This window comes from Apus apus, chromosome 5 (assembly GCF_020740795.1).
Source record: "Apus apus isolate bApuApu2 chromosome 5, bApuApu2.pri.cur, whole genome shotgun sequence".
In the NCBI taxonomy this organism is placed as follows: Eukaryota; Metazoa; Chordata; class Aves; order Apodiformes; family Apodidae; genus Apus; species Apus apus.
In genome coordinates, this window is record NC_067286.1 from 51232358 (window position 1) to 51304446 (window position 72089).

A 72089-nucleotide genomic window follows, 5' to 3' on the forward strand; every position below is an offset into this window, starting at 1 on the left:
TTTTAAAATCTTAAAATGACACAGCCTCTTTTGAATGTTATTTGTTTTAATTAATGAGCCTCCTGACATAAAAGCATTTTTGGCAAGCACACTAATAGTCTTTGAAGTAAAGAACTGATTTAAACCAGCTGATTTTCTTTTCACCACCACCTGCTGCAACAGTGCAACATTATACTGACAAAACAGCAGGCAATTCACAGTACTTAGGGTGAAGTACCTGCTGTTTTTTCTGCCAGAGTTTAAAAACCCAGTGCGAAGCTGATTCTGCAGGTAATCCTGATAATCACACTGATATTCCCACCAGCCCTGGTTCAGGCCCCTGTAACAGGCTGAAGCATTAAAAAACATGGCCAAATAGTTCTGCCTTGGATGTTAAACCAACAGGTACATGGCAGAAGGGTGATAAAAATCACAAACCAAAAACATTCAACAGGAAAGAGCTTAGATTTTTATTATTATGCTTTTCTAGTTGGTGTCAAAGGTTTTCCAGTGCCACCCAATAGATGGATTCACTGAATTTTCATGCAAAGTGGTAACAGTATCTCTGATATAATAGTTTGGGTTGCAAGTGACCTTAAAGATCATCTAGTCTCAGCTCCCTCCCACTGGACAGGGTCAAGGCTCCGTGCAAACTGGCCTTGAACAAGGGAAAGCATAAGAAAATCGGGGGGAAACTGTTTATTGTTGAATAGTAAGTTCGGGGAACCAGGAGGAGAAAGAAGTTACAAATGAAGTTTTAACAGCTAAGCAGTGACGTGGTGTTAGAATAAGCTGTTGGAATTTCTTTTTAGCTGTGGTGGGAGATGGAGCTAGTTGAATATTTTAAAAAAGGCCGATGGATTTGCATGTTGGGCAAGAAAAGCAAGCATGAAGCAGCCAGGCAGTTATCTCAGAGGGTTTGTATCACGCAAAGGACCTGCAAATGCCGTGAAAGCTCAGCTGCACTTGCACCGTAGTATGTTAATTATTCATCCCTTTGCACCTCAGCACTCGCCCATCACCAGCTCCCGACCCGCCAGACCCAGCTCGGGGCTTCCCCTCCGGCCGACGCTCCCACCACCTCCTTCTGCTGGAGCGCCCAGGCGTGCCTATGGCTCGTGTGACACCGAGCATGACACGGGGGCTGCGGAGCTCTTCCACGTCAGCTCCAGCCCCTATTTGCCTCAGGGAACCGAAAAGCCTCTCTTCGGCTCAGGCCAGCCCCGCCGCGGGATGATACCAGGCCACTCTGGCCCCTGACGGCGATGCCGGCCGGGAGGGACAGCGGTGCCGGGGCAGTGGCGGGGCGGCCCGGCCTCGCAGGTGCTGCCCGCGGCGGGCGCTGCTCCCCGGCCCCTCCGCCCTCCCCCGCCGCGGGGGCGGACCCGGACCCAGCACAGCGGGGGGGCCGGGTGGTCGCGGCCACCGCCACCACCCCCTGGCGGAGCCTCCCGCCGGGCCGCGCCGGGCTGTGCCGAGCCGGGCCGCGCCGGCAGCCGCCGGAGCTGGAACTGGTACCGGTGCCGGTGCCGTCCCCGCGGGCGCGGCCGCCGCTGCTGGGGGAGGTGTCGCCCGCGCCGCGTCCCCGCGCCCCGCCCGCCCCCAGCAGCAGCAGCAGCAGCAGCAGCAGCCTCAGCACCTCCGCCAGCTCCGCCGGCAGCTCCAGCGGCAGCACCATGGACCTCTCCTTCATGGCCGCGCAGGTAGGGCCGGGCCGGGCCGGGCCGCCCCGGGGCAGCGGCGGCGGGACGCGCATCCCCCGCTGCTGGTGTTCCGCGCCTTTCCTCCCCGCTTCAAAGTTGCGGGGGTAAAACCCGGGCGGCCGCGGCCTACGGAGGGGGCAAGGCGTGGGGAAAGAAAGGAAAGGAAAAAATAAGGGAGGGAAAAAAAAAAAAAAAAAGGGGAGAGAAAAAGACGGGCTGGAATTGGAGGCGCTGCGGGAGGAGAAGTTGGCGGGCGCGGCACCTGTTAGCGCCGGGCAGCGCGGCCGCTCCCGCTGGCCCCGGCGGTCCCGGTGCGGTGACTCCGGGCTCGGGCCGGGCAGGCCGGCAGCACCTCTGCTTGCGCCGGCGGCAGATGGGGAACAGAAATCAGAGATTGGATTTTTCGGTTCTTTTCCTCCGTACCGCATTTGTACGTGCATCTGTGCTTTTCTAAGTTGTTGTCTTTGCACACAGGATCTAGTTTGGCGTATATAGGAATACTCTTCTGTTTGCGTGAACAAATTGTTTAAATTGCAGCTAAGTTCTGGATTTCAGCTCGAGGCACGATCGTGGGAATTGCTGTTCAACGTATTTATGCTTAATATACTGAGAAGTATGTAATGGCTATAAGCCACTGAAAGCCAAAAATCATCTTGTTGAATTCTGATGAATTAGGCTTTTGAACAAGCAGGGCTATGCTTCAGAAAAAGTCACACACACTGAACATCCATTTCATATTTTTCCAGGATAATTTATTCTATTCAAGAGGATACCTAACAGTATTGGTTTTTTTCAGGAATTATTTGGATCCGAGTTTGAGCTTTTGCCAAAAAAACATCACCCACTATTTAGAGGTGGATTAGGGGCCAGGGGGGCCTTTCCACACTGCTGCTGTCAGAGCACTGACTTCAGCTGCAAATGGTGGGTAGAAACCAAATCTGATCCTTACTGGGTTGTTCTGTTTCATTAATAGAATAGCTATTTTGTTGTGTTCCCTCCCTAAAGTCTACTTCTGAGGGGATGTCAGGCTCTGCCTCTCTCAAGGTAGCAGTGGAGTGTCCAAGAATCTCTTACATTTGGAGGTATTTCTAAGAAGGATTTTTTTTTTATTATTTTTTTTTTTTTAAGGAAAACCACAGTGAGGTAGGAGGAGAGCATCATTCCTACTTATTTGAGGTCTTTCTGGGAACTGGAGTATTCAAAAGGCAATTTTAATTGTCAAGTGTCAAATAATTTTCCTGTGCTGCATCTCAGCATGATCAGTAACTCCATGTGTCCATCTTCTGTTCCCCATTCACTGAGTAGAAGTGGGATGCCCCTGTAGCACAGAAGCAGAGGTGAAGCACAGTGGCAGGCTTTACCAGTTATCAGGGCGGTGTGTGCCAAAGCTGAGACCAGTGCCATTCTTTCCCTTCCTAAGCTGTCTCTTATCCTTGCTCTCCCATATCCCACATATTTTCTTCCCTAATTTTTTGCACTCAAGGAGTCACAAAGCTGTGTCTCTCAGTCCTCTCAGAAAAGTTCCCTGTACAAATATGTCTTATACTGGCTAAGATTACTAATGCAACAATTTAGGGTGGATTATATGCATTTTATCCTAATCCTCTGGGGTTGGTGTATTTTTTTCCTTTGTCACACAACAAGTGACAAAGAATACATTTTTTCATTGTTACTTTGGTGATTTTGGAGCATCTGCCTTTCTTTCAGACAACATCTTTTTAAGGAAGAAAAGTATTTACATTAAAACCTCAGAGCAGGGAAGACTGTGAAGTGAGGGTCACCCTCCCTGATATGGGTACAGGTCTCCTGTCCCTGAGATAGAAGAGGTAGAAGCCACTGTCATGTTTCCCCTGTGTCTCCCTAGACATCACCCAGCAGCATGGCAGTAGGGACAAGCTGCGAGAAGACTGGGGAGTGGTTACACATGACCCTTGTGGTCCAGTACACCTCAGGAAGAAAGGATGAAACCCTTGGACCTGGCTCTGCTATGAAGCCTTAGGATGGGGAGGGGAAGGCGGGAGGCAGCTCCTGGGTCCCTCTGCCAGTGGGGCCTGGGGCTCACCAGGGCACTTCAGCACCTGTTTCATGGGGCACATGAGGGAGTTCTCTGTGAGAGTGTTTGTGTTAGTAAGCATTTATGAGCTGCAGGAGAGGGTTTCTTGGGCTCCTCTTCTACTGAAGGAAATGAATCCAGTTCTTGGGTCACTGTGTACAGTGGATACTACCCTGACCTCTGTTATTCCCCAGTCACAGGCCTCGTGTACCTTTCTTTCTGAATAGGGCAACCCTTTCCATTCCTGTCACCACAGTGGCATTGAACCCCCTGAGTGCCACTCCTTTAATTTAGGTATTGCTTTTCTTCAACCTTTTTCCCCCTGCTATATCTTTTTGTCTTTTTTTCTTAATCTGTGGCATCTCTGGTTGTGTGGTCCACTGAGATGACCTTGAGTAAGTAAGAACAGAAGAGTTACTGACCTGTGCTAACTGCTCGTAATCACTCTTAAAGATGCTCTGCTGTCACTCATTAAGATCCTTGTGACCTAGAGTGGGGATTGCATTTTATCTGATGAATACCAGGTACAGGAGTACTCTATACGAAAATAGGTAATATGTAAACTAAGTTGTTTAATGGAGTAAAAGCAATTATTTAATTTAGTTTCTACAGGATACTGTAGACTATTTATATTCCTGTAAGTTGCTTTTTTATATTATTCTTAACATACCTTTGCACCACTCATTGCGTACCCCGGCTTGCTTTGCTAGATGTCTTGCGAGGCACCATAAATGATCTGTACTTTAAAGCCCTTCTGATGTATGCACAGAGACAGAAGGTGTGTGCAAGTTAGGTTAACACTTTCAGCTTCAGGGATACTATAGTGTGGTGTAGAATCTTAAAATCAGGCCTTCTCTAAAGCGTGCAGGGTGAAAGTGCAAGGCCAGGTAATGCAATAGTTAATAGTGTCTTGTAAGTAAAGTTTTGATGCAATTGCAAAAGCGTTCAGTGGGTGAGAGTTTGCACATCTGATTGACTGTATTGGTATGTTTACATCTTCAGATACCTGAATACAAGGGAAACCTGCTTGCTAGAAACTTAGAGCTGTTCGAACACTGCACAGCCTTCATCTTCAGAACCTCCCCTCCCTTGTTAAGATGTCTGTGAGATGGCTTGTGCCTTGGAGGCCCTGAAACTATTTCATGTGCCAGCAGAAAGATAAATGAAATGCCCCCCCAAATGCTATATTTCATCCTGTAGAAAGGGTAATGTTTTGCTGATAAAAACTGTTGTTGTGGAACAGGAGATTGTCAGATAGTAATGTTAACAAATCTGTGCAGTGTAGATACAGCATGAGGGCTTGGATGCTCAGTTTAAGCAGCCACATCTGAACATCTCAGCTGTAGTACATTTATTAGCTATGTCATGAAAAACAGCTTTTGACTGTAAAAATAAAATCTGTTGTTAAAATAAGCTTTTTTGCATCTGTGTGTTTGTCAGGAGTCAGTTGTGCAAGCTTTGGTGTCCTGTGTTCTGTGCTCTAATTGATTTTGGTTAAGGTCAGTTGTGCTAATAAGCATGACTTGCACCTGTTCAAAGTCTATTAGCCGGTACTTTTTTTCATTTTAAATCCAGATTTTAATTAAAGTAATCCTGTACACATCAAGATACTATGACAAAGATGTTCAACTGCTGCTGAGCTGTATGACTGGCTCATTTCTGTGTGTTGTTCAGTGATTTCAGAGTGTTCTTGTAGTCTAGGTAACCTCACAAATAGCCTCTTCTTATAGGTGGAGACTTTTGCTTCCAGCATATATGCCTGGTTTTGGGGGTGCTGAGCCCTGGGCCCAGACTAAGAGCACTCAGTGCTGTTCAGCAAGGGTCAGGGGTTTGCTCTCACCAGTGGTGAGCTGGCCCCTCCCCACTTCTGACACACTAAAATTGATACCCATTTGACAGCTGGCTACAGCATTTCTGATGGAACAAAACCTGTAACACTGAAAATTGTGTCTCGGTTAATGGGAGCAGGGTAGAAACGTGTATCCAACTTGAAAAACTAGGGGCATATTGTGGGGAAAAAACTGGGAAACTAGAGAAGAAAAAGATGATGTCATGGTCTTTAGTATGATACGAATCGACTTGAGCTGAACAGCACCTGCATTCATAATGCCAGTTATGTGTTTTTCAAGATTTATGTTTGCAGTTTAATTTTTCCTTAACCTATTTATGTATTTTTTGTTTTATATTGAAAATGAGGAATGTACTTCTTTACCTTGCAATATTTTTATGGTCAGGTATATATCCATATGGTAAAAATACTACTTGAATTGTCAGATAAAGGAGCTTTTCTTCTTTTTATTATAGAACAGGGAAAAGCTACTAAGTGCCTTGGGAGCATGGTAATTTTTGTAGATTGTTTTATTTCCTCAGTCGTAGATAATTTAACGTGTGAAATATCTGTTGATTCTCCATGTTCAAAAGCTCTTTGTAAACAGTTGCTGAGGATTTGAAATGCAGTAAGTTGAATTCTTTGTGCTTAGCGTCAATGATTAAAAGCTGTATTTTTGTAATCTTTGATTTCTATTGTAGCATTGACGATTTATTTATTTTTAATTAGAAAAAAAACCCGTAACATGTTTCAGTAACTAGAGAAACAAATAAACAAGTTTGGCACAGAAAGAAAAAATGTTAAAGTCATAAAGATAATTTAAATGAATTGGTTTTGTGTTCTATATTACTTTTCTAGGATTTCATTTTGGTTATCATTCAAGGCACTCTGAGCCTTTCATTGCATTGCCAGGGGTTCAGGTTACTTTTCCCAAAACAGGGTGGTGGTCCTTAGTGTACCTTAAAAATCCCTATAGCCACCTATAGCCACGTCAGTGTAACAAGTCCAAGGCTGCCATGCTTCCATGTTGAATGTATATTGTTTCAAGCTGTGTAACTTCTGGAAAGCACTGGAATACACACAGTAAACTGAGTTTGTTTGACTTAATAATCGTATTTTCTGGAAGATGCAGGCTGCTTATGTCTATGCTGAAAAACTGATGTGTGCCAAGGGTGTGCTTGGCATTTTTGGACACCCAGCCACCTGAACAGAGCTCCTGCATTTCCAGAAACCACAGACATAGGAGCCACTATCCTTTAATTCCTTTCTAATGAGATTTCTAGATGCTAGAGGATACACAATTAGGATCTGCTATACTCTGCTGTATCAGCACAGAGGAACCAGAGTGCAGGACAACGCTCTGGTTTCCCACTTTATGTATTCTTCAACTCAGGAATGAAGAGGGATTCAAAGCCTTTATTAGCTGTGTGCTCTTTCTAGAGCAAGGTAAACTGAAGGTATTACAATGAAAAAGGTTTAAGATTTGTGGTTTTAGTGGGTTATTCCTGCCAACTCAAGGTGGAATCCAGGCTACTTGCCCAACATGAGCTTGCATGTGTGCCTGCGTGCACCATGGATGTGCCAAGAAAGCTGAGTTCATTGCCTGCCTCCAGAGAGACACAGACCGTTCGGTCATGTTTGTACTTGGAGAATCTATGTGTGACAGTGATGAACGGGGCAGTCACTTGGGAGCTTTGGCATTGCTGGTGTAAGCTTAGGAGTGATTTATTCTGCTTTTTTTTTTCATTAAAAAGTGTGATTGTCAAAAAATAAGCTCTAAGCCAAATTACATGGAGAATCAGGATTTAAAGATTCATGAATCCATCCTTGTCAAAAGCTGCCTTGATTAAATCTGAGACCTAAGACAAAGCCTCTTTGATCCATAGCCTGGAACGTTAATAATGTTAGCTAGGAGGATGTAGGCATTCTCTTACATGACCCGTTCAGTGCTCACTTGTGTACATCTAACAGGGCACTGACAGTTACTCTGCCAGCTCTGCTGTCTTCCAAAGGTTAAAGTAATTTCCTCTGTCATATCTTGATTCCTTCACAATGTCTTGACCTATTCTAAATAGAATTAAAACATCAGGAAGCTGAAAGAGCAGTTTGGGATTAACTAAGGATGTCTCAGGTGCTCACATTTTTTAACATGGAGAATCAACAGATAATTTTTATGTAAACTATATAGCATTGAGACAAATGACTGGCTTAGGCAGACAATGCCATTAATGACAGAAAGTACCTTCAAGGAAAGTAAGTCCCAGTAGGCAGAGGTAGTAAACTAACAGAGCTGGTCATTGCTGAATTTACTTGGGTTGCTGATTTAATTTTTTGCTTTCCTCCTCAATGCACTTCATTTGAATGTTTTCTTTGATCGAGGATTTATTATGATGGTGTACCAGTGATCACCAAAGCATCACACTGCTTCACTAAATCCCATGCAACTCTCTGAACTTTGTGAAGTTTTTTTGGCTTTTGCCCAGTATGGGAATAAGTTTAGGAACAGATAAATAATGGCCAGCATATCCAACTTGTTCCCAACAGAACTTAAAACAGAGTTCCCCCCATTGCTTGCATCTCATCAATGAATTGAGAAACTCAGCCTAGATTAGCAAAAAAAAAACCAAACAAACCACAAAAAAAACATCTTAGGAAAAAAGCTATAACAAGTATAGCTTATCTAGCCTATGGACTCCAAGGACATAGTACCATTGGGCTACCCAGTAGCTATGCAGAAAGTCAGTTCTCATCGAGTCTGCCAAGAGCAGTACTGCTCTGTACACAACAGGGTTGGCTCTTATTGCTAAAGAAATAGCAGGCACCTGAACAAGCAAGATGTTTCTCATGGATGTAGTGCTGCTTCAGTCTTTGTGAACTCTTTAGCCTATATCTGCTAAAATCATGTAATTGATAAAACAAACAAACAAACAAAAAAACCCACTTCATATAATTAGTGTCACAGTTAATTGGCACATGAAACACAAATTATTTCCAGTATCTTCTAACCCTCCCTGTGCAAGGGTGCACATAACTATACTGTACAAATATATGTATCATATCTCTTCCCTGCCAGCCCCCTCCTACCACATCCTCTGCTTCTAAGATTAAGCAGCTCCTAGGAGAAATCAGTCCTGCTGTTAATTGATGGAAATTCAACCATCTGAAACACATAACCTTTGCCTTCCCTGTACTGTAATGTGACTGACAGTAGGTTCCCTCTTGTTCTTCTAGGAGATTTCCCTATAAATGGCAAAGTATTCTCATGCCATTTGTGCCAGGCTTTGAGATACTTCTTTTTAAGCAAGTGGACAGTACTGATGGTGTTACTGGAACAATATGCACGTGCTGCAAGTGCTGTAAGTGCTAAGTGTTTTGCTGGATTGGAATCCTTGCTTTTAGCACCTTTGACATCAATTACAAGCACAATCCTGGAACAACAGCCTCCTCCGAAGTGCAATATCAAGACTTCATAAATCTAGTATGCCCATATCTCTGTGGAATTTTCAAAAGCTTTATTGGCATAGAAATATCTGCTATACAAGGCTTCAAAATGCAGTCTGCAGGGGTACTGCAGTGATAAAAGTGCAGGGATTCCTTATGTTCCCCTCCCTAATAAAAATCTAATGCAGTTGCTCCAAGCAGTTAGCAGAAAGACTTCTTTGGAAAATGACTCTCACCTCAACGGCTGGCAGCATCCTGGACAAGGACACCAAAGATTTCTGAACACAGAACAGGATTTCTGCAACGTGGGGATTACACAGCTGGTCCCTGTAACTGCCTAAGTCAGTGGGACTTGTTGGAGTCCTTTGTTGTTTCTAGAGGCTTCTTCTTGGTTTTATGAGTTTAGTATCCTAAATGGGATTAGTGTTAACCCCTTCCACAGGGATGATGATTTTTAAAGGTGTCTTTTGAAATAGTGATGGCTTTCTGTTCTTTTAATCACTTTTTTCCAAAGGATACAGGCTCCAGTGTGCAGAATTGGTTGTAAGCTGATGATAGTCATGTCATCCGTGAGTGGTTTGATCATCTTCTTGTGCTGGTGAACACCTATTGAATGCATCTTTGGAAGGATTATGGGCCAAGGCAACACAGGGTGGAAGATCTGTCCCTGCAAATATGACCATGTGGTGTGTACGCTGCAGCCAGAACTGATGCTGTTAGTGGCAGTCACTGCCCACACTTACTGGCTTGCACACCCCACACAATGCTTTCAGGCTGGTCTCACAGCACTGGCTGTTTGAAATGACGTGTACTCTTAGGCTGAATCTTTAGTCTTGCTGTTCTGAAAGTTGAGTTCCACTCTACTTGTAACTGCCAGAACCAAAACCTGCCAAGCAGCAGCTAATTGGAAAACATTAATGTTACAGTCACTTCCGAAAAGCTCAATGCCGCTTTGTAGCAGCTGTTGGATGCAGGGTCAATTCTTTTAGTTTTGCATAGAGGTTATCTCCAGCTTGGAAATATCTTCAAAAATAATTCATAAATAAATAAAGCTTTTAACCTCAGCTGGTTCTGTTTGTTGTAATTTTGTTTCTAAGCCTTTCAAAAGTTAGGAAAGGGAGAACACTCTAGGAATGAGCCTTGTGTGGCTAAACCAAAATCAAATGTCCATTGACTTCCACTGTGGCATTTTTTTCCTGCCAAAACAACTGGACAAGCATTTGCAAAACATGGGGAGATGTGCTGAGCATCAGGATGTGCTGGGTTCTCAGAATGACAGAAGTTGCCAGCCCCACAAAGTCACTGCACAGAAGGAGAAAAGGCAGCTGTGTCTCTTTTGCTCATATGTAGAGGTGTTGAGATGTATATTCAGACAGAAAAAGTAACAACCAAACTGATGAGAAAGTAAACATATTAAAATGTGAAGTTTTAAAGGATTTCCGAAAATGCAGCAGAACGCAAGGACTTGGAGCAGCTCACAGCACTTCAATTCTCTCAGTCCCCAGTTAAGTGTATGCTTAAAGTGTTTGAGTAATCCTCTGGACTACACCTCCGTTTAGGTGAAGTATATCATTAAATGCCTCTGCAATAAGTAGCAAAGCATTTTTACTTACCATATTAGCTTTCATTGAGAAGTTAACTCCACTTGAAATAAATTAGAACTCCTTTCCTCTTTCTGTCTTCCCTTCCTTGTAAGGTTTTCTGGACTCTTCTCGGGGATTTTTTTTCCCACCTTTTCTCTTGGAATGACAATGTTTTATACGCACATACAACTTGGGTCTGCTGTAATTTTTAGGTACCTTTGTTCTATGTCTCTCATTTCCTTTATCCTTACTTTTTGTAAATTATTGCACGTTATAGCTGCAGCAGTTCAAATCCAAATCCTACAAAGGTTTAAGCTTATATTTTAAGATGGGAGCCAAAGGGTTAATATTTCTTCTGCTCAGGGGCAGGCGATGAAAGTGGAACAGAGCAGCAGACTCCAGTCACTGAAGGTGCAAGTGTAGTAAAAAGAGTGGCGATATAGAATCTAACCCCCCAGGAATGGAAATGTCACCTCTTCTGCACTGTTTTCTGTTTAGATCTCTCTCCAGCTGGTTCAGAGCAGCTTACAACCTCAACTTGAAAAGCCCTGAATTCTCTTCTGTGTATGCTGAACCCAGCAGTCACTGGGAGAAAAATACTCAAAATGTATTCACAAACACTTCACTCTCTTTGCCTGTCCTATGACACCTTTCCCCCCACAGACCTGGAGGAAAACTTTATTGAATATGTGGTTTTGAATAGTGAGAGATGGCAAATGGTTGGTCTGAGTGGGATCCAGGCTGTGAAACGGTTCATTCTGCATTGTTCTCTGAGCCATCTGATTGAGCATGCTGTGAAACTGTGCAGATGGGCAAGACACTGAAATTCTGCACCGATTTGTTGTCAGGGTGGCAGATGTTTTATTCTCCTGGTGCATTGTTTGGCATTTCTCATGGCTATGAAACAGAAGCAGGAGAAACTGAACTGATGTGTTTTCTCTCCCTTGTTCTCCAAGGAAGTTTTTCAGCTCGTTTCTCCTGTAATCTTATGAAGTGCAATAAGAGGTATGCACCTCCTGACTTGCCTTACAACTGTCCTTTCTAGTTATACAGGGAACCTTCTTTGTCCAACCAGCTGTAATTTTCAGCATGGCTGGTTTTCATGGTGCAACTCTTGGTTATTGCTTTAGTGTACTTAATAACCTCTTAAAGATGAGCACTTGGATGACTAAATAAGCAATCCTGCCTCTAAAACACTTGTCTTCTGACCTCTGGTCTGCCTAGTACATAGCAGAAGATGGGGGCATGGAGAAGGCAGAAGGCAACATGCAGATGTAAATTGCTGTCTAGGCTGCTATGATGGCAGCTGCTGTTCTTCAAAGCCTGTGGTTACCAGCATATGATGCAGGGAATGCTGAAGAATTGAAGGGAAACAGGAGACAGCTAACAGGTAGTTTTGACCAAACTCTGGTGCCTTCCTGGAACATGCTGCATGGTACGATTTCAATTGATGTAGAGCATGCTGGCCAGCTTCCAGGAGCCAGCTCATTATTACTGAAACTGTTGACTTTGGAAATGGCAAAGCCAACAGTTACTAAAAATCTTAAATTCTTTTCTAGAGTAGAAAATATGGAATTAGGAGGGTCTCTTCTGAAATGAAAGTTGGTGTTGTCTTGCCACCTGAAGTTTACCATTAGAAAATGAATCATGTAGTTTTACATTAAAAGTTTATTCTTGCCTCAACAAGAGTATAATTTCATTGAAACAAACAGATTAATAATTTTTAGTGTAAGCTTTTTTAATTAAAAAAAGAAATTACTCCATGCAATAATTTCTTATCTCGTATAGCACATTGGCTATAAGGGTAGTTCAGCTGGACTCCATCACATCCATGTTATCTTTTTTTTACAGAAATATGTAACATATATTGTAGGGGTGCATGTCCATACTTACTCTAGAGATCTCTGGAACCCTACAGTATAAGCAGTGGTCAGGCATATACTGTCAGTTTCAGTGAGACATGACTGAGACCTTGCACCCAAATGCTGTTATCATCTGTGGTGCCTGCACTCTGTCCTGCTGGACCATGTCATGACCAGGGAGGAGAAGGAATTCAATTACAAGCTGCTGCATGTCTGAGCTGGGCCAGCATGGGCATGCACAGTTGGGGTGGCAACAAAGACAGTATGGCTGCATCTGTCACCTACAGGTGGCTTGAGGCTACTGCCGTATTTCAGGGTTGTTGTTCAACTGCTACATCCAACAGTAACTTAGTCCTTACTTGGTTCAACTTCTAATGTGATCTTCATTCATATAAATTTCAAAACTACTTATGAAGAAATGTAAAGTTTCACCTGCAAATAAAGGATACAGAGAGGGAGGCAGGACTTGCCTGTGATGATAAGGGTCTTAGGGAGAACCGATTCCTAATTTGGTGCTTCCTCAGCGGCAAAGCTTCAACAGGCCATGGGTGGCAGAGGCAACGTAGCAAATCCTTCTCATGTCATGTGTGTGCAGTCAGGTGGTCCAGCAGGTAACGCTCAGAGCATCCCGCTAGTTCTGGATATTGATGAACTTAAAGCCTTAAACTTACAGCCTTGCCTTTCTGTACTCAATTACTATCAAGGTCTGAGATTTTTTTTTTTTTTTCTTTAACTAGTGTGTATTTTCATTCAAAATTAGTATAGCAGGTATCTAACTGAGGTCTGGAAAACTGGGACTGTCAGACTCCACACCATTTCAGTAAAGTGTGGCCAGCTGGCAGAATGGGCTGTGCTCTTCCCCAAAAATACGCAGTATCTCTCCGAGCGCTGATCTTGACTGAAACCCCAGCATTGGTATAAGAGAAATAGAGCTCATGTATAACTCTTTGCCGGAGGTTCATACTATGTCCCTGTCAGTCCCAGTAGCCATCCCATTCACTGCCTGTCTGGCAGGAGGAGCAGAGCAGTGACAGCAGAGGAGATGCTGCAGCTGTCACACCTGCTTACAGCTTCTTAGTCACTGATGTGAGAATAAACAAACATGGTATTCATGCAGTTGCATAGTTAGCAGTTTAATATTACTCACTTGAAAAAAAAAAGGCACAAATAAAATGGCTCTGTCAGCACTTTCTGTGTGGTTTGCAACCTAATGCTTGACCTGAGGGTTTCCCTCTGTTTCTGTTAATTTCAGAGTTAAGGTAAAGGCCCCATCCTTACCAGGTGAAAGCACATTTCTCCTCTTGAGTGAAGTTGTACCAAGATGGGATGTGGCCCTCCAAAGCTAGGAACATACTGTTTCTTGTCCGCTGCCATCTTATTCCCTGGTCTTATTACCCACTCTGCAGTGAAGACCAACTGTCTCACGTGTAGATAAGTGGTATTTACTGTAAAAAAAGATGAATGAATTCATAGTAGAGTGAGTATTTAAAGAAAGAAAAATTAGAGATTGCTTTCCTGTTTGTTTGAAAACTCTGAGGTGAAAAAAAAAAAAAAAAGAAAGTAAAACATTTTCTCCATGATAGCTATGTGACTGCTTGACGTCATATCTTCCAGCATCGCATCCCCAGAAATTTGGGCATGAATGTTGTTGTGTTTAGTCACTAAATCTTTATTTAAGTCAAACAAGGGCTGACAGTAGAATGTTTGTAAACAAAGCAGTAAGTTGGGAAAGTTGATAGGTTTAAAATCTGTGGTCTGTTTTGGGGGCTTAAGCAGGACAATCCCAGATAAACAGAGTGAGCACATAATAACCCATGCAGATGTGGTATTTGGGAACATTGATGTTGTGCTTGGTTTTCTTTCTCTCTCTGCTTTCTTGCTCTGAGCTGTGAAAGGGACCAGACGGAGCAAGCATCTCACAGTAGGAGCTGTGTTTTTGGCTTGGAGATGAGAGCAGTCATTCTTTGAGCAGATTGGTTACACAGGCTGATCAATGGTGATGGCTGCTTCGCAGCTGGCTCTCAGAGATGTGTTCCAGTATAGTGGCTGCTACAAAGGCATTTTGTAGTCAGGCTGACCTGTGTTCAGTGTTCCCAACTGAGACTTACTGGTTCCTTAGGATCTCATCTATTGGTCTGTTTCTGAAGTATGTGGGAAACAGCATGATTGTGAGTGCTTAAAAACTCCACCCCCAGTGGATGCTTGTGGATCAATGGTAGTTTTAGGGATATGACCTCAGAGCTGCAGTGAAACACCTGATGCTTCTTTGTTTCCTCTCATTTTGGGAGGCTTCATCCCTGCTTCTGCTGCATTTCCTTAACTCACTGATGCAGCCTTGCTTCTAATTTCTAAGCATTATGAGCACATGGCATAGCTCATGTAACTCTGCCACCATTTGACTCTCCTTTGCCATGGTTCTTTGTGATGATACTGTTTGTTACCTACCCACCTCCTCAGCTAGTACCAATTAAGCTGGGTGCTTGTTTATTAGAACTGCTAAGGGATGTATTAATTCAGTAACTTCAGTAGCATCATCCTACATAGGATCCTCTACATGGACATGGTACCTCCTTATGTAGTTCCCACTGGTTCATCAGTAGCAGAGCTGTGCATTTCCCTGAGGGCACCAGATTATAGCTTTCAAAACACAGCAGTCTGCATGTTTGGGCTTTTTTTTCTTCCTACTTCCATTTTCCCTTCTGCTTTTTCTAAATAATTATAAACCAGACTTGCTTTTGTCCAGGGATTGCTGGAACCAATGTTTCAAGCAGCACAACTCCCATTTATCTTTCAACTGTGCTAAGATTTTTGTTTTAGGAGCATTCTATTTCATACAGAATCTGGGCTACATTGTAGAGGGGGTTGCCGGTGGTGGAGAGGTCCAAGTTCAACTGTGGGCTGTCCTGCCCAGGACTGTATTTATGTGATGGGAACCGTCAGCAAGATCCTGACTTCTCCAGAACTGGATTTTATTTTTTTTTTTAAATCTACTTCACAGAAGCCACTAAATTGCCTCCAAATCTGTTATTTGGAAAATGTGACAAATTCACAGAGACATGTTGATGGGAACAATTGCTTTTAAAAAGCAGGAAGCAGAACAGCAGTACGAGCATACATGCATTCACATCATGTAAACTTGATGCCTACCAGTGGGAGACCAAGCACACTTTCCTCTCTGCCTGGGAAAGCCCTGCAGCAACAGGATGCTGCCTGACCTTACTGCCACTTAAGGACAGGGTTGACCTGGCCATATTGGCAGTGTGCAGGAGCAGACCTGTCTCCATTCGTGTGTCCCAGGCAGAGCAGTGGCCCCTCAGTGCTGAGGAGCATGTGGGGAAGAAGGAGTAGGTGGAGAGTGACACTGCTCTTCTGCTGCCCATCTGCTGCTGCCCACCAGCGCGGCTGCCCTCGTCTGCCACAGCAGAAGAAGGGCCTTTGTGTGGAGAGCAGAAAGGGAGCCCAGGAGAAAAGGTGTTTGCGATACAGTCTCTTCTGTGTTCAAGGGGCTCCTCAGGTCCACATCTCCCTGCATGTGTAGTGAGCTCTGGCTGCTGAGGGTGGTGGGAATGAGCACACCCCTTGCCTGTATGGTGGGCATACGTCCAAGGGAGAACAATGCACGTCTTAGAATTGACACAGTTGAAAAAGAAAACAGAGGAGTCACAAGCAGATGTAAAACCCCTTGTTATTGTCTTCAAGGCAGTGTCAGGATAGCTGCTTCTGCTGTGGGGTAGGCAGTGTGAATGCAGGGCACACAAACTGTTCAGGAGCAGCACAGTCTGTAAGTAAAAGGCAAATTAGCTTCATACAGACCTGTGGAGGGAAAAATACATGCTGATAAAGTAGCAAGTGACTGATGAGCACTCTGGTCTTCATCTGGATGCAGAGCAAACTGGGAGTGCTGTGAAGATTTGGAAAGTTGAAGTAATTAACCAAATAAACAACCTGTTGTATGTTGGGTTTTTTTCATTGCTGGCTTTTACCTTGTCTGTCTCAATTAGTTTCCTTCTTTCAAATGAGGACCATTTTTATAATAAATAAACTCTTTTGCCAGCCATCTCATCTATCATTCTATATTTTCTCTCAAAATCGCATCTCCTAATTCCAACTGACCTACGGTGACCTCCACCATTATCCGCTTTTTAGATTTCAGGAATTCCTTTTCCCATGTATCCCCTCAACATTGCAAGTAAAGCCACTTTATTTTTTTTCCTGGAATACATTCTGAAAACCACCCTTTTTTAAAGTCAGCAAAATGGTGGGCAATAGCTGAACTGCTGCTGCACTTAACCTTCTGATTGTAGTTGTGTCTCATTGTCATCTTTGCCCTTCTCCCATTCCTTTAGTCTTAGGTTTTGATCTATACCTTTTTATTTATTTTCATAATTTCTTTGTAATCCTTCTTTTTTACTAGAATTATTAATTCCTAGAGGTAGAGTAAAAAAATGAAGCATTTTCAGATCACAGGTAGTGGAAGATTCAGCCCACTGAACACCATTTTGACAGAATTTTATCTTTTTGTCCACATCTTGTGCTATTGCGTGTGCATCTATTTTCAGATTGGGATTTCAGAAGCATGCCTTTAGGGACAGCTTTTATGCATTGGTTAATTATGAAGACTCAGTTTCAGGTTTTTAGTCTCTGTGTGGATTTTTCACCCTGTCACTGAAATTACAGTTGTATCCAGACATGTATGTCTGTCAGTGTTTGACTCAGGTCCGACAACAATGCTCTTGATCCCTTCCCCCGCCGTCCCAGGTAGGGAAGGAGGGAGAGAAAAAGAGAGAGACTTGGCTGGATTGAAAACTAAACTACACAGCTTTAATTAAACACTAATTATATAAGAAAATATATGCAATTATATACAAATATGTTCAGGTATGAGCAAAAGCCTCTCGCCTCCCCCCACCCCCAGCAACTCCCACCACACTCCCCGCAGCTGGAAACAGTCCTGAGAAATCCCGGAGCTGCTGCTGGAGAAAGCAGAGAGTGATGAGGGTCAGGAGAGCTCGAGCCTGAGGGTCGATGGTGATGGATGGACAGAGTCCTCTCCAGACGCCGGCCATGGACAGGAGAGAAGGGAAGAAGAAGAAACAGGAAGGAAGTTGTCTTCTGTGATTTCTGACCTTCCTCTGAGCTTATGTAGATATATGGAATGGAATATCTCTGGCCAATTTTGCTGTCTGTCTAACTCAGCCTCCTATGGGGGGGTCTTAGATCTCCCCGTAGTGTCTGAGCCAGCAGAGTGAAGGTGCGACCTTGAAGCCTCAGCAGTTAGAAAAAACATTCCAATGTCTTATCAGCTTTAGAAGAACACACTGTTGCTAGTTAAAAGAAAGCTTACTGAAGGAAAAAAAAATCAGTAAAAAGGAAAATTGGCTTCATTCTGGCTCAAACCAGGACAATGTCAAGTGGGAGAAAGATTTATTTATCCTTTCCAAGCCATCTCTGATCAAGTTATAATTGTTTTTAGCTTTTTCACACCTCCCCACTCCACTCCCATCTTTTAAGTCAGCTCCTCTGAGCAGCAAGTTCAAGTTAAGCAGTGGGAGTTTGTAGTTGGCTAGGTGAAAGCTGAGGTTGTCTGGCATGTTTTCAACATATGTACCAGTCCTGAGGACAGGAATTGCATGTTTATGCTAGCTCTGTGTCTTTGGAGAGGGTAGAAAAAGCTCTTGTGTGGGTTACAAATAAGGGGGTCTAAAAAGAGATGGCTATTGCCTTCAACCGAAGTCAGCACCTCTGCAGCTGTAAAAGGTATCACCTGGAAGAAACTTCCTTAAATCTGCCTTTCATGCTCATTCGTTTCTGAGCTGTGAATACTCATGCATTGCCTAAGTCAAGCAGTTACATTTATACCATGATACAATGCAACACCATTAAGAGAACAGCACTCCTGCTTTACATGACAAGTATCCTTTCCTCATCTTATTCAGCACTTTGTATAAAAATGTTTGATTTTGCACTGAGAGATATTGTTAATAGCAACTGCAGCATTATCTTAGTAACATCATATCTCTTAGTCAACAAAAGATCACAGTAACCTTTTGAGAAAGTAGAGTGCATCAATATCCCTATAATTCACTTCACCAATGTCAAACTTTTTGTGCACAAAATATCTCATTTGCATTTCTGCAAAGGAAGGAAACGCAATAATCTAAATCACAGGCTTTAATGAAGGCCTGAAATGAAAATAATATGGATGAGGTAATATTTTAATGCTGTCATGTCATAGTTAGTTCATCTTGTTCTGTCTGTAGATGCCCAAGTACAGTTGGGAGATGCCAGTGCTGCATTTTCTTGCTTTTTTCTACTGTCATAAGCAGAGATCAACAGGAAATGGCTGTGTACTTCTCAGCCCCGGAATGCCAGGCAGCCTTTGACCAAAATCACTCATGGTCTAAGTAACTGAGGTGACTCAAAGGCTGGAGAACAGGTATTAAATGGATTAATTTGAGTGATATGAGGGGAAATAGAGCTGGATGAAAACATGTGAGGGAAAACAGAAGTGTAATGGGAGCAAAGAAGGAAAGATGAGAGTGAGATGAGATAAAAGATAGAAGATGAAATGTGACTGAAATGCAGATAATAGAATTGTAGAATATTGTGTTGGAAGGGACCCCTGTAGATCATGGAGTCCAACTCTTTGCTTCTTGCAGGACTACTTTAAACTATATGACTCAGAGTGTCATCCAGACGCTCCTTGAACTCTGACAGACTTGGTGCTGTGACCACTTTGGGGAGGGCACCTGTTCCATTGATTGACCACCTTCTCAGTGAAGAACATTTTTCAGATGTCCAATCTGAACTTACCCTAACACAGCTTAATTCAGTTTCCTCATGTTCTATCATTGTCACCAGGGAGAGGAGGTCAGCTCCTCTCCTTCCACTGCCCCCTTTGAGGAAGTTGTAGACTGTGACTGGATCACCCCTCAGCCTTTACTTCTTCCAGGTGAGCAAAATAAGTGACCTCAGCTGCTCCTCTTAAGTCTTGCCCTTGAGACCTTTCACCATCTTGGTCGCCCTCTGCTGGCAGCACTCTAGTAGTTTGATGTCCTTTTGTATTGAAGCACCTGAAACTGCACACAATTTTTTGCTCTGGTTCATCAGTTTGATTTTTTTCAGCACATTCAACCTGAATAACTTCGATGATATTAGCTATGTCTACCAGTCTTCACTGCTTGATCATAAGGCAATTTGCTCTGGCACAAGTCTTGGGGACTGGCCATTTTCTTTTTCCTCCCACTTAACCCCAAGTGAAGATGATGATGCAAATAACAGATATGAGGCAACTACCTTCTGTAATAAGAACTTGTCTCCTGCTGTAGCCCATACATGGTGTTTGCTGAAGAGAAGAAAGAGCATGCACTTGTATTTTAGCCTCTTGGTAAAAAGTGTTCAACACCAGCTTTTGGCTGATCTGAAGAAAAAAATCTGAAAGAAATATTCTTCTAATAGAAATAGAACAGCTTGCTAGATTTTGAGTTCTGTGTTGGGAAGCCACTGGTTCATTGGGACAAGTAAAACAAGCTATAGAAAAGGAAGATTTAAAATAAGCATCACAGTATCACTTGTCCATTACAGATCAAGGCAGCTTTAGAGTTAGGGGTGAGCTGAACACTGGTAATCCTTCAGAGGTTCATCAGCTGGTCTTGTGTTGGACACTGAAAAAGTGCAGAAAACTCTGAAGAGTCTACAGTCAAAGCAGACAAGGCAAGAAGAAGCCCAGCATGAATCAGAGGGAAGGATTAAGGTCTGTAAAGAAAATTAGTTCCACTTTTTCTTATTTTTTCATTTTTTGTGTGTGTGTGCTTCATTGTGCAAATAATCAGATTTGTAACACAGATCTTGTTGTGATACTAATCCTGACTGGCTGGTTTTGCTGCTCTTCTCTGCATGTGAGCAGATTCTCACTCAAAGCCCATCTTGTTTGGAGACTTTATAGGCCAACGTTAATTGGCAGCCAGGGCTCAGTTTCAAGTAATAGATTGGATTTTCTTGACACAAGATGTACTACTGTGCTTTTCACTAAAAGGTACCAGTTCATTCTGAAGGTGGACGTGACTCAATGATATTTCCTCAGTGCTGCACTCTAATGCTTTTTAGAAACCGTTTTTCTCTGTATTTTCTTTTTCTCTGTCAGGTCAGCAAGACCTTGATGAAGTTTTAGTGTTGCTTATTTTGTTTGAGTTTGGTTTGTTTGGTTTTGGGGCTTTTTTGTTTGGGTTTTGTTTGTTTGTTTCTTATGGTAAAACTGTAAGAAGCTTGAAACAGGAAGGATGGGTTTTGGTCAGATTTACAGGGACTGAGACTATCTATGGACAAGGGCTACTGGTGATATTTTTGAAGCAGAACCTCAGCTTTTCTGTGAGCACTTTCCCATTATGTGGCCATAAGTGGTGCCACCACAGTGGGACTGTAGAGGGAAATGAGTCTCAATGGGATGAGAGAAGTGGAAATTAACTCTTCTGGTATGTCTTGGGCAAGCTAGTGAACAACCCTTCTGTCTCTGGGACTGGCATGCAATCTCCAGGCTCTGCTTTCAACATGGAGATAGCAACACTGGTTTTGTCCTGTCAGTGCTGGGTTAATTTAGTGCTTTGTGGGAAGGCAAATGCTGCTGTGGGCAGAGCTGGGATGCACAGCTTGAGATCCCTTCTTGGAATTTGAAGAACATGTTTAACATCTGTGGATATCCTTATGTGTATGTGGGGTTTGGTGTGTTAGTCCCTTTTTTCACACTGAGGCTCTGTCCATCCCCAGAATGAGGGGCTAAAGTTTTGGGGTTTTTTTCGCTGTTTCTTCTTCCTTCCCTAATTAATCTGTAAGAACAAGAAGCTGTTCTTTGTAAAATTAGATGAAACAAGGTTCATGACAGCAGTGCTGCACAGCTCCAGACTCAAGCTCTATTTTTATGTGTTCTCATCTGAGCCAAGAAGACCCAACCTTGAGGAACACAGCCTTGGACTAAGGAATGAATATTCATTTCCCATCTTATACTTTCTAGACCATGCAGCAGAAAGTTGAAGCTGACCAAATTGTAAAATCTTTACCCTTTGTAAAATCTTACAAGGCTCATATCTGAAGTAATAAGGAAGACTCTCTTACATTTCTTGGGGGAAGACTTTCTCTGGGCTAACGTGAAGTATGCAAGGCATATATGACTTCATAACAGACTGCCTTCCCCTGCACGTTTGTGAAGTACCTCTTCCTTCTGTCCCCCTTCTTATCTGTGTGTGTGTTCTTGTACCTCTACTCCTGTTATCCTCTCAGCAGTATGTGATGATCCAGAAACCCAGACCATACAGTGAAGAGGAGAAGCACACCGGGGCTTCCCAAGGCACAGTCTGGAGGGCTGTCTCTTTTATATGCAGAAGCTGTAACAGGCACCAGCACAGTCTGGCTGTTATTCCTCATTCTGAAACTGTGTGGCACAGTCTAGTTCTTGTATGTCCATTGCAGTATTTGAATATCCCTGTTGGATGAAGCAGGTGTTGGATTTTGTGAATATTCTTTATCTGTGGCTTGTCAGTTTTGTCTGCAAGCATATAAACCCTGCAGCTCCCTGAAATCATTGACATGATTGTGTATGACAGTCATTAGTGGGTGAAACAGAAATCTCTCTGCAAGCATCTGTTTTGAGAGAGCCAAATATAATTAAAGTTTCACCATGCTGCATTTGCTCTTTTATTTACTAGAACCCAGTCCTTCTTCTCAGGAACTGCAATCACATTTTTGGGGTCTTTCTGAGGAGTCTGACATGCTGCTTTTTGTCACTGTATGCATGTTTCATGTAAATGTGTTTTGTATCACAGCTGGGTCAAACAGGTATATTCAGAGGCATACTTCAGGATAATGTCTTCAAGATATTCCCAAGAGGAATCCTTTCTGGTGTCACATTATTCTGAATGTGCAGACTTGACACTGCTGTTTCCTAACATAAATGAGGTGAAAAAACCACAGGTGTGATTTTTCACTTGTAAGTTCCCCAAAATACTAATATGGTATTAATGCAGTAAGTGTCAGTATAAAATATTATTTCTATAGGCATGATTTTCTCATGCCTATAGGAGGCATGAATATGCCATGCGTAGGTAAAGCGTATCTGAGAGCAGTCCCTGCCAATGCAGAGGGATTTGATCTAGATGATCTTTAAGGTCCCTTCCAACCCTAGGCATTCTATAATTAGTTCCTGGTATAAGGAACCACTGGTAATTGCAATTACTAGTTATAGTCGCAAATTAATTACACTGTAGTCAAAGTGCACTGTAGTCAAGACTAGCACTTCACTGTGGCAGGCTCTGTGTAAACCAAAAACTAAATGAAACCACAGTGGAGCTCAACCATTCTGCCAAAACACACTGAATTTTTATAAAGAAATAAGAGCACCATAAAGGTGGAGATGAAAGAAACACAGAGAAATATAAGGTTTTGAAGATGCTGAGTCAGCAAGGATGCAGATAAAGAGTTTCTTTATGAGCACCAGCCTTCCTGCCTGTGTCTCAAACTATTGCCCGTTACGTCTCAAATGATTTTTTTCCCATTGGGTGGCTGTCTATGGTCTCTAGTGTTTCTGCTTTGAAGCCAGTAGAGGTTTTCCACTGGTTTTTACAAGCCTTCCTGTTTATACTATAATGGAGTATGGTTTGGAATTGGCCTGAAATCATGTTATAGTTATCTTTTAAATTTGGTTTGTTGGGCTTTTTTTGTTTCACTGACTTAACTGGAATTCATACCAGCAATCTGGAATAAGAGGTTCAAGAGAGATTTGCAAATTTCTTACAGAAGCCAAGCCTGGAAGATTTTGTTAATATTTTATAATTTCCCACTTTTCCAGGTCTCTTGTTCCTGAACTGAGGTAGAGCTTATTTTAATGTGGCTGGTGGAGAGTATCTAAGCTGGACAGTCCTCTTGCATCAATGTACTGCATTTTGTCAGTTATATTTCCGTGGTGCTGTTTGAGCAATAGGATGGATTAAGTGTGGTTTTATTCTGTAATCAATTCTGTGTACTTGCCAATAAATAAATAACATCTTTCTTTAACTTGGAGGAACTTCAACTAATGATAAAGCAGAGAGGAAATGAATCCTTTAAGGATGTAATGCAGAGATCAATTTTGTACAGTCTCTCCCATCAGGGAGTGTATTGTGATTTTATGCCATGGTTTCCAATTTGTTTTCAAGAGAGAACTGGATCAGGTATTGAATGTGCTGTGAGGACAACACTCAGAGCAGCATCTGTGCTTTTGCAGAGCGTGAAGGTCTTTCTTAGGCCTTGGAGAAACTTTGCATAAAAGGTTATCTTGAGTTCAGTCTTACAAAAAATATGTAGAAAATATTGTTTTATTTGGGAATATTTTAAACTTTCAAACTTGACCTCATTTGAAATTGAGTGAATGTGGTCATCTGTTTATTCTGGTCATCTATTTGTCATCTAATGTTGCTGTTATCCCTTTGCCTATGCTTTCACCCTACAGTCATTCATATTACAAAAGAACTCAGGATATGAAGGGCACTTTCAAAATGACAAAATGCAGAAGTGCTTTAAAGAGCCTTTTTTTGAAAACTCTTCTCTTTTTCTCTGCTGTTTCTTATATTATTAGTTTATTGATTTTGTTTCCTTTAAGATGAATCATTATAGATAATTTTAGTTGTCTGTGTTTGCTACTTTTTTACTACAACTTGGAAGCTTTAGATGTAATAATGAGAATAGGAAATAAGTTCCTATAAGCACCTAACAAGGTAAAAGTTTATCAAACTTGCAAATGAAAAATGTTCACTTACCTAATATTTTATCTTAGTTTTTGCATTCCAGTAGTTTAAATTTATTCTCAATCTTAGACTGCTTTTAGACAGATAGATTATGTTAAAATTGCATCTGTAGGTGCGAAACACCACCACAAAATTGTGCATTTAGTCATTTATGTGCATGTGCAAGTGAGTATCAATCTCAGGGTATGTGGATGTACTTGTCTTGCATCAGGCTGAACCTTGACTCTTCAAGCATCAAGGTCTCCCTTAGTTGCTTTGTTGCTTTGACCATATGAAGTTCAGGCAGGTTTGCAGAAGAGTCTGTGTGTTTACTTTGTCTGTCAGGCTGTAGAGAAACCCTGCTTGACCTTGGAGCCCGTTTTCTGATTGCTTTTCAGCACCCTGTGTGTGAAAGACTTCAGCTCATGCACTGTTCTGGTGGTGGTGATTTTTTCTGTATCAGAGTTAGGTCAGATTCAGGGATAGCTGTCAAGCTCAGGAACAGTAACATTTCTCTACAGTTGATGTGCTTTCAAACTATTGCTCCAAACACCCTAAGATCCTAAAACACCAGAAGAGTGCGAACTTGCAGCTTCTCTATGGCATGGGAGGCCACCAAATGCTCCATCTCTCTCAACTCTTCCAGCTCTTCAGGCCAGCAGTGATTCTACAGATCAGAATCCACTGAATAAAATAAAAAAAAATACATAAAATTAATAAAATCTATTTTGACTTTATTTTCTTTGTGCCTTGTTCAGCCTTCCATAGCACAGAAATAACTGAAGAAGCTTTTACAGAAAACACATTTGGGTAGGAAAAAATTCATTCCCAAGGAAAGCTATTACATATTCACGTCTTTAATTATCCTGTGCAGCCCCAGCAACTGCAAGAGTACAAAGCACAAATATCAAATTGCAAATAGATGTATAATGAATTATACATTGCTTTGTGCCTATACTGTACATATGTAGGCCACCAAGGAGTGCTTTTTGCCTGCACATATATAGACATGCTTATCTAGACAGAAAATAGCAATGTATAATTTATTACATTTTTCTATAACATGCTCTGAACTGTTTGAACAACCTTAAACATAAGCACACAAACACAGATGGCTTGACTGTCCTTTTTTTGTTTGTTGTGATAAAGATGTCATCAGCTGTTACCTAGTTCAGCCACACTTACTCATCCCTTGGCTGTCTTAGTACATGAGCAAAACCAAGGTTGTGAGAATCTAGATATGTGAGAGCATATGGAATATTTGGCTCTGCTGGGGGCTGTTCTCACACTTAGAAGAAGGTTTCTGCCTCCCGAAAGAGCCACTGAAATGTCCCGTATGGGTGCTCCTATTCAAAGCAAAGTGATCCAGCTTTATTTTAAACCATTTGTGAAAGATTTTCACGCTAAACCTGCTGACTTTGCACCAAAGTGGATGAGAAGAAATACTTGTTACTTCTCTTCCTCGGGCTCTGCTGTGGGAACAGTAAATCCTAGAATACAGCTGAAATAGTTGCCTGATGGCACCGACTTCTTAAGCACTCGAGATTTCCATGTGAGTGAGTGTTTGGTCTCTTTATGACATTAAACTAATTGTTATGTTAGAATAAACTTTTCTTAACACAATGAATACTACCTTTCCAGTGCCAGAAATTTGGAAATGGTTAACATTTTTTTCACCTTCTGATTTTTATTTTCTTCTGTATTGTGTGGTTAGCTCACTCATGAGACAAAAATGAAAGAGAATAGGATTTTTTAAAAGCAAATTGTGTTTTTTCTTCTTCAGCTATAAACCACTGCTGAAGCATTACAGAGTTAAGTTGAGGGGGATGTGCAGTCAATAGGTTGTTTGAGCCATATGTTGAGCCTGATATGCCTGATGGGATCCACATGTATGGCAACCTGCCAGATGTTGGTATTCTATCAAGTGTAGTGTACGTAGTAGGGATAAATTTTGGCAGTCCTTTCTTCCTAGATGCTTTATTTGACCTTGACCTTCATGCCAGCCACTACTCTCCAGGTCTCCAGACATAAAAAAGGCTGACACTGTCTCAGCTTTTTCTCCTTTTTTGGTCCATTTCAACTGTAATATGTTGGGGTTTTGGCTCTCAGAACTGTGTGTCATAACCTAAGTGCCAAATAAGCAAGCAAAATGTTTACAAAAATAAGTCATGAGAGAAACACCTAAAATATTCTGTCAGCATACCTGAGCCCTTCCCCCCCTTTTTTTTGTGAAAATGTAATGCAATATGGGAATGAAAGGAAAAAATAATGGGAAAAAGTGCTGGATGAAAATTATATCTAGCCAAAATTAAATTGCATACATCATTACTAGTTTTTTCTTTCTCTGGAGGAGTAAGATGATGTCCAAAGTGCCACATCCTTCTCAGTCTGGCCCCTAACACCTGCCCCTGGAATTTCTTGTAGTGTTTTTGAGAAGCATCCCAGTTACTGAGTACCAAAGGTTACCGGGATTTACAAAATCACTGCTTTTGCCCATGCCTGAAGTCTAGTGATTTAAACAATTTTTCTTTTGGAACTAGTTCTAGTTTTGAAATTGTGTCATTGTTTCCATTACTAGGAATGGCTGCCAGTTCCCATCCTTCTTCCCCTGGGAATACCCTAAGCTGAGGGAGAAGGAACAGAAGGAAAATCAAAAGAATATGAAGGTCAGCCCCTTTGTCTGCTAACAAGATACCTTGGCCACAACAGAAAATCTGATAATGAGGCACCAACATTTTATCATTAGCATGGCTACAAAGATCATGGTGGAGGAAGGGCTTGTGCAGCCCTTTTTCACTTTGAGAACTGGGATTATGCTTTATTCAGTTTTTACCTAAACATCTGCTCTTGACCTCTGCTTGGTGTTTTTCTATTTACACCCCAGAATTTGACTTTTCACAGACAAAAAGTGTCATTACAAGCAGCTTGTGTTACTCTTCTTTTCCTCTTAGTCCTCTGGCACTTGGAGAGCTCCTAACTCTCCATGTAAGAAATGTCCACTGATGCCATGTAGCTGTGTGCTTGTTTCCAGTCAGTGGTATCACCTCATGTCTTTGGAACAAAGCTGTCCCTGAGACAGTAAAGCATTATGCCTTAGGCACCAGAAAGGATTTTCCAGCCTCATTCAGAGCAGGAGATCAGTTAAATACAGTAGTTTGGCAATAGTTAGGATAATCAGCACCTCTTCCTTGTCGCATGCAATTAAAGAATTTCAACTCAGAAGCTCAGTGTTTGAAGTCTTTCCAGAGCTATGTTCAATATTCAACTCATACAACTTTGTGGGTTGCTCTTATCTCTAAAGGAAGTCCTGTTCTCTCTGAGTTTCCTAGTATGATGATACATGCTGTGAAAAGGTCCTCTCCTTTGCCAGTTTTGAAAACTGTAAACAGATTTGAATAGCTCCTACTTGTGGTAACACTGGTGGTGAGTTTTATAGTCTCCTACTGAGTTTTTCCATATTGATAAATACTTGCCTTTCTGGTTCCCTCTGTGTTTTTTCTTCTCTGTGCATGCTCCTGGAAGCATGAAAGATGTACCTGTGTGTAAATGGGACCCAGGCATCTTCTTTCTTATCATGGTGTCCACAACAGGATATTGTATCAGTTCTATTAGTTATGTTGAAGGTCACCTAGAACAACAGTGGTTGTTCCTGGCACATCCAGGAAGTTTAAGGGATGTCTGCTTGATTGCCCTACATACTTTTGTGTTACTCACCATCTCCTCCAATGTAGAGTATACAGATTCACAATTTAAATTACATGTGACTTAGATTTGTGTGTTCTTCATACAGCTTGTTTGCATTTCTGTTCAATGCTGACAAAGCTTGCTTCTTTCCTTGATACAGCATTGCTGGCACTGGCTGGAAAGACGGGAGGAATTCTTGGGACCAGATAAGGAATGAGAAACTCATGTTTGTATTTGAGACTTGTCAACAATAAAAAAGCTTTTGCTTGTTTTCAGTCTTTCACACTTGGAAGATGAAATCTAACAGCAGTTGGTTGAGGATAATAGTTTAAAACAGCAGGGTTCTTTAAAATAATAAATGCACTAGGAGACACTAGGCAGATGTAAATTGTGGGAATGGAATCACAGTATATTTATCATTAGGACATCTTGGATGCTACCTATGAAGAAATATGGAAGTGAAAAAATCAGAGTGAAAACACCTTCATGCCAGTTATTTACACTGTTTCTTGCAGCTGATTCAGCAGAGTAACTTTCCCCAGAGAGATTCTCCAGTCTCCACAAGGCATGTGCTCGTATAAGGCACCTAGGGCGTAGCTGTGCTTAGCTGAGCTTGGTTTCCTTAGTTAAGGAACTCCAGTCAAGAGCAAACTCAAAATTGAAGTGTCTGCTGCCACATCTTTGAGTGTCTTGGAATAACACCTTTGGATGTTCCTTCCTGCATAGCTAGGCAACTGTTGGTCAAGGCAACTCTTAGTATAGATCAACAGCAAGGCTTAAACTCACACCTTTGGCATCTGATATACTGTTGATAAGGAAAAACTTTGGAAGTGATCTCATCTAAAAGGACAAAGATGGTATCTCTAGCTTAGCGTGAATTGGGAAAGCAGCAGAGGAAGTAATACACAAGTCCTAGGAATATAAAAAATTGGAAGAAAAGCAGAGATTGATAGAATTAATACAATAGAGAGGTTTTAACAAGATTACAAATAACAGGCAAAATCCTGGTGCCTCCAAGTTAGAGTGAAAATTTTCCATTGCCACTGGAAGGATAAGCATTTTGAAAACTACATTTTAAAAATAAGCAGCTGTTTTTTCTAAGCTTCTCAACCTGAGACTGTGACTTCAGGGTGAAGCTGGGATCTGAATTAAGTCAAATGAGAATTTGAAGTTAACTGAATGAAGCATTTGCATGGATCCTTCCGCTTCAGAATTAGACCTATTTAATTAAATTAAAGAGGATTGCCTTAGGTGCCCTTTAATTTTGGTTGTGTGGGGGTTTAATGTGTTTAAACTAATCCACTTGTAATGAAAATGGAATAACTATCCTGATTGTCACTGTGTACCCAGTCTTTGCCTTGTAAATAGTAGGGTGATACTCTAGCAAATAATGGACAGAAGAACTTGTTTCTCTCGATATTACCAGTAAATAAATAGTAGCCAGGATGTGTTAATTTACATAAAAGTGCATGCTTTAGATGAGGAGAATATATATATGCATGTTTCTGTGATACATTAGAGAATTACTCTGGGGAGAATATTGATCATGTGAGCTATATCTTTAGTGCAAAATGGTTATTTAAAAAGAGCTAAAGGATTAAAATGTGGTTATCATGCTTTTGTGAATCTGTATATTGCTGCCATATTTTTTTTGCAAACATGTTAGATTGATTTTTGATTGCAGCTAGAAAGTTTTCAGACACAAATATGCACCGCAGTGACCACATCCTGCCAGGACAGTAGGAAATAATAATTTCATTTTATGTGTTCAGAATAAGCCATCATGTAAAAATATGCTATCTAAAATTTTACCAAAAAGAAACATTGAAAAATTAGGTATTCTGAAGAAACAAGAGGGATTTTATAAAACAGCATCTGAGCTGGGATGACATTTCATCTCTCAGCATTCCATTCCCAGAGCAGGGTGTGATGAGTCCAGGGCTAAGATACAGCACATCTGTTAAAACCACTGCTGAAGTTTCCTAATTTCTGGAAAATAACTACTAGAAGATTCAGCTATGCTTTCAAATCTCTATGCCAAGCCTGAGTTCTCAATAAATTATCAGGAACTAAGTGTTGCACTTCTCCAGCTGACTATGAAAAGATAACAAACATCTGATTCTCAAAGAATCAGAGCAACGTTATTGCGAAGTGATGGATTTTATTTTATGCTACTGAAGAAAGCTGTCATTTTTAGAATATCTGTGACATGTACCCGACATGTTGTTTTTCCTTCATATTAATAATCTTGGTTATAAAATAGGATTTTCCTGCTAACTGGAAAGTGTATCACTTGTATAATTCATGACCCTAAAGCATCCTTTTGGATGCCAGCAGGAGGTAGTCAGCTTACTGGGTGTTCTCATTACCACTTGACATTTTGCTGTTTGGTTTTCTGCCTTTTGCTGCCTAATGATTTGAATTCTTCCCTCACCAGTCCCTGAAGCCACCTAGAGAGTGACATACTTGACAATATCGACATAGTCACTAGGGAAAGGGTTTCATTTCCAAACATTGCTACAGCATTCCCCCTCACCATCTGCTCCTGCCCTGTCCCTCACTATTATTTTCTCCAGTTAACCCTTTGCTCTGGCCTCTTTGCCCAGAGATCTCAGGGAGGGTGGCACAGGCTCTCCACAGCTTTCCCTGAATGGTACAAACCCTCTGAGACTAAAACAGACCACAGATCACTGTGATGGCAGTGACATGGGTGAAGTTTTTGGCTGATGAAATTTGGTGTATATTGGCTTTGTAGAGACACAGACTGAAAAATGGAGCAAGCACAGAAAGCATTGCAGGCTTTCCATCCTTAGCCTACTGTTTATCGTAAGCAGCTCACATCTCCCATTAGTGTCAGGTCTGGATGTCTCACAGCCTTTAATGTAATATCTCAAATAAGACTGCCGAGGGAAGATACTGTACCTTTTGGGAGAACTAAGACATAAAGACTGACTGAGGACTAGATTCATCTCACTGCAGCTAATCTACCAAAAAGATAAATTGCCACTTGATATTAATCATCTATGCTTCCCTCTTTCCAGCAGAGAGGCAGGCATATCTCCCAAGGATGATTTATATGACTCTAATGACTGGGCAACCCTTGCTGTTAAGTGGTAGTAAGAGGCCAGATTAAAAAGGCTCAGCTTTAGATGAGCTCAGGTGGAGGCTGAGCAAGTTCATGGTAGGAAAATTCTTTGTGAGTTATTAAGTCCATAGCAATAGCACCTGGCTTGCTGGAAACAGTTGGAGGCTGTGAGTTCTTAAGGGGTTGTATCAGACCTGCTTGTTCAGTTGTGCTCACTCTTTCCTAAGCATCTATTTATGGCCACTGCTAGAGCTTACACTCAAGGGAGATGGGCTTTCTATCTGACACCATATGGCCATTCCTGTGCTCTGTGTGAGGTCATTTTAGCAGTGAGAAGGAGGGAAATACGTATTTAGAAAGAGACAATTTCTGCAAATGGGAAGCTGGCAATAAGGTTTATTTCCAGATCTGTGGTGAAGAGCTACTGACCTACAAATGGAAAAACTGGAACTCAGTTCCACAGAAAAAGCCTGTGCCAGGTGCTGAACGTCAGTGCTTTTTATCAGGTCACCACAAAATTCAGATGAGCTGTTTCACCATGTGTTCCCCTCAGATGGTTCAAACAGCTTGTTTGATCCTTAGACAGAACGAGGAGGTTCAGATCTGCAGTGTGGTGTGTTGCTGTTCTGCTACCCGAATGCTCCCTGCCTCTGTGACAGCACCAGGTGGACTAACAGGTTGGAAGCTTGTCACTTCAAATAACCTACTGAGGGCACAGAGTATGTGGTCCAAAAACCAGGTGTCACTCCGTAAAACAGTGCTTGTGATTTCCCACTGTGTGGGGCACAAGCACAGGCATGTGTGCCTCTACATTTTGGATGGTTGCTCCAGGTGAAAGACTTTGCAGAATTGACTGTCCTAAATGCTGATACCCTTAACATGATCAGCTAAGGAGGCAACCACCTCAGACTGAGAATTTTGCTGCCAGTAAGGTGAAAGTGTACCTGTCATTTCCTGCAAAGATCATTAGCTAGTGTCTCCTTAACTTTTAAATGGCAACATCATTGCATAAATATTCTTATTGCGTTTTATGGCAATCTCCACATAAAAAGAAATCCTGGTTAACTGAGCAATGTTTTCCTTATCAAATCCCAAGACATAAAAATAGCTGATGGAACTGGATTCAAAACATCAAGCTAGGCTTGTGAAGTGGAAGCTTTTGTCTTTTGAAAACACACTCAGTGGTGAAAGTGGCTGCAAAAATCTTCGATGCAGGGAGAATGTATCAAATTTGACTTTGCAATTTCCTGTTTGGTTTCTTGCAAACTGCTTTTGTCTAATAATATTTAATCTCAAAGATAATTTAATTTAATATGGATTAGGTACTATGACATATCCATTGTGTTCTTTCATCATTCTCTGTTTCATTTTGAATGTGACATGGTATTTTCCAGTACAGATGAAATTTGTTCAGGAGTCAGCTATGAAAGAGAGTTGGTCTTTTATAGGTCTGTAAAACGTTATGGATAGCAAGCAAAATATTTTAGTTTATTCTCAAGCTTCTCAAATTCATTGCTCTAATTTGTAGATTCCAGCCACCACTGTGGAGAGGAGAGGTGGTTTATCCTCAGATCCTGTCCTGTTTAAGCAGCCTCCACAGCACAGCTGCATACAACCAGGAGAGGTGTTCTTTGGTACCAAGGGGTGGGGTTACTAGGACAGTCAAAATGTGATGCAGGAGTTGAAGGACAGGGTGTTAAAGGAGACTGATTTTTCAGCCCAGTGATTATTGGGTGAGGTAATTTAGGGCTGATGGTGTTGCAGCCTTCTGTGATGTGGCTAAACAAAGAAGACAGGGATGGTTCCTAGAATCATAGTATCATCAAGATTGGAAAAGACCTCCAAGATCATCAAGTCCAACCATCCACCTTACAACCCCTCACCACTAAACCATCTCCTGAAACACCATGTCTACCCTTTTTTAAACACCTCCAGGGACGGTGCCTCCACCACTTCCCTGGGCTGCCTGTTCCAATGCCTCACCACTCTTTCTGTGAAGAAATTTTTCCTCTGTTCATAGGCCATGGTGAGTTCAACAGTATTGTTGAAGTTATGATAGTACTACTGCTAGTGTAACAGCAGAAAGGCTTTTTATTTTGTTTTTGCAGAGCCAGAGGGTTTCAGCTGTAGAAGAACACCTATTGAGAAAGGCAAAGAATAATAACACCAAAAATCCAAGATCACTTTGGTTTTGTAACCAAAGTAGAGTGTAAAACAGGAGATTGTAAATTGGATCTAAAGGTTGGAAGGTGACAGCAGCAGCATGGAAACCCCTCTGGGGAAGGAAAGGTTAGTTGGTGTTGCAGCAAGAGTGTTTCTTAGTGGGAACATTATCAGATTTTTTTCAGCTTTCCTTGAAGCACTGGAGTTCTGCCAGATCTGAAGGGGCTGTGAAGGTAGGATGCACTGATGATGATACCACACTGCTCGTGGTCTTGCTTCAGTATGTATCAGTTATAGTTTCTGAGCAAAGTCTTTGGCCTTTTACAGGGCAATTCATATGTTTTTTGTATGATCCCTACATCAAGTAAGGGTTCACTTCTGAGCAATACATAAAAGGAGACAAATACTCTGCATCACATCCTTATTGTGATTCCTTGATGCCTTCCAGTGTTAAGACACCATTGCTGGTAGTCACAAAACAATCATGTTGTTGTAGACTTAGGTTTTAGTATGCGAGTGCTTTGTGGATAGCTGTATCTCTACTTTCTACATGCATATAATGCCTTAGGTTGACTTGAGGCCTGCATGCTAGCTCTTCTGTGTATTCCATGTAATATACATAGGTTTTCTGCAATAATACTGATTATAACAGAAGTGGAAGAAATAATGTAAAGTATGTGTCTATGGTATTCCTGATGGGTTAGCACCACGTACATGAAATCTCAGTAATTTTGCAGGTTTGCTACTGGTTACTCTTTTGTAATGACACTGAGACAAAGCAAACACAGATATTGGCCTTCAATCTAATTTTGCCATATCTTTCTTCACAGCTTCCTGTTATGGGAGGAGCCTTTATGGACTCACCCAACGAGGACTTTAGTACAGAGTACTCCTTGTTTAACTCATCAGCCAACGTCCATGCAGCTTCTTCCATGCAGAATCCACCAGAAGAGACATCCCGTTCTTCAAATGATGCCATATTGCTATGGATTGCAATAATAGCAACAATTGGAAATATTGTGGTTGTGGGAGTGGTCTATGCCTTCACCTTTTAGGATGACTGTCACTCCAAACACTGGAAGAGAGGATAACTGCAACAATATTTGTCATGTGTATGTATGTGTGTATATATATGTGTATATCTATATAAATACATATGGATAGGGACTTTGTTGATTACATGCTGCCACAATCATGAAAGTGAAATGCAAGTTAATAATGTCAGATCTTGATGGCAGAAAGTTTGGATGCAATTGCAAATCGTATGGAGGTGAGAGCTTTAATTGGGAACAGAGGCAATACCAGTTTTGTATAGAGGTGTAATAAAAGAGAGACCAATGTGGGTATAGTAAACATAAAGAGAAAGCAAGATCTATATAGAAAGAGCTTATTTTCTACTGTTTAGATTTTTCTAGCAGCTCTTCTGCATTTTGTCAGCTTTTTTTGTGTATTTTTTACTGTGGTATAATGTATGAAGTTGTTCTATGTCATGTTTTCTGGACATCTTAGTTTTCCAGATGGACTAAGTGGTCGGCATTGGCTCAGTTCTGATGAAGTACAAGTTCCTCGTGTGTGAGTCTTGAGCAGGTGCATACACTAGCCTATCTTCAAAAGTCTTAAAGCTGTGATGGGCAGATACACACTATCTAACAGTTGCCTTCCAGTATCAGTTACTGGATCTGGTAATCTACGAATTGATGCTAAGCCTGTCTGCAGGAAGAGGCACAGCTATTGCTAGGGGTGGGTGATCTGCAGTCCTTCTACACATCAGAGTGGGACATGTTAAACCTCGTGTTTCTGTCTAGAGATACTGGATTGCAGCAACAACAGTGGTTTGAGAATGTGTCCCTTACAGGAAACAAAGGCCAAATACCCTGTTTTTCAGCTCATTTCACTGTAATCCAGATTTCCCACAGCAGCTCATGTACTTTCATAAGCTTATTGCTGTATCAAAACAGTGTGGGGAAACTGCAAAGCCTAGTTAACAGAGAATGATGTCTGTAAGAAAAAAAGAATTGCAAGAAAGGTTGGACACTTCTGTGCTCACAAGGGAGTGAATGCAAGAGTCAGGTATGTCCTGGGGTAGAAACAGCACAAAAAAAAAGGTGTTAAGCGACAGATATATAAGTGGTTATATTTCAGTATTAATATGTCTCTGGGTTCTGATGAGGCTCCTACAAGTGATTTTTATCTAGCCTGTTTTAGGTAACAGCTCTAAGTATAATTTGGATTTTTTCTGTTCAGGGACAAAGTTTTCATTGCATTGTTTTCATGAGCAGTTCCTTTTCAAGAGCTGCATCTTTTCAAAACATGTAGCCTTCCTTGTTTCAGAGATTATAAAATCTTGATGGAAGAAAAAAAACAGTCACCCCTGTTGGAAATCTGCCTCTTACCCATTAAAACATAAACACAAATAGATAAAGAATGCACTCTCAGAGTGCAGACACATTCTTCACCTAAGTCTGCATGTACTGTGTAAGTTTTTCTGTCTCATATAGCTACTATCTGAATTCCAGAAACCTTGTCTGCAGGTACAGGGACTATTTTTGACACTTGCCTGCCACTGAGCTTGAGGCTGAACTAAGAGCTGCTGAATTCATACAGAGGTTTGAATTTTCTTCTTTCTTCTCTAAAGATTTTCCTGCAGGGCTGGTGGTCAGTTATTTGAATCAAAGCAGCATGCCCCAAATCAGTGTTGGTAACCACTCAATAGTTGCTGTGTATATTTTTTTTTCGCTGTGAACTGGCGTTTACAGTTGGGAAAGATGAAAACAGAGCTAGCAGGGGGTAGAAAAGAAACTAAGTAATTCTGAAGATAAGAAAAGCAATGACAATTCATAACTGAGCTTCTGTGTGTGTAATTATTTCCCTGTTTGGTGGCAGGATTTTGTGAAGATGGTTGAGGAGAGATGAGATCTTCTCTGATGAGAAGCCCAGTTCTGGAAGATTAGTGGGACAGAAAGCAAATTCTGACTAATAAAATAACTGTAATATTAAAAATGGTACTAAAATTATGATTTTTTTTGCTGGCCTAAAATAGCTCTTTGTTCCTTTAGTGGCAGAGGATAATAAAAAACAGGTGAGCTGCATAAATTGTGTAACTTTCCTGTTCTTACACTCCTCCTTATTCTCGCTGAGCAGAAATAAGCTGTTCAGTAAGGCTGGAAGGCTGCAGAGATGCTTCTGGTGCAGAACTGCACAGGACAATATCTGGTGTACAAACATAGGACCCATGGAAATATGCTTAACGTGGTGTTTTGTTCCCAACCATCTTCTGATGTTCCGTTGCCTTTGTAATTGTATCAATTACTCCTGGACTTTCCTCAGTGTTTCTGTGGGCTCTCTAGCTATGCCAGATCTTGCAATCACTCTTTTTGCTTGAAGAGCAAAACATTCCCACTATGGTTAAAACCATGATGATTGCCCAGTGGGATTATTCTGCTGCTTAATGAATTTGCCAGCCATGTGCTTTGTTTAAATTTCCTAGAATAATAATCTAACTGCAATTTGCAATGTTTGTGTTTCTCTCCCAAGCACCGAGCTTAATTCTTCACCCATTAAGAGTTTCAGAGTAAGGACAACAAAGAAGAACCACTCTGCTGATGAAACCAAGTTACACTTTTGTGTTGTTTTTCCCAAAGAAAGCACCCTGCTTTCATATGAAGTTGATTGTAATAGCAGGAGTGTTGGATAACAGTGACTTCTGCCTCCCTCATCCAGATCATATGTATTTTCATCATTAGAGTCTGAGTTGTCAGGAAGGGCCAGACAGAACTTTAATTAAAGTGACTGGCTTGACCGGGTGGCATGGAAAACTGCGTGCAGGCAGCGAGTGCAGGCATTCATTCCCTGTGTCAGAGTTACACTGCATAGCAACTGTGCAGCTTTTCTGATGAGAAAAAAAAATAGTTTTAGGATGCAGGTACAAGGTTTCTGCATGCGAGAGTCTGTACAGCATATTGTCAGCTGTATAAAGATCCCTAAATTTCAATGGGCAGAGCTAGTTCAAACTCTGATCTACTTTGATAGTGGTGACATGCACAGTATCTTTCTGGATGTTGTGTTCTGGCTTCATCCATTATGACCATTTCCATCTTCTGGGTGGTTAGGAAAGGTTTAAATTCAACCATTGAAGAAGAGGACTTATCCATCATTAAGTTCAGAGAAGCCACAGCTGGGAGTGGAGAAATGGATAAATGGTGGATGTTTCACAGCTACAGTGTTGTGAAATGTGGTACCACTTATGTATGTACGTGTTATACCCTGAACTGTCAGTGCAGCTTGACTTTGAGCACTGTAGTTTCTCCTTTCCTTGGAGCCAGGCAGTTGGATTACTGCTTTCACTCACTGAAGGGTGACCAGGAAGCCCAAACACGTTCCCCAGAGCTATTCTCTGAAGCTTTTCTGTAAAAGTAGAAGAGGGCTTTGTACTCTCCTGAGCACTTCTGTATCAGCATGAGAGCAGGATTCCACTTACAGAAGATCTGTGCTTTAAATAAATGCATCTAGCACAGATAAGTTACAAGATCCTGACTGGAGTTTACTCTGTAGTAGACAAAGCAGAACACTTTCTATATGTAGTGTTAGATCCGTAACTGTAGGGTAAACATCATTGTACAAACACAAGATGTGATGCTGTACGTGCTCTGCAAAGTTATTAATGAGCAGGTAGACAAACTAAATATGTTTCTCTTCTAGCCATGGCCTCTAGGGATCAACAGCAACATATCAATTGAACTGTCTCTTAAGGTTCTTTTTTGTTCTAAGCAGCCAGCAGCTCGACGTGACAGTTGTTTAGCCACCACAGCAGAGACTAAAGGCTGAACAGTTATGGAAGTGGATAAAAATGCACATTAGGTAGGAGAACTGAGTGGGGAAGCCCACACAGATACTCCTGTTAAAATTTTATCTGCAAGGCTAGGAGTCTGTGCTTGTCCACAACATTAACATCCTCTGAAAAGAAAATGAGGGAGAAAGCATGTGTATTTCTGCATCAACACACTTGGAAACCTGAACAACAGATTTGAAACTGATGCAACAAGAATAGCAGAGAGACTCGTCTGCTGCAAATAATGTATTTAGCCATTTGAGTGGGAAAGTGAGCTCATAGGTATCGCAGAAGTTATGAAATCCCCTCTTTACAATTCTTGCTTGCAGTGGCACTTGAGGGCAGTCAGCATTCCACCAAATTGCTGAGCAGCCTGTACTAACAAATCCCAAATTCAGAGTTAATAGAAGCAGCCAGCCATTATAGTCTTATCCGGTACATCCATTTGAAGAGAAAGGAAAAATGTGCCTTTGTGTCTGGGACCAAGCAAAACCAGGAGTCCTTAGTCAGTAGGCTATGAAGTATTTTGTCTGTTATTATAAGCTTTCTTTTTGCTATTCTCAAGCAATTCCAGTTGTTAATATCCTCTTCACATTTCTCTGCAGGCTGCTGAGAGTTATTAATTTCACATAGCTCCCTCCATTTATCCAGTGCAATTTTGCTGGGATTCCTGTGGCTAATCACAGAGCAGAATCGAGAAAATTATTCTTTTTAATGGTGATTTCCATTACTGAGAGAAATAGACAAAAAATCAGAGTCTCAGATCAAAATGCTTCTGTGCTTTTTGAGCATTCAGAGCCCTGGAGAATTGTATTTCATCTGGTTATATGCAGAAGGGAAAAGGGCAGTCAGGTCCCTGCTGATAATGTCAGACATGAGGGCTGTGACAGGCAGAGCTGAGCACTTCATTAGCTCCTGCTCTATCCCTCTGAGCCCTGCTCCCTTTCTGGAACCTCAGCCGGGGATGAGTTAAGTGAACTAACCATAAGGTACAGCATGTCCCTGCTCGTCGTACAGCTTGCTAGTCCTCAGGGAAACAAGTGCATTTATTCTGTTCACAGAAGAAGAGACAAAGATCAATGTTCTGGGTGTAGCATTATAGGTATCCACATTCTACTGTAAGATAAAGATGGGGATGTTTTAACATGCAGTTTGTCCTTTGCCCCTGACCTGTGAACATACTAAAGAAAGCACAGAATTACAGAACCACAGAATCATCATGGTTGGAAAAGGCCTCTAAGAAGAAAGCATCCTGAGGCCTTAAAGTTTCCTACTGCCCTTGATCTGACACTCGCCTTTTGTGTTTTCTCATGCAGCCCCTCTTTGCCTTTTACTTTGTCTTTCCAACTTGAAACAGTGAAAATGAAGTCATCACAATCCTGTTCTCTGGACATGTACAGAAGTCCCAACAGCATGTAGGGAAGCCCTAACAGCTAAGGAATAACTCTGTCTCATTTTAGTTTTGGCCCTTCAGGCACAAAGAAGGAGGAAAGTGTCCAATTATCTACCCAGCAGTCTCCAAGGAAATATGTGCCTTTGCTGAACAAAATACTTGGCAATTTTATCTCATTCTGGCCTGTACCAGAGTATGTACACCAAGACAACATGACCAGATCTCTTGCTGTAACCTGTTTTAGGAATTACAGCAACAGAGCTGGGAACTGGAAAAGAAAACAATCCTGATAGCACAAACCTGTCACATGTTGAATCATCTCAATGCCTCTGAAGGCAGGTTTGCCTGAGTGTCGTAAGCAGACTTGATCTGTTGGTATGAAGGCAAATGCCCTTTTGTATGAGCACAAGTGGTGTCTCCATCTTTTTGGGAAGTCTTGGGAGAATTGTGTCACCCATTTTGTTTTTCCTGTGTAGGCTGCTAGTGAAAAGATATTTTTCAGTTGTAGAAAATACTAAAAAAACTTCCCATGTTGGTAGAATACATGCAAGATTTACCTTCCAAAGCTCTGCTTAGTCTCCCTGCAAGAACAAAAAACCCTAGGTTTCTTAAGCATGGAATGTTAATCAGTGAATTATCATCTGTACAGTAACATTACTTCATTTTAATGAAGTGCTTTATGGCAGTAGGACTTAAAGGGGATCTTACTGTTATGCAGATTTTAAAAAGGCTGAGGACAGACAAGTAACTTCTCAAGAATGTCTCAGAAGTCACCACCTGGTCCTCATTCCTCCCTAAAGTACCCTGATGTGAACTCACATTCACCCCTTTAAACACCTTGTCACCACCGTGTGTCTCTATGTCTTCATTTTATTTCTCCCCTTATCTTCTCTGCATTCTTTCCATTCCCTGGTATCAGAGCATGTGAGCATATGGAAGCCAGCAATGTTAATCAGCCCTTCTTAATCATCTCCTTGACTGACCCTCACTGACAGTAAGGTCCCTGATCAGTAAGGACTTAGCACAGTAAGTGCAAAGTTCAGTGATATAAAGTCTCCTTCTGTATTAAGATCTTGATCATTATCTGCCTTAGCAAACTGCCAAGTTCTTCCCCCGAACAGAAGAGTAAGATGTGGCCATGAAGCTTGATAACTGTGTTGTCAGTGAATTTTAGAAATTCAGATTTTATAAATATACTGCACTGTTCTGCAGCTGCATTTGCTGCACTTTCCTCAACCCATATTTCTTATTCTCAGCAAATCAGAGTCAGTGGTAATGAACCTGGGGTAGGGCAAGGGGAGTGAGAGTGCCATACACAGGAGACTTATAGGGTCAAGGCCATCAAGCACTAGCCTAATTCAGTGAACTACAATGTGCTACACCATGGGTATTTCAAGTCTAGTCATGGCTGGAGTTCTCAGATGCATGGCCAAGCTGCTATAGCCAGATTGTGCATTTCTAAATCTTGTGAACAAAAAAAGGTGTATTCCTTGGCCAGAACAGAGATTGCTGAACAGCCTCCCTCCCAGATCCTGCTTGTTCTGGTATTGTTTTGGGAGCTTCCTGAGCTGCAGTCACTAGGTGATGTCACATTTCCAGAGGAGCTCAGTCCCACTAATGAGTGAATAAGATTGAACTGTTTACAGATCTAGGCCTAAACTCTTTTCAATTACTGCCTTCATATGGATGATGGAAGTTCCTGAGCCTGCAAGCTGCTCTATCCAGAGGGACCTTTGCCTCCACCTGGAGTCAACTGGATTAATAACACTTTTACACTTCCGAAATCTGCTTCAGTGAATCAACTTGCAGGACTAGCTCTGGGTTGCCAGAGTTTTATTTTAAATATATCTAAAGATGTCCATAATTTCCTAATAAAAGAAAAATTAAGTATAACACTGTATTTTTTTTAATGAGAAGGTAATTAAAAATATTCCTGAATTATTTTGGTAGATAGAAGGGTATATAATGTAGCAAACAGTTGCACTATTTTTTCTATTCTCTGAGCACCCAACCTGAGAAACATTTGTTCTTTCCCCAGTAAAAACCTCTTTAAGTTACAAAATTATGACGTTTGGAAGGAGTGGAGTGCAAAGCCTTGATGAAATTTTAAACTAATGTAAATAAATCCAGTAGCTAGCTTTGTGAGGTAGCCTATAATATTAGTTTTCAGTTATCTCAAAATTGCCTAATTGTTGTGTTATTTCCCCAAATAATCTAAATACTGGCAATTCTGAAAGCATTTGTACTTCACACAAAATTGCAGTCATGGAAATAGCATCCTTCAGTTCATGAAAAACAGCTTCACAGGAGCCCTTTAGTATGCACTGTTATTTTTCTCAATAATCCTTGTCAGCCTAAATCTCTTGTGCTTTTTCTCCTCTACCCTATTTTGTACATTAACAGGTTTGCAGGGTTTCTCTGTATTGTTTTTGTAATATATGGGTTGGTTTAAAGAAAAACCTTTACTCTTGTTATAATTGTTCTTGAAATGTGAATCTCCATCTGTAAAGAGAAAAAAAACAAAACCAAAACCACTTTAAATGTCCTCTGTTTTATCTAAGTTTACTGTAATAATAAGTTCAGTTAAAAGAAAGGTATTATTTTAAGCTCTTGTTAAATTATTTTCCAGTTACTGACTGCTTTCATGATGTGTGTACTGGTTCATTCTTTTACTATGGTGAAAATGACAACTTTTGTTAATATCAGATGAAAACTGTGTTTCTGGATAAAGTTCTTCAAATTGATGTCAGCATATGATTTTTCATTTTATTCTTAGTTTGCTTGAAAATATTTAGAAGTCTAGAAAAGCAGTTACTTAATTATTACCTCCAGTGACACACTGACAACAATAATTTCTTGTAATTTACAAATCTGCAGGATTTGTCAGCCTTTGGAAAGCATCTCTGTTGGCATAAACATAACACTATGACTGTTTCTACAGAAATTGATTCACCTGCTCTTGAAAGCTCTGGAAGTGCCTCAGCACATCTTGGAGCCAAAAAAAAAGAAGTCTCAACTTCTTCAAACATAAGCTCAGAAACCCTTATTCCATGAACCTTTGTGTCATTGCTTACTTCCAGTTCTCTCTTCCATTTAGCATGACCATCCTGTCCCACAGTGCAGCGCAGATGTTGCTGTGACTGTGGCCCCAAACTCCAGGCAGCAATTCCATGAGCTCAAGGACTCAAGGGGACATCAGACCTCACAGTAGGATGTTCAGCAAGATTCATAAAAGTAAACAGTGGCAAAAGGATAAAAGGAAAACAGTTGGCTTTCTCAATGCAATACAGCATGTACAATTACAGTTCTCCAAAAGAGATGAGGCAATCCTGAGAGCAAATCTGACAAAAATTCATAAAAAAAAATAAAAATCTAACCCATCTTTTCTTCTAGTCCCAGTCTGTATCGATCTAGCAACATAACATATTTCAGAGTTTACCCATCAGGATGTAAGACAGTTCAATAGCTACACGACAGCAATATCTAATTATGATTCACTTTTCTGTTGTAGCTATGGAATCATACAGATCTCAATTCTGTCCATTTCTAAATTCTGCCTAATAATTAGAAGTAAGAATAATTTAGAAATGGAAGAGAATGTTCTGTTAAACAAGGAAGGAGGAAGAATATCAGTGATTTAAAGATTTAGGTATCTGTGTTCGGACTAGTGAAAGTAGCTGAAATTCTTGACACTATTTTCCTGCACAGCATCATCTACAGAAACAAACGGGATGCTAATGTAAATTGTTTTGTAGTGAGACAAAGAACAAAGAACATCAGCCTTTTAGCCAGAGAGTTCCCTGTCCACTACAGCATTTCAACTGACATATTTTTCTTTGCCTAATGCTACATTACAGCTTTCTTTAGGATAAAGAATAGTTAATTCAAATATCCTGGAATGACTGAGTGACTTCACTGTATTAACTGCATCATTCATGTTTCTTAGACTAGGCTCGATGAAGTACCTCTGTAAGCCACCTGCTATCCATTTGCCTGAGGTGATAAAAGAAATTTTGGAATCCAACAGGAGTTTGCGTCTTGCCTTTTGCTTTGAATTCTTACAATGTGCTGCAGTGTTCCTGAAAGGCAGCATGCTGAGAATCCCACTCTATGGAATGAGCAGCTCATGCACAGTGCAGGTTTGGGCAGCGCGACTCCACCTCCACCATGGGAATTGCACCGACCCGAGGCAAAATAGCCCACCCATCCTCCTCCTGACCCTGCCAGCCAGAGTGAGTCAGTGCTTTTTCCTGTAAAGGTTTTATTTTGAGCTAATTAATGCTGTTTCTTCTAAAGGCATTCTTTTGACCTAAGCAAATCACCCACAAAGTTTGTATTACAGCTCATAAAGACCCACCTTTTGTCGCTGAAAACATGAGATCAACCGATTCCCATTTCTCCTTTACATATTCAGATAATCCTTGCCCAATAGAGGCAAGAAGGATGCTCCTTTTATGAAATCTTTCTCTTGTCATTTCTGCTTTGAATTACCAAGGTTTTATGCCAGCAGATACTAGTTGGGTACAGAAACAAGGTTTACTGCTCTGTGAAATTCCCTGCTGACTCCTTAGAGGATAGGTAAAGTGATTTATTACTCCTTGGGCGTCCAGTGTAGCAAACAATTATAAACAGAGAATTTTATTTGCTCAGCAGCTCAGCTCTTCTTCCAAGCACCTTTTTTTTTTTTTTAAATCTTTCTCTTCTTTAATTTTTTACTCTCTGCTAATACCCAAATTATTTTGATTTCTGGCAATATACATTACTTGAAAAAGTCCTCAGGTAAATATTTGTTGAAGTCTTTTTTCATAACAGCTGATACAAAGAAAGTACTTACAAAGTACTTATCTCTCTCACATTCTTTGAAAGCCTCATGCTTTTTTTTTTTTTTTTAATAGTTCTATGACCACACCAGTTTTTCATAGCCATACTACTTTGTATCCTCTGTGTAACCTTCCCTAGTAATTTCTGCTTACTGTTTACTGACTTTAATTTGTTTCAGGTGGGTCCCATCATGAAGTCAAACTCAAACTTTCACCATGTAAGAGTTTTTCTTACCTTCCTATTTCCTTTGTAATCCAGAATTGTCAAACTGATTTTTTTTTTATAATCTAGTATCTCTTTTGTGATAAATCCCATTCATCAAATCTGTTTTAATGTGTTCAAGTGCTGAGGTTAAGTACACTTTCCCAGTGAGTGTGGTTTCAATCACAATGAGAGCCACCCTTACTTTATAGCTCAACAAGAATCCCCTGCTTCGTTCAGTGCTTATGTACTTACCATGTCTTAATTCAGGCTGAGTGGAGAAGGGATGTCTCAGAAACCAGCCATGTCAAGAACAAATTAATTAGGGGTGTAAAAAGTTCTCCTTCAAACCAACTTACTGCTTCAAAGCACAATGAGTATAAAGAAAACCTCAGCAGAGCTGCTCTGATGAGAAATTCCGGCACTTTCCCTCAGTGTGATTGCAGCACAGTGCTGGGACCAAGGATGCTGCTCTGGCTCCCGCACTGGGTGGGCAAGGGCTTGGTGGGATGGATAGTGGGCTCCATCCCTTTGGAGTGGAACACACACAGCTAACCTGGGAAATTACCCCAGCCTAACTACCAGCTGTAGGTTACCCCATTTTCTCTGTGCAGATAAACCCCGTGACTCACTACAGGGGAATAGAAAGTGCCTCTTTCAAACTGTGCAGTAAGATACTTTCCAAGGGTGCTGAGGGAGCTGGCAGAGGTAATTGCTAGGCCACTCTCCATCATCTTCAGTAAGTCATGGGTAACAGGAGAGGTGCCTGAGGACTGGAGGATAGCAAATGTCACTCCAGTCTACAAGAAGGGCAAGAAGGAGGACCCGGGTAACTATAGACCGGTCAGCCTCACCTCCATCCCTGGAAAGGTGATGGAACAACTTGTCCTTGGCACTATCTCTAGACATATCAAGGAGATGGGGGTCATCAAGAGCAGTCAACATGGTTTTACCAAGGGTAAGTCATGTTTGACTAACCTCATAGCCTTCTATGAGGAAATTACTAGGTGGATAGATGATGGTAGAGCGGTAGATGTGGTCTATCTTGATTTCAGTAAAGCATTTGACACGGTCTCCCACAGCATCCTTGTAGATAAGTTGATCAAGTATGGGTTTGATGATCAGGCAGTGAGGTGGATCAAGAACTGGTTGAAAGGAAGAAGTCAGAGAGTTGTAGTCAATGGGGCAAAATCTAGTTGGAGGCCTGTGACTAGTGGAGTCCCTCAGGGGTCGGTACTGGGACCGGTGTTGTTCAACATCTTCATCAACGACCTGGATGAGGGTACAGAATGTACCCTCAGCAAGTTTGCTGATGACACCAAGCTGGGAGGAGTGGCTGACACACCAGAAGGCTGTGCTGCCATTCAGAGGGACTTAGACAGGCTGGAGACTTGGGTGGGGAAAAACCTGATGAAGTTTAACAAGGGCAAGTGTAGAGTTTTGCATTTGGGGAAGAAAAATGTCATGCACCAGTACAGGTTGGGGGCTGACCTGCTGGAGAGCAGTGTAGGTGAAAGGGATCTGGGGGTCCTGGTAGACAGGAGGATGACCATGAGCCAGCAATGTGCCCTTGTGGCCAAGAAGGCCAATGGCATCCTGGGGTGCATTAGAAAGGGGGTGGTTAGTAGGTCAAGAGAGGTTCTCCTCCCCCTCTATTCTGCATTGGTGAGGCCGCATCTGGAGTATTGTGTCCAGTTCTGGGCCCCTCAGTTCAAGAAGGACAGTGAACTGCTTGAAAGAGTCCAGTGCAGAGCCACAAAGATGATTAAGGGAGTAGAACATCTCCCTTATGAGGAGAGGCTGAGGGAGCTGGGTCTCTTTAGCTTGGAGAAAAGGAGACTGAGGGGTGACCTCATTAATGTTTACAAATACGTAAAGGGTGAGTGTCAAGAAGGTGGAGTTAAGCTTTTTTCAGTGATGACCAGTGATAGGACAAGGAGTAATGGATACAAATTGGAGCATAGGAGGTTTAAGGTGAATATCAGAAAAAATTTTTTTACTGTGAGAGTGACAGAGCCCTGGAACAGGCTGCCCAGAGAGGTTGTGGAGTCTCCTTCTCTGGAGACATTCAAAACCCGCCTGGATGCCTTCCTGTGTGATGTACTCTAGGTGACCCTGCTCTGGCGGGGGGGTTGGACTAGATGATCTTTCGAGGTCCCTTCCAACCCCTATGATTCTATGATTCTATGATTCTATGATTCTATGATTCTATGATACTTCCATTGTAACATCCATTTTAGCAGGAAAGACCATGGGAAAAAGCTAAATGATAAATCAAGTGGTGAAGCACTGTTTTATATTTATTTTTCAGCAGAAAGGCAAATGTTGGCTTTGGGACTTGAGTCTGACTGAGCCCTTGAAGGACGGATTGTGCTTTCTGTAGCCTGCTGGAAGGGTAGCTCTGCTGAGTCTCTAGGAGCAGTTCTGTGAGCACTTTGATGGCAAGAGTGATTTTGGCTTGACCCATTACTTATACTGTGGGGACAGTCAAGGGACTTCACCTTGTATTCCTCATGCACCTCCTATTTAATGTTACAAGTCTTTCACAACACCAAAGACTGCAAGATACGACTTTGTTTTCATAACTAATCTTGTCAGTACAGGCATTTGTCTTCTGCCAACGTTTATTTAGTATACATACAATCACATTAATTTGTTCATTCAGCTTATACCAGTGTTGAGATTCCACTGAAAAGAACTAATGTCTCAAGTCTCCACTTTGCTATGACGAGTGTACAAATTGCACTCAAAACTCTTCTCCTTCTCTTGTGTTTGCCTTTATTTTCAGTTCAAGCATGAAAATCCATAAATTTCAGCCTACCAGTTCTCTGTATGAGGATCTGTATGTTCATGTCCCATGTGAAAGCCTTTCTGGCCAAGCTTTGTTTCCATTGCCTGACAGAGATGTGTAAAGAGTGCTTCTGGGCTGAGAAACATCTTACACCTGGAGAAGTCGTGGTCCTCACCTGCCCAGACTGTGAACCTTACTAGAGTATCTCAAGTTACTTTTTAGCTTGCTTGCCAGGGTAGTGTTTGTTCAGGAAGAATCTGGTATATGCCTTAGTCTTGCTCCACTACTTGGTCAGGAATTCATCCCACCCATCTTCATCCAAAACAGCAGAAACATTCTAGGCTGACCAGTGACACAACCTAAAGACTGATCATTACTTTATCACCTTGAGGTATTTGTCAGTGAGAGTTTTCATAGCATAGATCCCTAGATTAATCTAAAAATAAGACCCATGTGGTTAACAGCTCAGATTAAATAAGAGGTGTAGTAATTTCTGAATCAGGTCTTGACACTTGAAGCTAAGGTGAGTGAGCTAAAGAGTGTTACATACCATAACCAGTTTTACTGGTTGCTACAGCATCATTTTGAGATTCCTCCTCACCTGATAAACTATAAAAAGAATGATCGCTTTGCTCTTGATATTTTAAGTTAATAATTTTTTCATGCAAAAAGAAGTCTTAGCCTCTCTGCCTACAGAATTACACTTGAAATTCATTAAAAATTAACAAAATTAATTAAAAACAACTACAGATTTGGGTTTTGTCACTGTCAGGACAAATAGCCTTATGTTTGTTTTTTTCCAGCAAGCTATATTGTTTATAACTGTTGACACGTGTTACCTTTTCATGTTGGAAGCCTTCCTAAGAATCAGATTCAAGAAAATGTGTTTAGAACAGCAGATTGTAGTATTTGTTACACAGACCATAAGGTTTGTTTGACTTAATTGGTCTACTGAGATCTATGAGGCCGTCAAGGGATGACGTTGTGGTTTCTTTGTGTGGAATTGCAAGGAAGTGAAGAAGAAACCTGAAGTGAAGCCATTAAAGAAATTTTGTTCTAATGAGAACTGAAGTAATTCTGATGACCTGTTAGACTGTAATTTTCAAAATGCCAATCAATGTAAACCTTGCAGTGTCTGCGCTTTAAGTCTCAGAAACAATATTTAGCTTGGATTTAAGGTATTGATATGTGTTAAGAATTTTTCTTCTTCCCTACAACATGAATGAGAGGCAAAAACAACCTCTAAGCCTCTATTGTTTAAGTTTCCAGATGTGAGTATCTTCATATTCCTTTTTTCCCTTGACCTACAAAGTCACGCCAACACATTACAATACTTAAGAATTATTTTTGTTCTATAGTGATTTGCTTCCTTTCTTTTTCTCTCCTGTCTTCCTTAAATTATGTCAACATACACATTACAAGTGCTTTCCATTCTTTGGATTACTTGCCGTTGCAAAAGTGCCTATGTTTCCCCAGAGAGCTGCAAAGTTAAGACACAAGATTGTAGTATTATTACTGATTAAAACCATCTAAGATTGTTTAACCTGAAATCTAAAATTATATTTTCCCATCTTGTTTGAGATACCATAGCTTTAATATGATCATAACCAAAGTATTTCCCTTGTTTTCCATCAGTAATGAATACTGTTGAATGTTACATAGCCTTGAGACAGCATTAGACCTCTCTACTGGAATGCTACATTATCTGCTATTAACTATCTATTATATAATATCACATCATGGTTAGAGTGAATGATGAGTATTTTTCTTTATAGGTTATAAAACCAAAGTTATTTATATCCCATCTGTTCATCCGTACAGGAGGAATTCACAGAGAGTTCTCCCTGTCCCCCCTTACTGCTTGCTATATCCTAAGTCACATACGATACAGGACATTAGGAAGCAGGACATAAGTTACGTAGAGATGAATCACAAACTTAAAATAAATATTGAAGAAAACCCAACACAGCCCTTTTCTTCTTCTAAATATGATTTTCAATATAGTGTAGCTTTGAAAAAATATTCCTCCTCATTAAATGGAACTCAGTTATGGAAAGGATTTATAAAATGTAAGTGTTGAGAAAGAACTGTTTGGAAATTTGTAGTCTATTTATATACAAGATTGAGTTAAATAATCAAAGTGCCTTTTGGCTTTGGAATACTTTTAAGAATTCCTCCTAAATATTGTTAAGGTCTGTAACGCAGCTTTGAAACTTTCCTCTCTGGTGCAGTTTAGAAACACATAGAAAAGTTGTTTTGTTATGGCTTCCTAGGTATTTTGCTGGAAACAGAGGCATTAGAATTTCAATCTTGTTAGTCAAAGTAGCACCATAATTTATTTATTGGATCAAATTGCGCAATATTTTAAGCAGCTAAATTATCTTACTTGTCTTTTCTATACATGTTTAAAATTACTCTGCCTAGTACAAAACTGGCTTCAGTAGGATCCTTGTGATTTAGAGTACAACCACTCAGTTCAGAGTCAGAACCCGTGTCTCACATATGGCCCAGAAAATTCCTGGTAGGATGATCACTAAGTGCAAGACTGGGAGGAAAAGAAAGCAACAGTTTCCAGTCATGCAAGTTCCCATTCTTTAGCAAGCTCATGAGCTGGAGCAATTTGAAAATTCTCCATTATATTCAATATTGTTAATAGCTGTCAGTATTTCCATTTGCAGAATGATGACTTGACTAAACAGGCATATTAAAATAGTGAATCTGTTGCTCAGGTCCTGCTAGTATTTTTTTTCTCCTTTGCTATGGGAACCTGAATGCCTGAAGACAAGGAGGGGAAAGTTCTCTTCATAAGGATATGAGGACTGCTTCTTGGCTGGCATGTAAATGCCTATTGTCCTTCAATGGCTCCAGATTTTTAAAAGCAACCCAACCCAGGACTAGTGAAAAAAGTTTGCTGATTTTAAGTTTCCTGTCACCCCTCTTTTACACTGCTTTCCCAGTTTTCCATGAATAATATCCTTTTCACTCTAAGGCATGCATTAACAATAAAATGTTTCCTCTTTCTGGTGTTTCACGTCTAGAGAAGTGCCTTAGTGGACATCCAATCTCTGATCAATTTATTTCCTTCCTCTTTAAATTTGTCTCTCTAAACTGCATCTTCTGTGTTGTTACTACATCTGGTTATTATATTTTTCTTTTGTCAGCTTCTTAGATTATGCTTTTTTAAAATTTTAGTCCTTTTCTATCTGTGGGGTTTCATTCTTTAGTTTAGTAGCCACCATTCAGGAAATCTCAGAACCTCAAGTTAATGAGGTCTTACCATAAGTCTTCATACAGTGAATCATATACTGGAATTTTTTTATGCTGAGAGCCACTTTTATTAGTTTTGGTTTTGGTTTTGTTTTATCTGATTTGGTTTTGTTTTGACTGGTGTTTTTTTTAAATCTACAACAACAACAAAAGGCATTAGGGCAAGACACCCAAAAACTCTTTCCTGTCTACACCAGCAGCAAATTCACATTAGCACAGTGTTCTCCTGTGGTCAGCATATCCCTTTCTCAGGAAGGTCCCTTGCCCAGGAAGGGAGTCCCTCTCATTTGGCTTTACCAAAAAGAACTTGTCCATGTGTACATCAGTCGTCTTGGTAGAAGGCACATCCTTCTGTTGTCAGGCACTGACAAAGAGTGTTGCTGTGCATGGCCAGATCTGACCCCAACCTGACATGTCCAGAACGTGTACTTCCCTTGCAGGGCTTAATTTCTTGTGCCATACCTAAAGGATCTATTCCCTGTCCCCAGAAGTAGCTGTTAACACCATTCCATCCCTTCACATGCCTGCACATGGAAAAGCTGATATCCTTGAGCATTTTTTTCCAGTACAGCCCACTGTTTGGAGTATGCTTTGAGGAACTGAGAGACCAGGCTGAACGTCTGCAGTGCTTGTAGCCATCAGATACAGGCACATCTTATTCCACGACCAGCTCTCTTGGATCTAGAAAACCAGTAGGGTTGTTACATGACAAGAATATCTGTGATCTGAAGCTTAATTTTATAGGTAGGCAGAAACTTGCTTGACCACCAGTGGCCAGGTGGGACACCACTCTGAAGCTGTTATCCGTGAACTTTGAGAGTGGTATATTGGCAAATTAATGCTAATTGGAAGTTTAATGGAGCCACACTGCTGATCTTATTAAAAATGAGTGAGACTATTTAGAAATGCCAAAAAAGTTTTTAAGTGATCCAGTATTAGTAGGAAATTCTAATAGTTTTACTTGAGTCAAATCATTTACCCTCTCCCAAATATTTAAGTAATGAACAGAGAACCTGAGAGGTGACCTCATTGCTCTCTGCAGCTCCTGAGTAGGGGAAGTGGAGAAGCAGGTGCTGAGCTCTTTCCACTGGTATCCAGTGACAGGATGCATGGAAATGGTTCAAAACTGCACCAGGATAGGTTCAGACTGGACATTAGGAAGCATTTCTTTACTGAGAGGGTGTTCAAACACTGGAACAGGCTTCCTGAAGAGGTGGTCAAAGCCCCAAGCCTTTCAGTGTTAGAGGCATTTAGACAATGTCCTTAATAACATGCTTTAGCTTTTATTCAGCCCTGAAGTGATCAAGCAGGTACATCATCACTGTAGGTCCTTTCTGATGGAAATACTCTATTCTAGTATTCTGAAAAAGGCAAGAAGACAGTATACTTTGGGATCTATTGTTTATTGGTTTGAATTTGGGGTGTGGGTTTTAATTTATGTAAATTTTGTAAATGATGTACGTGTTACCTTAAGAATTTCAGAAAGTCTGAGATTAAAAATATGTTTAATAATAGTAATAATAACAATAGTAAGAATAGTAATAATAGCAATAACAGCAATAATAGCAATAATGCATTAGTATTAATATTGCTGTTGGTATTAGTATTAATATTGGTTTATAGTTTTGATATTAATATAAGATATTGTTTTTATTGTTAATTATTATTGTTGTGGTTTTTTTGTGGGTTTTTTTTGCCTCAATGGGAGATTACAATTTCTACCCTCAATGAGAAATCTAAGACCTTCTGTATACTCTGAAGTGTGACAAAAGTGGAATGGCAAACAAGCTTCTTCAGATAGATTTTGACTGTAAGGAACATGACTAAGTGGAAACATCTTGGTAAATGATTGTGAAACAGGCTGAACAGTGCTAGGGCAACAAAGCTACATGCTACATCTCAGAATTAACTAAAAATAAGTTGTATCCACAGCACAACACATTTTCAACAAGACAGGCGGCCAAGAAGAGGAAACTCATAATTGTTTCCTCTGGGGCTGGATTTCTGAAAGTAAACATTCAATCTAGTCCCGACTTTGTAACAGAAAATAGAATTCAATAGCATGGAGGAAACTCTGGATCATCATACAATGGCAATGCAGTATTTAAAACCCTAGCCATATGAGGGAAGGGACTAAAGATGACAATTGTTGTTCTTTAAGTCTGTGCTGAAAGCAGACTGAGAGGAAGTTTGGTCTGGCTGAGAGGCAACAGTCAGAGTACTGGGAGGCCTTGGCCTCTACTGGCTCTGCTGTTTGCTTCTAATCCCTAAACCAGACATCAAATCCCCTTGTTTATTCAGTGTTTCCTAAGCAATACCTGTGTCTGGGAGGGAGACAAGAATAAGGTTTTCATCACACATTAAACCAGAAGAAAGCTGGCAAACAGTTTTTCAAACAACATCACAAGAACTTGACATAGTAATGCAACAAAATTTCCAAGAGACCACTTTATGGTAATGGTACAGAACACAGTTATTAAAGAACAAGGGACTCCTGCCAGTTTCATTTTCCATGCACTGGTACCATTTAATTATTTCAATAATTTCATTAAAAGGCTGCTCTTTGCTTTCTCACCAAATATCCCAAAATGTCTCTGCTGAAGTTACACATGCTTGTGCAGTTGACCGTTGACCAAGTTAAGTAATGGTTTGTCCAAATTAAGATAACATTTTGTTAGCATAGATGAGATGATTGTCCCAGGGAAGTCTCCAGCCCATGCAATTTTGAGCATGCCTAATTATATGGATGGAACTACCCAAATGATTTGTTATGTTCCCCCCTAATTTGGAGAATTTTCTAAGCTTTCCCATGTAGAGACAAGTTAATCCATTAAAGTCAAGATGCAAATACATTTTCTTAGGAACAGAGTTAAACAGGCCAAGTGCTGCCTCCCATCTGGGGACAAATTCTGGAGGCTGTAAATAGCTCACAAGCAACTGCATGCCACAGTGTAACCTGGTCTTATCCTCCCTGCTAAAACTGGGCAAGGAAGAAGTAAAGGAACGGGATATCTCATCAGAGGGTCTCCTACAGTAGGGAAATTCTTAGCTGAGCAAACTGAACTATTCTCCAGCATCATCCACCTCTTCCCAGATGACACAGGGATGAAAAAAATACACAGTAACACAACTCTATACCACAGCCTCAATCACATTGTAGAAATAAGAAGAGAGTTTTGTCCCATCAGCACTACCAGATGCAGCAGACACGGCTCGTGCATCACAGCCAGCATAAGCCCCAAGATCCGTTGCTGCAAGATGGAGAGACAACCTGGATCAGAGAAGGAGTAAAAGGGGTAGGACTGCCCAGCTGTGTGGCTACCAACATATCACACAACCAGAAGCATACATGCTGAACTACGCTGAGAAAAGGGGTGGGTCAGCCTTTCTGGTGTGTAAGCTAAAATCCTCCTAAGGATGGTTATTGATAGTACCCATTCTGGCCGCTTTGTGTGAGTTTCAGACACTTGGGACTCTCAGTGGCAAAGTACATGTGGAAAATGAAAAATAAATTGCTAGCTGGCTGGTTTCTCCATTAGAAATTATACTTTAAGAAATTTATGAAAAAGAATGTAACTTCCAGTGCTATTCACAGCTCAACATAACTTATTCCACACAGGGTAGGACAGGAAGTTATTAGATTAGCGCTTGCCTTTTTCTCATATGCAAAGTATGACCTACAACTCACCTCACTAAAGAGGTGGAGAGGAGGCCATCCTCTCTCTGGTGTTTTGCCACCGTGTCCAAACCTCTACTGCAGAGCATGACTGGCAGATGGTCACACTGCTACCTCTGCCCCACCACACTGACCTGAGTATCATCACACTTGCTTTAGGTCTCCTCCCTATGCTTGCCAGAGAGAGTGACAAACACTCATCTCCTGCTACAATACCTCTTTTCCCAGAGGAAGTGCCCTGGTGCCACGTCATGATTAGGGAGACAAGAGGTGGGGTCAGTCATTTCCTCTGCTCCCTCTGAATTGCAACTTATAACCAAGTACTGATATTTCCTGTCAGCGCTGAGAGCTCTGGACTGCGTTGTGCTAGAAGAAATCTTGAGTGTTGGCTTCAGTGACAAATAACATTCAGAATACTCAAAAATAACAAGCTGCTGAAATTTAAAAACTCATTGAAATACAAGGCCATTTTGGGAGAAACAGGTTTTGTACACTTCCTTAGAGTTGCTGTAAATACCTCAAGACTCCTAAGGCCCTGGGCGAGGTGAGGGAAAGCACATACCTTTCTCACAAATGTATACTCCTTGGTTCACCATCTGATGAAACACCCTTCCTGCTGAGCTCTTTGCAGCAGTAGTTGGAATTTATCCTGTGCTTTTAATCTAACTATAAACAACAGCATTGCATTTGTCTCTCTCATCTCTGAGCGTTGTTTATACTCAGCTGGCGGTAGCGGAGGCTGGCCAGTCCATCTGGATTTCTTCCCCTGCGGCTTTCCAGGCTAGTTAATATGCTGTGTCCTGTTTACTGGTACCACTATGCACCCCCAGAAACAGGGAGGTGTGTTGGTTTGCATAATTTGTTTTTAATTCAGGGAGGGGAATAAAAAACAACCCAAACACATTTTAACGGCATGTCAGTACTTTCTAAAGAGCTATAAAATGACAAGAGGAATCAGCAACATTTCTCTGTGAATCCAGTAAGGCCAGCATGGCAGGACAATGCTCTGGCTTCATTAACAATATGTAAGAAACTGAAGAGAACTCAGATAATGTCTGGGGGCTTCAGATCAGATGTTCAATGTTCTCAGCAATTCCAACAGAAATAGCTTAACCAAAATACTTGAGAGGCCTTCACATCCAGCCAGTTGAGTTACTGTAAAAATTCACCAACCTGTCTTGGAGCATTTGGCAGAAGTATGCAAGGGCCTCTTCTAATAGGCAGCCTGTATGAACACCTACGTGTGCCAGGAATTGTTGCAAACACAGAAATTATGATACTTCTGAGCTTTGTTTTGAGCTTTGTAAACAGAAACAAAAGTCAAAGTGTGAATCACTCTACTAGGCTAAAAAACCTGATCCCACATGCCAATGGCTTCTGCAAGGCACACCTGCCTCTACTTATCTTACAGTGAAGTGGCCCTGTGAAATACATTTCCTGGCTAAAGGCTGTGAGGTAATAACTGTAGTCTTCTAAGCAAAATGCAGAAGGAGAATGGACTGATTACTCTCCGAATTTCCTAGAACATAATCCCAAGCAAAGAGCTCTCTGTTCTCAGTTAGTGAAAATTTTCGCCAAATTTCTGGGTAATTTTAATGTCAAATGTCAAAAACTATTCCTAGCACAGTGTAGGTATGCTCAAGGACTGTCACAAAGAGTACTACATGCTAAATAATCTGAAAAATCTCCATAAAAGAGGCTGCCATAATACCTCAAGAGCATCAAGGCACATCTGTGCTGCACATTATAGAGATGATGTCAGAATAATTTCAGAACCATCCTTTGAAAACTTATCTGTAATATCCACCAATCTAGTAGAAAGGCACAGCATTTTTACTAGATTATTGTTGCCCCAGAATCCTGCCAGATCATCTGCTGCATGGAAGCATGTGCTTTCCCACCCAGTGTCCATTGGAGAGACTAGATGGAAACCATGTGGTTTCCCGGGCTAGACTCTACTAGACCCTCAACATCCAGTAGGAGCAATCCTACCCACACTGTGCCAAAGTCATTGCCAACTACACAGATTTGCACTCTTTGTTCTATAACATGAAGGCAGAAGGGAAAGCTTCAGTTGGTGGTTTGGTAGCCGACTGGGACACGATCTGGTCAGCAGTCTGCTCTGGGGTCAAAAATATGTGACTTCATCACACATCTATATTTCTCTAGTGCCAAATATGTGTTAACTGTTCTGCAAACAACATGGGAGAAAAAAAAAAAAAAGGCTTGGACCCAGCTATACACAGTACATGACTTCTTGTTCTCATTTGAAATGGAAAATTTAAGCACGGATGTTTAGATATACAGCAGCTTCTTGCTGCTGCTCACTTTCACAAAAGCATTTTAGAATTTCTAACATGCTTGAGGCTGCTGATTACTCAAGAATGCTTTCCATTACAGCTGTCCTCAAGCTCTGTCACTCTGAATATTCCCAGTAACCCTATGTGGGCTGTGGTTCTTATCCCTCCTCTTCTTTGCTACAGGCTTTTCTTCCCAGTCTGACTACATGCATTTCAGAAATAGTTGTTCACTTTCCAAAATGTGTCTTATAGTGCAGTACAGGACAAACAACCTGACCAGGGCTCTCAGACTAAACCCCTGAAGTGTTACTTCACACAATTTCCAGGCCAGGTAGACACCTTTCAATGTCAAAATGCTCAGCACAAAATATTTATGTTACTTAGCAACAAATAATAAAGGATAAACTTCAGATGGGGTTGCTTTAGATTTGTTCACACATAAAATAAAATATTTAGCAAAATGAAAACTATTTGTCCTTTCAACATCGATTGCAGGAATTGTAAACAAAAAGAAAAAAAACAAACCTCAACCCCTCTAAACAATTCTTCAAAATAATTTCAAGTCAAACCATTTACATGACTTGGGTATGATTATTCTTCCCATGTGAATACCAGATATGTTCATGGGGACAGATTCATTTGAATTAGTACATTATATTATATAGATACAGAATCTAGTTTAGGAAATCCCAAAACTGCTCAAGTTGGGAAGAATTATCTACAGATTTACTTTTCTTATTTTTTTTCTCTAAACCATCAGTCACTGCTGTGGACAGAATGAAGGTCTGGATGGACTTATGATTGTAATTTGTACACCGCTTCTCTTGCTCCTGAGTGCATCCTGAGCTCCAGCTGCTCCTTGACACTCATGAGCTACTCCAACTCCATGGGCATGTAGCACCAGCCCTCCTCTCTCAGGAGATAACACCAATACAGTCACGTGCACAAAATGCTTTTAGGGTGTTGGCAAGCCTAACTTCACAACAGTGTGGGAAAACCTGTTTGTACGTGGATACAGTCTAACAGCTCAGTCAGATGGTTTTATTACAGACCATCCTAATTAAGACAGACTTATCTCTCAAGATAGAGCCCAGGTTATTTTTTTCTAACAGGGTTCTATTGTTAAGCTCCATACCATAGGTTCCTACTCAGACCAGTCTCAGCTTTCCTCTGAAGCATACTGAGCTGATCACTGATTGCCTCCCTGGAGCATTCTGGTAGCATGAGACTGGCAGCCAGGAGGTGCCCTGCCTTAAATTTTCTTTATGGCACATAAGTTCCCAGGGTCCAGTCTGAGAGGGCACACCATATGGAGCAGACCCCATGGGTTTTCTGGAGACTTTTGCCAAATCCACCAGAGTAGCTGAACTGCCTATCCCATACTTGAGGACACAGAGCAACTTGCACTGGCAGATATAAAAGTATTTTAAGAAACTCCAGTGTGCATGGGGTTGGCCAAGAACCATCTCCAGTTTTCAACACCATAAGAGAGAAGTGAGCAATTTTCATTTGCAGAATATCAAATCTGCCCTTATGACCAGCCATATCTGAAGTAAAAGAAGAATAAGCTGCAACTAATTTTTTATTTTGCTCCAATAACCCTAGGGAAAAGTATTCTGTTTGAATAGAAATGCAAAATGTAGGAGTACAGATCAGTAAAACAAACTGCATGAATGAGGGAGGAAAGAGAAGACAACTCTTGGAAATAGAATTGGAAATAAACTTCATAGACTTTTCAGCATTTTAGCTACTTTATCTTTTTATTTTCTGACCGTTTTTGTTAAGACTAGAACAGTGTTTGGGGAAGGTGATTTCCATGATGAGTGAAGGCACAAGTGGAAATGCAGCTATAGTATTAAAAGTGCTTTTGCTACAAGAATTTAATTTGTTCAGAGGAAATGATATCATGAAAAAATCAGTCTAATACGCTCTTTTGCTTCTATGAAGCAATTTCATAGTGAGAAGGATTGCTAGCACATATGTAATAACCAGTCTTTTTTATTAGGCACACAGTTGTAGATGTAACACAGATTTCCCATTAACTGCAAAGGTTTTACAGTTTGCTCATTATCAGATTTTCCTTCAAAGAAATAAATTAGTAAGCAACAGGCAAAAGTTCATGAACTCAAACAAGTGGTACAAATCTGTAAACAAAATAATTTGAACTTCTCTGAACTTCCAGATCTGAAGTGTAATGTATGATTTAAAGTGTTGCTGAGTGCAGCCATGACACTGACACAAACCAGAGCCAGATACATCTTAAGCATTAGTGCTGATGATTACAAATAGATTCACACTATAGCTACACACAAAGCACTGTTTGTGGCAGCATAAATAGTTCTCTAGCAACTGCGATAAATAAGTGTATGGGTTGTTGGTTTTTTTTACTTTTAAGATCAATTACTGTCTATACACAAAGAGATTTTCCCATTCTGAAGGTTATATGCATATTGATTAAATCCCAAAGGACAGAGAACCATTGCCTTAACTAGTTCTATGTTGAAGTTTGACTCAGTGTTGCAAGCTTTAGAAGCAGGCTCTGAAGGGAGTCTGCAGTCTGCACACCAAAGACCTTCATTTTGCATTCCATAGGGACAAAATCTCTACACATGTCTAGACTAAATGCACCAGATTTAAACACAAATAACTGATAGGAAAAAAAAACCAAACACTTTCAAAGAGTTGTAACAGCCTTGGGTGTTACTGCATCACATTTATCTGATCCTGAAGTTTCTGAGAAACACTAGTTTAAGCTAAAAGATAGGTTGACAATAGGTAAAAAATTAGCTAGACTATGCAGAGAATTTCCTTGTCCTCAGGCTCAACTCTAGCATTTCAGCAACTGTTATCAAATTTGAAGCTCTTTTACATGTTTATGATGGAAATAGGAAAGGATTAATTATTTCATATCTGTCATTTATGTGTAGCATGATAAATTATTTCAATAGGATTCTGGGTCAGTTTTTTTGCTTAGGTACATGCAAATTTATTTTATTTGAAGGCAAATTATACCCTGTAAAACAATTCTTCTATTTGCTTGTGAGGATGGATAGGAAGAGAAAATTTGTCCAAATTATGTTTAAGAGTCAGTATCTACCCTTCTTACAACAAGTGTAGCAAGGGGGTGGTATGGTATATTATCTTTAGCATTGCTTTTGAAGAGAACTTCTACACAATTCAAGTGGCAGCATGTGCCAGTGATTGACCTTATATCAAAGCAGAGAAATGTTTGGGTGCCTACCCCAGACCCAGCCACAGCAAGACACCTCTGTGCCCCTGCAGGTTCTGCAGTTGCTCCCTATTAAAAATATTTACTGGGGCCCTTCATGAGCAAAATCGGTACAGATCTACACCAAAAAGGACAGCTCAGGTGCAGCACACTACTATTTGGCCCTCAGTGACACAGTCCAAGCAAAAGTACCTCAGAAGGAGAAATTACTTTTAAGAGAAAAGCTGAAAGGAGTAACAGTCACAGATAGTCTAAATACTCAGGATACAATGAAATATTGTATCTATACTAAGTTCTGATAATCTACAAGAAAATTAATAAATTAACACCATACAGCAAGCCAAAATTATCAAATGAACTTATAAAACATTGATCTCTGTACTGAGAAATATTCACTTCCGGGATAATATTCCATTTTTGCTTCTTGCTTTTGCACACCTACGTTCTTCCTTGTCCCCTTTGCTACTTGGGTTTGCTACATTTGAACTGGATGAAATCACTCTCCTTTTAGACCTTGACCTTGCAAAGAGGTAAACCTGCCCCAGCATTTCAGTGGGACTATTCACATGATGGATGCTGAGAAACATGCTGTGGAAGGTGTATCTCTCCAAGGAAGATGGGAACTTACATCTGCCTGTTGCTGGGTGGACACTCCTATTACGCTGTAAATCCTACCAATTAGAACATTGTTGCCAAGCACTAGCAGCAAAGCATGACATAGCACTACTTCAATCATTCATATATATATATATATATATATATATATACATATATAAGTGTTAGGTTATCTAATATTTTACTATATGGAAGATGCATAAGGAATATATAGAGCAATAAGGAAAGCTGTACAGACAATTTGCTACAGATTGCATATAATGTACATTCCCAAGGTCAAATGTCAGAAAACTGGAAGACTTCGGCAAGTCTTGGATATTCCTTCTAGAGCATGCCAGCCCTCCAGAGAATCTAACTTTTCCCTATAAGTGTAATACATTTGCTTGCAAATAGTCCCCCAAAGTACATGCTTAGGATTTATCCTTATAGAGGAAGTGACAAGACTGAAATAATTACACTAAACTCTCAGGGTGTATTTAAACAAGATACTGTGCCTGAATCTTCATGGCTGGTGCCAAGATTTGGCCTACACTAGCACAGATTAAACCAAATGTCTTAAATTCATTTCTTGGAATAAGAAAATTCTGTTATTTCAGTGCTGAATTTATGGAAAGCACCGTGAAGCAACATATACAATGAATTATTTTAGAAGCTAATGAAGCTACAAGTACTGGAAATACATGTAATGGGTAAAGAATGTTTCTGTTTTAATTCTTCCTGATATGACTAACCATGCCCTGCAGAAGAACTCCCCAGTGCAAGGCACAAGATAATCTCTAGCTCTAAATCTCACAATAAATCATTTCATAAACATGCCTCGTGTTCACATAGAAGACTGTTGCCTGAAAAATCTCTGTCATTAAGACTGCATGTTTGCAAGTTAACACTGAACCTACAGAAGGAATCAGTCACTGCGTAGCTGTTATACAGGTTTTATTTAATAGAAAGCATTGGAAGGAGAGAGCCACTGTTAGATTTGCAGTTAGCCTAAGTCACAAGGGTTGCACCAATCTGTATGAAACTGTTGTTATATACACTTTACCTTGTCTTCATCAACTGTGTTATGCTATGCAAAAGCCTGACACTAAGTGTAAAAAATTTCATACTTGTTAATTTTTATGGATTGAGGTAATTTTTCTCACCAGTAACACTGGGACAGTTTCTGAGCAAAATTATTTATCAATAACAAAAAAACCAAAGCAAATAAGAATCCTAGCTGAAGTCAGGGTGAAGACAGGTTGCATTTTCATTTTACAAAGCAAGGCAAAAAAAGTATTTGGAGAAAAAGGGGAAATAAAAGTGTTTGCACCTGAGACCAGTGGGCAGAGCTAACAAGACATAAATTTTAACTGTTTACGACTTTGAGATCATAAATCTACACCTGAGATAATAACTTACCCACAAGTAGATGTGAATGCTTTGGCATGGAAGTGTCTGATCCAGATCAGTCACTGATCCAGATCCAGCTACTTGCAGACAGCAAGTTTCAATCTATACATTTGGGTTATTACATACTCAGGTTATTACATATCCGGATTATTAAAGTCCACCTTAAATAACAGGACTGCTAAAAAAAAAAAAAGACAAAAAAAATGACAAAATAAAAATCTCAAATGCCAGCTACTCTGAGGCAGCATAATTTTAGATAAATAGTTCAATGAATTTTTGCTTGAAATTTTAAAAATTCAAAACTATTTTTAATGTAAGTAGTAGTTTGACACAGCATAGTTTAACATTTTGGAAATTTTCAATTTTTTTCCTCTCTTTTTAAAATGAGAACTCCCTCAAGGATCACATTCTGATTTGGAATTACTTCTTGTAACTTTGATTTTCCTCTAAATGTTTCCTGGAGAAAGCAGCTGGAGTGAAACACTTTAAGCCTTCTAGTAGAAAAAACAGAAGTCCATCAGATAACAGCAACTGACTATTTTAATTTAAACTAATTAAGTACTCTTCACAGTCCAGTAAAGATGCAAGTCACAGTAATTCAAAGCCATTATTCTTAAATTGGGAGATATTATCAAGTGTTGCAAGGATCCTTGAGAATGTTTTCCAACACAACTTACTTGAGGAAAGTGCATGTGTATGTGTTAAGGTGGGAGAAACAAGGAGTAATTTAACTTCTTTTTATTCATTTTTTTCTCAATGCCTCATCTGGACAAAAACAATAACAAAGCTTTTTTACTTTTCTTGGGATAGCCTCATTGAACCAGAAGGCTTGAGTGTTACCACCACCCCACTCCTTTTTTTTTTTCTTTTATTTTTAAGTCTAACGTTACTATGAAAATATACTGTCATGGTCAACAGCTCAAAAAATGCTAAAGGAATTTTCATAGATCAAAACTATTGTGATGGAAGAAAAACATTAATTAAATGTACACTGACACCATGTGTGCTAAGAAAGCAGTTAACATTTACTAGTTTCGAACAAATTAAAAAAGAAATATTTTTATCCCCTTTATCCTTTTCCCCTCAAATGGCTCAAAACTGAGGAACTATTCATTGCTTAGACTCTTTCTTGAAAGGTACTCCAACTTGTTGATCCTTTTAAGAGTTCTCACTTAGAGAGGACTTTCTAGGAGTGTTTTTATATTGTGAACCTCATCCCAAATAAAACCTGGTGGTGTGCTGAATCCCAAAAAATAGAAATGAAGAGTTTATTCTTCATTGTGGATGCACCTCCACTCAGCTGGAGATCCTGTCTGGTGTTCTGAGGTAGGGCCAGATGTTATGGACACCTCAAAGCACTTTGACATCACTGGACTGCATCATTGCCAACAAGTGGGAACAGTACAGGATGGCCCAGAAATCCAAGTGTGGCAGGGAAATTGAGCTACCCTTCAGTGCAGTTACAGAACTGGGGGAAAAGGACAGATGGACAGGGATGGACAGGGGTGATTGTTCGTATGTTACTTGCAGAAAAAATAGAACGTTTCCTTGGATGCTTTAATTCCCTGCATCATCAAGCTCCACACAGGGAGGTCTTCTTTGAAATGACCTCTAAAGTAAAAAACTCTCACTCTTATCTCCCTTGGAGAAGACAAGACAACAAACACCACGCTGAACACAGCAAGAAGCACTGCTGCACCAAACAGCTGGAAGCTGATTTTCCAGAGTTGAATTTTCACAGCCAAGAATAGGATGAAGAATTAGAGGACGTGGGATGTGAGCCGATTAGAAAAGGAGTGGAGTGCAGGCAAGAAAATCAAAGCTGGCAGAAAAAGGAAGAGAAGCAGTGTCTTTGTATTACAAACTTTTATACCTGAGTTTTAACTCTTGGGTTTTGCTCTGAGCAACATGTGAAACAACAGAAGACAAAAATAAACTTGTTAGTAGTTCTGGTTTTGACTGTGTCTCTCTACTATTATTCTCTTTCCTCCCTTTCCTCCCCAAGTAGGTTATGCAGTGAAATGCTGACAAACACTCCTATCAAGCCCAACCTTATCTTCACATCATCCTTCTGCTTCATTGCCTTCTTATCCCTCCAGAATTGTCAACTCACCAGCTCTTGAAGACTGAAGTTCCCAAGGTGTCATCTTTCCTTTGCTCAACTGACATTCCATCAAAACCCCTTGAGTTGCTACAGTTTATGCTTATTTGGCTAAAGATTAGAAGCAAAATCCTACCACATTAGCAGAGGTTTCTTTGCTGCAGTGGCTGAGAGCTGTTGCAGCTGCTTAACACTTGCACTGTTTTATGGGCTTTGGGAATTGTAGAGCTCACAGGCAACAGACTGGGTTTGTTTCTCATTTTAGAAATCAACATACACAATGTTATTTTGTCTTGCATTTTTGGATGGTGCTGAGAAGGGAGATAAAAGACAAAGCAAGATTCTAGCAGATGAGTAGAATATAATTTCTAAGCCTGGAGTTCTTTTTCGTAACAAATGCTACTGTCTGAAGCATATAGGTATTGAGACCAAGGCACTGCTACGATAACACTACTTCATATAGTAGTATTGCAAAGAATACTTTGTTGGGTGAAAATGACCCCAGGGCTTTCAAAGACTGCAACGAATTGTCTCTTCCTTCACTTCCATTAGCACCCTGTTCCTCCACCAGTCTGCTTATGAGGAGTGTGGACAGAAAAAGGACACTTATCCTGAAAAATTTCACTGGCGGGTCCGAGTATGAGAGAATTTATTATCAAGGTCCTCCTGCCCTCAGCACAGGCCCTCAGCCTGAAGGACACTACGCTCTTGTACCTGCTTCTCACTGGCAGCTGAGGCCACTGCAAACGAGATGTTCTGCTTTATCAATGCTATCTCCTGGGAAAGGAATGTTATGCTGGGCCAGGCCAGGTGTCACATAATAGAGTATGATATTAGTGAAAACAATATCATAGATGGAGCATCTGCACCTAATACCAGGTACTGTTCATTGTGGTTAGACAAGAAGTTCCACGGGGACAGCAGTATAGTGTCCAACATTAGCTATGATGCCAGATTTCAAACCAACCTGTTACTTCCCCTTGACAAGGCTCATTTGTCTATGTCATGCTGTCTTGCAACAGTGGACTATTTATTTATTTATTTATTAACTCAATCCTACATAGGTTTGGTGTTCAGAGCTCAGAATACCTGGGTAACAACATCACAGACATTAATGGGAGTTTTTCTATAAGTGTGGATTAAGTTTGGCCCTTACCCTTCTCAGCTACAAAATCTTTTCTTATATTTTGTGATTCTTATGATACAATATTGAAAACATTCAGGTTGACAAGTCTACGCAGCTGTGCTGGAGGTGTAGATGTATGAATGAAAACTAAAAAGTTTAATTAAGATCATCATTGCCTTTCTAAAACAACTGCAAAAAGCCCTATTTACTTCTTTGAAATAAAAATAAGTATTACTGATTTCAATCTCTTGAGGAAAAGCAGAGGACAGCCTGATAGCAAATTTCAGAATTTCAATTTAATTTCCTCAACTTATTTTGCCATTAAGACAGAGATAATTTCTATGTACTGCTTTTTAAAGGTACTTGTAAAGAGTCACTAGATAACATTAAGCTTTTTTCCAAAGCATCCAGACGCACTTTCAGTGATGATTTGCTATGGTCATCAGTTCTTAATAACTTGTGCTTAACCTTTAAATTTCATCAGCATGGAACAGTTTGTTACTGGCATGCAACATTACAGTCTTTCCACACTAAAAGTCATCTGTCTCCCTTTTCTTATCTAGTGATTGGTTTCAACTGTCTTTAGCCCTCATGAATAATTTTCCAAACAATGTGGCACATTATGGACAAACCTCTTACAATGAATCACTAAATCTGTGGAATCATCAGTGAATCCTCCATGTGGCTTCCCACATGGATCCTTCTCTTTTGGTGGAAGTGGTTGACAAACTGTTATGCAAGGACATCACTGCATTGGGACTTTCTGAGAAAATTTTGCCAAATTTTTTGAGAGACAAAATGTTTTGAAGAAAAGAATAGTCACCAGCTGTCCAATCCCACATACACATACACTCTATTTCTTTCTCCCATTTAAAGTCTTTCCCATCTTTCTACAAGTTACTGTATGGCAAAACTGTGAATATTTTTTCCAACTTTTTCCAAAGATGGAGGAGCACTGGAAAACTATGAGATTAAAGAGATGGCATGCAACAATTTGATTTTACTGGACTGTAACCCTACAAGGTTAATGGGCTCCACTCTGGAAAACCAAGGTGCTGTGATATGCAGTAGTATGAGCTTACTATGCCAGTGTAGTTGCCAAAGACTTCTTAGTGTGAAATCACAATTTGAAACTAAGTAAAACAAAAGAATGGAAGAAAATGGGAAACAAGGCAAGGGGATTGTGAGCCTTTGCTAACAGCCTTTCAACAGTGTGCTGGAAAACATCTCATCAGTTCCATGCCATAGAAACATGCAAATGCAGCAAAACAAGTGGGATATATTCTTTATGGTATACAGTGAGCTGAAGCTAAATTAGTTATAATGTGGTCTGCTTCTTAATCTCCTAGATCTATGGTGTGCCAAGACACACAGTCTTAGAGAATAATAATTAAACAGCAGCACTTTAAAAACTGATCAATTTGCTCCTTGCCAGCTGTTCTTCAAGGCAATGGAGAATCTCCACCCAGTGTGGAAAGAACTGCAGAATCTGCCATGTTTCAGTACTTAAAGGGTGGCTACCAAGAGGATGGAGACTCCTTATTTACAAGGAAAAGACAAGGGGTAATGAGCACAAGCTGCTCTTGGGGAGATTCTGATTGGACACAAGAGGTAGGTTTTTCACCCTAAGGAAAATCAAACCAGAATAGTCTCCCAAGGGGAGTGGTAGATTTCCCCACTTTGGACAGTTTTAAGTCTCAGCTTGAAAGGGTGCTGAGCCATCTCATATAAACTATAGTAGTACCTAGAAAGATTGGACAAGATGATCCTTGAGTTCACTCCCAACCTGGCATTCTATGATTCTACGACATGTTGTGGAAATGGAGTTTGCCAGTTTCTTTACATTTTTCTCTGGTGCTGTTGCTGTTTGTGATGTTTATCCTGGGACTAGAGTGATACTGTCATTATTGTCACATAAGCTCACTATACTGTTAGGTCAATCCTCACCTCCTTTTCAGCATCACTTCTGCTATGAAAAACCCCATGGCCAACAAACAGGAGGAAAGAAACACATTTCAAAGCAATTGGAAGATTTTTCTATGCCTTACAGGGACACACAACCTTCATCTGTACTCACAATGCAACTGGATTCTAATTGAAGTTTGCAGCCTTTTATCTGTCACCCAGAGGAGACCCTCACAGCACACACTACTGAAGGAAAAACTGGTCTGCAGCATCCCTTCGTATTCACCACTGGTCAGACGAAGATCAACCCAAGACACAGGCAAAGTTGGCAGTTGCCTAAGGCAGCAAAGCAGCAATGTCTCTGAGGTACATTTGCCTCCAGCTGGATTGCAAAAAGGCTAGATGTTGTTTTTAGCAACTAGAAAGCTTCAGGAGTCTAAAGAGGATACTGTTGGTAGACACAGCTCCTTTGGTAAAATCACCAGCTGCCATGCTCTCCATAGTCTTTGGCACAGTGAAATTCAATTCTGCATACACTGCTGAGACAGTTCTGAGGTTTGGTGCTCTCCAAGATAGATGCTAACCTGAGGAGAATTAAGCCCAAGCATGTGATGGCAGGACCTGGTCAGCAATGCCTGCTATAAGCACGTGTGGAGCTGAAGAACCATCTTACTAGATGAGAAGTGTAAAAAACCTCCTGAAAATGCCAGCATTGGGGCATGACTTACAGTCTTGCTGCAAAATCAACCCAGTGAAGGAAGAGGGAATTCAGCTTCATTACTGAAAGCATTTGTTTTAAGAAAGCAAAAAAAACAATAAAACCTAGGAGGGAAAACTAAACAAACATCAACTTGCCTCTGTTACCACATTTTTTCTGGCTTCTCTCCAACTCAGAGAAGCAGCATACCCTGCCCAGCCTCACAGCAGCAGCCAGCTAGGCTGCTGGTATTCTGAATGCCTGAGTTTGCAGAGAAAGAGGACCCAGGTTTGTAAAAGCTGCTTTCTTCAAACCTGGCTGTGCAGCTTACTTTTTGTGTGTGTGTGATAGAGACCATCACACTTAACCAACGCACACATAAGTGAGAAGGTTAAATGAAATATGTTGACCTCACTCCCTGGAGTGGAAGGTGAGAGACTGCATACAAATTAAAATATTATATAGCATTTGTTGTTATTTCTATGCTCTATTAATTCCTTTAAGGCATATTTCAAACACAATTCCTTAAAACACACCAAGATAATAAAAGAACTGCAACCTCACCCTGTCTCACAGTTTTTAGATCCTGCTATTTGTTGCTATGGAGTTTTTTTTTTACTTCCTTGGTACCAAGAATTTTATTGTTTGGATATTTGCATTTAGTTATGATGAAGCACTTGGCCATGACTGCTGTTTATTCCTTAGTTGCTTTAATCCTTATTTTTCCCTTCTGGTGCAGAAAGCAGTTGTATTTTAACACAAGGACAGTGGGAGCTGTAAAAAAACTAAACACAAACATATAAGAAAAGGCAGACAAGTTTTTTACAGGAAAGAGATCATTCATCAGGAATGACAGATGCAGAGGGGGAATAGCCAAAAGGCTGAAAATTCATGGAATTGAACACTGAGCAGCAGACCTCAGCCTCTTTTCACTCTCACACATCAGTCACAACTTTTTTCAGTGCATCTAGGTTTTTACCCCATAGCCACCAGCAAGGAGAAACTCTTTCCCCGGTCCCTGATCCTCAGCATATTTCTGAATGATTTCTCATTTTTCCACACAAACTAAAAAGAAGAAATTGTAAAAGGGATGCCACAGTCCACAGGGACCTTGATTTCTTTTGCCACAATAGCATCACATTGCCTGGTACCCATTTCTTAGGCCCTCTAAGTTAATTGCCTTGTACTCAACAGGGATCTGCAGAGCACACCCAGTGCAGGAGCTACTCCAACACATTTTCAGCAGTAACTGGATTGCCTTGTAATGCACAGTTTACCCTGTTCAGGACTTCCTGACCCAACTGATAATCCAGTTCTGCACACACAAACCTGATGTTCAAATTTGTCTGTTTTCAAGCTCCAGTATCACAGTAAGCTGGATGACAACCAAGGACAGAAGCTGTTTGCCATCAGTGGAAGACAGTGTAATTTATATTGATGAAACCCCCATTCTTCTCTCAGGAGATATCTCAGGTCAAATGATCTGCTGCTGTCCACTGCCGACCTGGTTATCAGCTGGGAACCTGGTATGGAGCAGAGCACTTGCTAAATCCAAACATTACACAGTCCCAAGCAGCAAAAGTAGCTCCTGCCCTGAGGTTGCACAGGACATCTGTGTGATGAACACAGATCTTGGAGCAGTCCTTTTCCAGCACCTAGCCATGTGCAATTTAGGAGTTAAAAATTCCCAGACATTGCTGTTTCAGTCCTAAGGAGCATATAGCTAAACATTATCTTGACTGCAGCAATCAAAAAAAAACATGTTAGTTATCTGCCATTCCTATGTGCAAGCAACAAGACGTATATGATTAAGAAAAGCTTTGACAAGTGGGGACAGACTGCTTTCTGTACACTGCCTTCACTTTACCACAGCTTCCCTTTCCTGCTTCTTAAATTCTTCTAATCCTCCAGTCTCATCATCGTTGCTCCACATGGGAGCAACACATCCATCAGTTTAAATTGCTTTGAACAAAGCTGCCTTGTCAGATCACCAAACACTTAACATCCCCTGAAATTCTATTAAGGTATATGGCTGAAGGGTGTTTTTAACCTTCCTATTTTTCATGTCCCCTAAGGTCATGTCTCCAAAACGGGATGTAAGCATTTCATCAAGCCCTATTAAACAGCCTGAAGAAATTTCATGTCAAGTTTTCCTTCTTAAGCACAAATACATATTGTTTGTATAGCCATTCAGTGGAGATTTGTAGATACTAGGAGTCTCACCTCTGGTACTCACGATGGACCATCTCCACAGGCTGGCTGATTCCATGCAAGCACTTCTCTGTGCTATGAACACTGTCAAATTTGTCATATAAGTCCTGATTAAGCACATGAGTGTGCATGTGTGCACAAACACTCTTGAAGGTCTGGCAGTCTGTGTGTGCAGACATATTGGAGCAGGGCTGCTGAGCTGGAGAAGGGCACAGGCTTTTGGAGTCTGTGCTCATCATACAAGATAGAGCATCCACGTTGCCATCCCCTGTGCCTGGATCCAGCCTGCTGAGAGGCAAGAGATAGTGATGACAAAGCTCATTACAACTTTACATACATCAAACTTGTAGTTGAGCTACTAACTGAGTATGATATGAAATTCTGGAAATATAATTGTGGGTTGTGGTTTTTTTGGTTTAGGGTTTAGTTTGGTTTGTTTTTCTTAATGGGATTTGATGCCTTCCAGAGACCATTACAGGGTTTTCAGCATAAATAAGGTCTGGTGAAAAGGAAAGAAACAAAACAAAGAAAAAAAAAAAACAACCCTGAACTTGCAGATAGCTTGTGAGTGAAACATACGCTGATGCTGCCTCAGGAGCAGCCTTACTCATGGATTTTTAGACTACATAATACAATTGAGACATGAAGGGGTTTCCAGTGTTTAGCAATACTCCATTTCTTTTGCCAAAACAAGGACAAAACTGATGGAACAAAATGTCTAGCATACGTAATAAGGCTTAACTTGCCAAGATCCATTATTTAACGTGAAAATACAGACAAGAAGATTAGCAAGGCATATATCAGACTTTCCTTAAGAAAAGTAACTAAGATCATTGTTTACATCAGATCTGGGCACTGGAATTCGGATATGAAGTGGACTATTGCCAGAATGTGAAGGAACACACTGCTCTACTGCTTGCTTAATCTCACCAGACATGACTTGCTGTGAATAAGAAGTCAGAAACAAAACTTCAAACCTCTACCAATTGATAATTTGTTGAAACAAACTAATGAGATAGTTAGCATTCCCAGGTTCTTGGTGAGAGTTATGCATTATTATGAGCAGTATTATCATCACTGCTGAACACTTCTTTCTTCATTTGATTATCTTGCCAGTAAAAGATGTCTGCTGATAATTTAATGGAGCCTTGTAAGTTGATTACAAGATCTAGTGTACATAAAAGCAAACAAAAACCAGGAACAAAGACACACCTAGAAAAGGCACATTCAACACTGTATCACATAAATAATTAATAACACAACTGGCAATACTAGTGATATATGTATATGCAATGTATACATGTACATATACATTTTACACAGTTAACAGAGTCAGAAGACAATTATATGATAATATATTTATATTTAGACATCAGAAGAAATACTACAATATCCAGAAATTCTAGGATTAGCATTACTTTCTTTGGCTGCACCCAGAGAGAGGTGGTCAATGGTTCAGTGTCCAAGTGGAGACAGGTGATGAGTAGCGTTCCTCAGGGATCAGTACTGGGATCAGTGCTGTTCAACACCTTAGTTGGTGACATGGACAGTGGGATTGAGGGTATCCTCAGCAGGTTGGCTGACAATACCAAGCTGTCTTGAGTAACTGACACCCTAGAGGGAAGAGATGCCATTCAGAGGGACCTTGACAGGCTGGAGAGGTGGGCCAGTGCCAACCTCATGAAGTTCAGCAAGGCCAAGGTCAACCTCCTGCATCTGGGTCGGTGCAACCCCAGACAAAAATACAGGCTGGGGGAGAGTGGCTAGAGAGCAGTCCTGAGGAGAAGGACTTGGGGGTGGTAGTAGATGAGAAGCTCAACATGAGCTATCAGAGTGGGCTTGCTGCCCAGAGGGCCAACCACATCCTGGGCTGCATCAAAAGAAGTGTGTCCAGCAGGGTGAGGGTGGGGATTCTGCCCATCTAGTCTGCTCTGGTGAGACCCCACCTGGAGTACTATGCATACACAGCTCTGGAGCCCTCAGCAAAGACATGGAGCTGTTGGAGAGGTCCAGAGAAGGGCCATAAAGATGATAATAGGGCTGGAGCACCTCTGCTATGAAGACAGGCTGAGAGAGTTGGAGATATTCAGCCTGGAGAAAAGAAGACTCTGGGGGGACCTTATATTGGCCTTCCAGTACCTGAAGGGGCTACAGGAAAGCTGGGGAGGGGCTTTTCACCAGAGAGGGCAGTGATAGGACAAGGGGTAATGGTTTAAAACTGAAAGAGGGGAGATTTAGGTTAGACGTCAGGAAGAAATTCTTCACCATGAGGATATTAAAATACTGAAACAAGTTGCCTAGAGAGGCTGTTGATGCCCTCTCCTTGGAGGTGTTTAAGACCAGGTTGGATGAGACTTTGTGCAGCCTGGTCTAATGTGAGATATCCCTGCTCATAGAAAGAAGGTTGG

The 72089-nt window shown here is 40.8% G+C and overlaps 1 protein-coding gene across 1 annotated transcript; it reads left to right on the forward strand.

The window, feature by feature from the left end:
- Window positions 1-1612: 1612 nt before the first annotated feature.
- C5H14orf132 (chromosome 5 C14orf132 homolog) lies at window positions 1613-42109 on the forward strand. The gene is made up of 2 exons (XM_051621981.1): window positions 1613-1682; window positions 33962-42109. The coding sequence occupies exons 1-2, from the start codon at window positions 1656-1658 to the stop codon at window positions 34184-34186; spliced, it is 252 nt and encodes an 83-aa protein (XP_051477941.1). The 5' UTR covers window positions 1613-1655; the 3' UTR covers window positions 34187-42109.
- The last annotated feature ends 29980 nt before the right edge of the window (window positions 42110-72089 follow it).

What these genes read in the sequence shown, in the direction of transcription:
- C5H14orf132 (XM_051621981.1), top strand. Translation starts at nt 1,656, where the DNA reads ATGGACCTCTCCTTCATGGCCGCGCAG. An exon ending in TCTCCTTCATGGCCGCGCAG is followed by an intron (nt 1,683 to 33,961) that starts GTAGGGCCGGGC and finishes CTTTCTTCACAG; the next exon opens with CTTCCTGTTATGGGAGGAGC.